We start from the raw sequence: 72,089 nt of genomic DNA on the forward strand, positions 1-72,089 counted from the left end.
CTGGTAATATAAATTGTATAAATTGGCGTATTGTAGATACACGTACAATATCATATTTGATAAGAAGTAAGAATATATCTTAAAAAACAACAAACAAACAAAGTCTATCTATAATAGTGGTAGTTAGTTGTCACAAGCTTATACCATCCAGGCTTGGATAAAATCCAGATTTGGACAAGTTCATTTGATAAACACATCAAAAGGTATTATTAATGTATATTTAGAATATGTCGTTGCATCTACTAATTCGATTTGGATCGATTCATCCCGATATACCATCGGAACTCCTCTGACTTTCTTCTTGTGGGCGAGTAGTTCCGATTGCTGTGACCACCAAAAATGGCTTCGGAAGTAGAACCAAATGCGAAAAGACAAAAGACCCGCGACACGTATGAAATTTTTGAAAAATTCCTCGCAGACACGCCAAAAATGAAGCAGCTAGCAGCTAGCAGCCATATGTGAAAAGATATGCAAAGGAACTTCAATGATGAACATGCGTTTGTTGAAGATAGTAGAATGTAATGCGCGAATTTCGGAGTCCTTCAGCCGTGCTTCTTGCACAATATCTGCATACGAAGAAGCTGGCACCTTTGCAGTGGGTGACATTTTCTCTTATGGCTTAGATATTTTAGAGAAGTTCACAGATAAGGCTACACCTAAAATTGCTGTAGAGGAAGACCAGCGGATGGCTTGAACGAAATTGCTTGAATTCTTTTACCAGGGTATGTTCTGCCCATTGGCAAGACTAAATTGATTTCTTTGCAGTGTGTAGTGGGTGCCCCTGAGAAGAAATGATATTCATCCTCTATGTTCCCACTATCATATTATTTACAAATACATTTTTTTCTCTCTAATTATGTTTTTATACTGTCCCCTTTCTATTTCTAGTGCATGTGCACTCAAACGAAATTTACTGATGATAGATCTTTCTATTTTAGATTTACATAAATCAATATATGGGGGTCTTTTAGACGGAATAAATATTTTACGGAAAAATGAGTTTTTCACTCATAGCTAGTGAGCTTACTAAATTTTGCATAAACTGATCGTGTAGTCTTTGTTCGATTCTTCTGATATAAAATTGAAGGTTATTAAGTTGTAAGTTGAGATGACAGAACCCAAATTTATTTAGTATATTTTTTACATGGGACATCCACAATTTGTTGTTTTTAACTTCTCTGAATATTTTGTACACTAGTGTATCTGGGGAATTAAGGATATGGTTAAAAAATTTAATCGTATTCAATTGAACTTTTAGATGTAGAGATGTTCTGTTCAGTTCTGCTAAGCATGCAGTGTTTATAGTTTTACTATATACTCCAATGATTTCTTTTATGAATTTCAAATGTAAATGTTCATATGGGTCAGAGTCACTGAAAGTTTTTCCAGCTCCCCAGACCTCACTCCCATAATGAATAACATTTACATATATTACCAAAGTGTCAAATAACTTTTCAAGTAAATTACAAGGAACATCTATAGATACGACTTTTTTTATTTTAAACCAGGCCTTTCTTCCCTTCTCCATTAGCTTATTTTTTGATAGATTCAAATTACCATTGTAGTTAAATGTAATGCCCAGGTAGCAGTAAGATTTTACTGTTTCTAGCATATTTTTATCAATACTGAAGTGGTTGAGAAAACGTTTACCATTTGAATTGAATATTATTATTTTTGATTTTTTTTGTGTTTACTTCGAGTTTACATGAAATGCAAAAATCATTAAAAATGTTTACATTTTTCAGGCCTTTTTCTGTTTCTAACAGCAGAATAATATCATCTGCATACATCAGTGGTGTTATTTTTAAATTATGAATTAATATTGGTTCAGTGTTCCCATTTTTAAGCTGGTCAAAAATATCATTTATAAACAGATTAAAAAGGGTCGGACTGAGGACATTACCTTGATTTATTCCACAACTGGAGGGAAAATATTGACTTAAACTGTTTGGGAATTTAATTCGGCATTTTGTGTTTTGATACATTGTACATAGAATAAATATTAAAAATTTTATGCGGGACTTCATGTTTTGATAATATATAGAAGAGGCCATATCGCCAAACCATATCAAACGCCTTTTTAAAGTCTATAAAGGCGACACAGACTTCCTTTTTCTTTCTTTTGTAGTTATCTATTATTGATTTTTAAGGTAAAAATATGATCAGTAGTTCTTTATTTTGGTTTGAATCCAATTTGATTTTATCGATCAGTTTATTGGATTCAATAAATTGATGCAATCTTTCATGAATAATTTTATTAAAATGTTTACCTAGATTAGAGATAATTGATATCCCTCTATAGTTTGATGGGTCTAATTTAACTCTTTTTTTAAATATTAAAGAATTGTAACTCTTGTTCCATATTTTAGGGAATGATCCTGTATTGAATATTAGGTTAAAGAGTTTACCGTACATAGTTTCAGTGAGACTTGTGTACCACACTTGATAATCTCATTTGAAATTAAATCAGCTCCTGCTGATTTGTCATTTTTTAGTGTCATAATTGCTTTTAATATTTCATTTGAGTCTATTCTGTTGTTGAGAGTGTTTTCATTATTGAGATTATTTTCTGCAATATTATTCTTAAGGTTTGAAATTATCATTTTATGAAATTTGTTGATTTTTGAATGACCAGATTTCATGTCCTTAAAAAAATTTATAAATTCTTCTTCTTCATTAAACTTTTCATCTTTATTGCTTTTTGATAACCTGTTTTGTTTATTTATAAGATTCCAAAGGATTTAGGATCCTTATTGAAGTTGTTTGATCTTATCATAGATCTGTGCTTTGCATTTTTTCTCTTCTTCTTTACACTGCCTTCTATATTTAGAACAGAAAGAGTAAAAGGTTTTTCTGTACTCACCATTATTGGATTTTTATTTACAAGTGACAGTTACAGGGAAGTCATGGCAAGATTCTGTGAACTGTGGTTTGGGGGAATTTTTTATTTTTATTTTTTAGGAAGCTTTTAATAAGTTTAGTAGAGTTTAAGGCTGTATCATATAAAATTGTATTTATGTAATCATTTAACTTTTGTTTTACATGAGGGCTTTGAATATTATTTGAGTATTTAAGCAGTGTTTCTTCATTCCATATGAACTTGCCCATAAGGGGTTCAAGGTTAGCTTTTTGTGAAATTTTCAAATTATTAAGGCAAGTGAACAGTGAGCAGCTAGTTGCACTATGATCTGAAATAGTTGTAAAATCATGAACATTAAAAGTTCCAATATCATTGAAGAGGTCATGAGATGCTATTGAATAATCAACAACACTACATCCCTTATATGTTATACAAGTGTAATTACCAAGTAAATCACCTGGTTTTCTTCCATTTAATATTCTTATACCTTCTTCTCTACATAAATCTAACAAGAGTTTACTGCTTTTATTTGTTTTTTTTTTATCGAGATTGTTTCTATAAAGCTGAGATTCACAAACATATTTTGGATCATTCATTTTTGGGAATTGTGTATCATCAGTTAAAACAAAATATGAATATCATTGGTGTATGCATTTAAGTCCCCTTGGATAAGAATATCTTCTAGGCTATAATATTCAATATTTCTAAGTAAATGAGAATATCTTTCATTCAAGTCATCTATGTTATTAAGAGAGTTTTCTGGAGAAAAATAAGCTATTTCAAGATATATGCTTTTCTTCAGATTAAAGAACATTTTGTCTAACTTGGCTTATACAATATCTTTATGATCATTCTGCAATGCTGTTACACCTTTACACAATTTATGATCAACATATATGGATATATTATATATACTTTATATTAAATTCTTGAATTTTGATTGGATAAAAGGTATTCCAGTATACCACTCTTCCTTTGAGTATATCACCCTTCCTTCGAATATACCACCCGCTGCGACCGGAAATGTATCTTGTCCTTACCGTTGTGCAGTTCGGTATTACTGTACATTTTCTAATTTCTGCCCAAACCAAAATCACCAGATGGCAATTACAATGGCTTTTGCCGAGGTTAATGAAGATGCAATTAATGAACTTAGAGCTAACAAGGACGCTAAAGGATGGTTTTGCAGAGGGAAAAAAACACTTCACAATAAGAAATATTAAGTCAATGGATCTTTTGATATTTGTTTATCAATAGAAAGGTGGTATACTGGTTAAAAAGATATTCAGTATAATATAACAAATACTGCCTGAAGTTGAGGGTGATATACTGGATCACCACACTCAGGAAAGAATATCGCCCTTGACTACATCTCGGGTGATATTTTTCCTTCATGTGGTAATCCAGTATACCGCCCTCAATTGCAGGCAGTATGTGTATAATACCACCACAGTTTCGTCTGGCCTTTTTATGTTTACATCTACGTCTATTGCTATTACAAATACACACACATGCAGTGATATCTTTTTTGGCCGCCAGAGAATGTTTTGAATTATCCTCAATTCCTTCTACAAATGAAACATTTTTGTGTGGATCAGTGCAGCCACTCAAAATTGCAATTAAAACCCATGGAAACAAACTTTTTGACCTGTATATTTGCCCTCTTGTTGTAGGCCTTACTATTGTTACACGAAAAATTTTTTGTTTTACAGATCATTCTGCCATACTTGAGTATGAAGATTGTAAGGATTAGTCTGAATGGTCAGTGAGATTAGGCCAGCATTTGTTATTTCCTCTTTCAATTGGGAAAAACTACAAATTTGATCATCATCAATCATATACATGTGGAAATATATGTCCTTGTTCACAACATGATGAATTATTTGGACAAAAGGGAGATACTTCGTTTGGTAAGTAGCCTGTAATGGCAATTCTTGTGATAGTCCAGTCAGTCTAACTAATTTTTGCCCTTAGTCTTAACAAATTGCAACAGAAGATATTTAAGTTCTAAGCTATAGCATTATGACCAAAATAAGTTCAGAAAAAGTCTATAGTGCAGAAACCTCAAATTTAGCATTTCAACCATTGCAAAGGGGAAACAACTCTGTCTAAAAGGCTGAAATAATAGTACAAAATCATAATTATGGTTTATCTGATGAAAACAATGTGGTTATATTTATACATTAAGCATAGATTAGAGGATCATCTGCAATTTTAAAGGAGTTCCATATATAATCTTTACCAAAACAACTTAGATTTAGAAACAAAATAGAAAACCATGTGTCAATTTTTTTCTCTCGAGATAACAAAGTTCAAGAATTCCAATTTAGATGAATATGATGAAGTAAATATTCTACTTCTTGTGGTAAAAGATTCTTTTAACATGGACAAAACTTTTGATAAATAGCTTACAGAAATAAAGAATACAATTTTCTTTTGATTTTTCAAAATGATAGAAGTGCCTGTTGTGGGAGGACCAATGGAAGATAATTATACTATAAAGTTTTACATGTTCAAAGCTTGTAAGCACATAGTTAACTGCTCAATAGAGTATGATGAACTTTTATATAAAGTTCAGGGTATAATGTGAAGATGTGCAAAAAAGAATTACCTTAATTATAATTGATTTGATCTACATATAAGGGCTTTACACTTAATATTTAACTCTGATTTAAAGTAATGTCATTTCATACATATTAGAAGAATTGGGATGTATTTTACATATGATGGGGACATAACTTTTTGTACAGTAGGTTTAAATTGGTCTGGAGCTGGCATGTCAGTCAGCTGCTAGTAGTCCTTAGTTTGTATAGTTGTGTAGTTTATATTCAGGTTCTTTATTTCTATTGTAACAAGGAGCTCAGACCTTTTTGAACTGATTTTAGGTGTGTTTAATTTTGTAATATTTGTTTGACATGGCCAGACTTTAAAGTACTTTAACCCTGCCACAGTTTTTGTGCTTGTCCAAAATCAAGAATTTCTGGCCTCTGTATGCCTGTTTCATTTTCACCTTCAGTTTATGTTTTATGTTATTTTTTTGCTGTACCTGTGTATAATGATGCTTAGGGCCAGTTGCAGCCTGCCCTGTGGTATGCACAAAACTTAGCACATATACCTGTACATGTACATATTAAAGACGCGTACTTTCTATTTTAGACTTTGAACTGAATGTTTTAGGTGTTTCCAAAGCAACACATTAACTTTACTTTTTATGAATATAGTGTGCCAATATCTTATCTGTATCTCCTCTTACAACACGGAAAAGAATTTAATGAAACTTTTGCAGAAACTTTACTCTATATTCCTATTGTGCACCTTCAATTGGATTTGGATCTTAATCAATTTGGAGGACAAAAGGTGCATATTATCAAATATGGGCGTGGTTGATGTCAAGATAATGAGCATTGATTACAGTTTTGTTCCCGGCTGCAATGCAAAAGGGGGGGGGTTAGAAATACTAGTGTGTGTGTGTTTGCATGTATGTATGTGCTTGTATGTTCATCCAGTCAAATTTGTGGATGCAGCATCTTGGAAACCACTGGACGGATTTGTTCAAAGTTCGTAGGATTGTTACATGTAGTAACCATTTTGTGCCACCATTTTGTTTAACAAGTTTTGCAGGAGTTATGGGACTTTTGCACTTCTTTTTTTGGCGACAATGGGGAACATATGGCTAGGAATTGCTTGACTAGTTTTAATATGGAGACAGAGGGGGTATCTTTATCTTTTCCATTACTCCTTCTACATCTGTGAATGGAGTTATTGAAACTCCCAAGATTTTTGAAAAGGAACGAATATGAAGAAAGAAACCCAGTGCTTAGCTGGACAGTGTGTGGATAATCTTATTATATAGGTACATGTAAATCCAACTTTGAATATACTTTTTTAATATATGATAATAGACTTATAGTAATTTATTTGTTTAAGGTTGCATAAAAGGATGGCATGGTAGAAGTGATATTTTGATCAATGATGTTGTACCAGTTGGTTGTACTGCTATCTCAAAACAAGGACAAGGAGACAACGAAAGTGTGTCATCATTTTCGTCCACTGAAGTAAAATTCAAAGATGGTAAAGAAGGTTTTGACCAGAAGGATCTCGCAAAGATGATAAGTGAAACAGTGGTATTTTCATTTCTTCAATGCAAGTTGAATAGGGAGCGAATGCACAGTTGTTTAGTCCCTGGAATAGGAATCTCAAATGGTAAAGTGAAGTGTTTTTTCTATGACTCTGAGGAAGATGTTCTTCTTGAAACAGCAGAAATGGATTTGAAAATAGACCTTACAGTACCTAAAATATCCCAAACTGCTGTAGTTTTGCTTTGGCTTACAATAAATTATCAAATCTTTTGTTCAGGAATAAGTGATAAAATGAAGAAGTATAATGCCCAATTTTTTGAAAGGGTTGGTGACCATATAGATTTTTATCGAAATGAAACTGCATTTGAAGTGCACAAACCATATTGTCCTAAAAAGAAGGACAACTGGTTCATTGATGAACCTGTTGATCAATATCGTCGAGAGAACCTTAAAATCAAATATGAAGAATTAAAGGTATGCCATGGTTAAGTTTAAAGTATAGTTCACTTTGCAAAGTCTCTCATATTTTGTATTGAAACAATTAGAAAACAGTACTTACATGTACTTAACAACTACAATTATTGATCAGTGATATATCCTACACATATCATTGATCCATCAACCTGATGATTGCTTTAGATTGCTATTATTGTTATCATTTTGCCTGTGAGGTTGCCATCCAATGCCGTTAACTTTTTACATAACTACAAAATATATTAGTTTTATAATAGTGTCATGCACATGGACTTTGGATCATAAGTTGGATCCATTAAATGGACAAACAATGTACTAAAATGCTGTTTTACCGGTAATTATTTTTCACATTTTATTATCCATGGCTGTACAATGTATAAAATAGTTAAACAGCATGTTAATACATTTTTGTCCATTTAATGGATCTTAACTCATGACCCCAAGTCCCTGTGCATCACTTAGGGAAAGGAAATTATGTCTTCAGACAGGGTCAGCTAAAGTGTAAATGGCTCAAAGTACTGACTAGGTCTCTACTTATATTTAACATTTGATATTTAGTGGAATACAGTCATTAATCTTCAATGTATTTTTCAACATCATTTCAAGGTGGGATCAGTTTTTTTATGAAAAAGTGGGTTGATATAATCTGAAGAACTAGAATTGAAATTAAAATACAAATGCATTGACCAGTGCTCTTCATATTCCTTAATGACTTTAATTCATGCAGAACATATGATGAATCATTAAATGAGCTGGAATTTAGACAGGAAAATCATGTAAGTACATGAAACTTAATAATAAATCAAAATTATTAAATGTATGAAAAAAGTTTAAATTTATGTTTCTGCAAAACATGTAGAAGTTGCCTCCCCTTTCCAGATCTATTTTTAGCTCACTTGGCCATGGGCCATGTGAGCTATTGCCATCACTTGGCGTCTGTTGTCATTAACAATTCTTCAAACATCTCTTGAAACTACTGATGGGACTTGAATGAAATTGTTCCTTAAAGTATCCTGCACAAATGACTGTTTTGACTTTTGATCTGGTAAAAAACCATGGCCACTGCTAAAAATACTACACTGGGGTCAGAAGCAGTTTTTGCATATATCTCTAAAACCGTTAGGTTTAGCCAAATTCTGACATGGGATGAAAGTGTTTATCATGATGAGATCTGTCAGTGGTCAAATTTTGATGAAAATCTGTTGACCCATATTGGAGTAACTGTCCTTTTTAGCTCTTCTGGGCAAAAGCCATTTGAGGTACTGCCATCACATGCATCCGTCGTCTTCATCTGTTGTTATCCTGAACAGTTTTTCTAAACTCTTCTCCTGTGAACTACTGGACCAATAAGAATCAAACTTGGTATCAACGTTTATTGCTATTTTTAATGTTATTTCTTTCAAAAATCTTCTCCTCTGACACCACTTGACCAATTGGAACTAAATTTACTTTGAATGTTCCTTGGGGTATCCTACATGGAACTGGTATGGGGATTTTTGATCCGTTAAAAAACATGGCCGCCATTACTAAAAATAGAACTTACATGTACGTAGTCAAACAGTAGTTTTTTTTTGCATATATCTCCTAAACCCTTAGGTTTAGCCAAATTGTGAAGTGAGGTGAAAGTGTTCAGCATGATGAGATCTATTTGTGGTCAAATATTTATTGTAATCTGTTAAGCCATGTTGGAGTTATTGCCCTTTTTCGCCGCTTTTTCTTTTTTGCTATTTGGAATGTTATTTGTCAAAAATCTCCTCCTCTGACACCACTTGACTAATTGGAATCAAACTTAGTAAGAATTTTTGTTGAGGTATCCTACATAGAACTGATATGGGGATTTTTAATCCATTAAAGAACATTGCCACCATCACTAAAAATAGAACATAGGGGTCAGACTGTGTGTTTTTAGCATATATGTACAAAACCATTAGGTTTAGCATAATTATTTCAATTGTTATTATAAGGCCTTCAAAGCTCTTCAGGGATCAAAGTTGTCAGGCAACTCCTTGTAAGAGTTATTGCCCTTGAAATATGTAAAATGCCTTTTTTTTTTTACAGTTTTCTGCCAATAAACTATAATACATGTAGATAGAAAGAAACTTTCACTTGCTGCAATGATCCTTAAGATGGTCCACTAAAGTCTTGTTGAGTCAAAATTGTTGGATAACTCCTTGTTAAATTTATTGCTCTTGAAAGACAACCTTTAACCAGGTGAGTGATTCAGGCTCCTGGGAGCCTCTAGTTATTGAAATCATACAAGTTTATAAATAAATAAATTAGTTTTATTTAGAGTTGGCATATACATGTACATGTAACACATAATAAGACAACATCAACTCTGGTGAGCTTTTGATCGATATAAAATTAGAAATTTTTTATTGTATTGGCAACCATTTAAAAATTGGTTGTTGGCACAATCTCTATATTGTCCATCTAGCTAATATCATTATTCTGGATAGCCTAATTTTCCTAGATATCAATTTTCATAGAAATCTTATGCCTTTCAATTTAAATGGTGTTTGCAGTCATTTTTAAAATATTGGCAGCTGATATACAATTTAATCTATTTAATAAGCTGCATATTATTAATTTGGATGGCAAAAATATCCTTAATATCAATTTTCATTGAAATTGGGCAACTGTTAATTTTTTATGTATTGGTGGCCACTTTAAAAACGGTCGCCTAAATGCATGCAATTTTGTTTTGATTTTGTTTTGACCCTTGAGCTGAAAATGTATACCAAGTTACAAAATAATAATATAAATAATAATAAGAAGAAGAGACAGGGTAAAAAGAATAAGTCTCCAGCCAACTTAATGGTTGGCAACTTAAAGTATCAGAACTGTTGTAACTTAAGCATTGATTTTTTTGTACAGGTTACAAATTGTTAAAAATATAGTTATTTTTTTAAATGATGCTGAATGAATTATAAAATTAGCTATATCATGACTTTATTTTATTTAAATCTTTATTTATATTATGAATCAAATGTATATACATGTACTATCTTTACAGTACAACACAATCTTTTCCTTTCGTTAAGTTATTCACTTAGATATGTTTAATGTTTGTATATGTATGGTTTTAACCTCTTTATATTAACTTCCATGTATTTACATTTTAAAAAAAATCTACTGTACAAATAATGTAATTTCTTGCTAGTGACACTGTACTTATGTATCTTTTATCCATAGATTGTATAAAGAAAGTGGTAAATAAATCTTCTTATATTTATGCATGTATCTCATTACATCAAACATCTTTGTTGTCATCACTGTTGACCCTGCCCATTCCAAATTTTAGAGGCCATTGGCGAGTGAGCCCCTGCTAATTTCAAGCCCTATGCATATATCATTGTGAAATACAGAGATAAAAAAAAGAAAACATTAGGTAGCCAATGTAGTTTCAGATACAGACACTATACTTAACACTGGATACAGACACCATACCAAACCAAACACTGGATACAGACACTATACTTAGCACTGGATACAGACACCATACCAATCCAAACACTGGATACAGACACTATACAAAACAAAACACTGGTTACAGACACTATACGAAACCAAACACTGGATACAAACACTATACCTAAAACTGGATACAGACACCATACCAAACCAAATACTGGATACAGACACCATACCAAACCAAATACTGGATACAGACGCTATACAAAACACTGGATAAAGATACTATACCAAACACTGGATACAGACATTATACAAAACACTGGATAAAGATACTATACCAAACACTGGATACAGACATTATACAAAACGAAACACCGGAAACAGACACCATACCCAACCAAACACTGGATACAGACGCTATACAAAACATTGGATACAGATACTATACCAAACACTGGATACAGACATTATACCAAACTAAACACTGAATACACTGACTATACCAAACCAAACACTGGATACAGACACTATTCCAAACACTGGATACAGACACTATACAAAACACTAGACGAAGACACTATACCAAATACTGGATACAGACACCATACCAATCCAAACACTGGACAAACACACTATACAAGACACTGGATAAAGACACTATACCAAACACTGGATACAGACACTATACAAAACACTGGATAAAGAAACTATACCAAACACTGGATACAGACATTATACAAAACGAAACACTGGAAACAGACACCATACCCAACCAAACACTGGATACAGACGCTATACAAAACACTGGATACAGATACTTTACCAAACACTGGATACAGACATTATACCAAACCAAACACTAGATACAGACGCTTTACAAAACACAGGATACAGACACTATACCAAATACTGGATATAGACACCATACCAAACCAAACACTGGATACAGGCACAATACAAAACACTCAATACAGACATTATACCAAACATTGGATACAGCCACTTTACCAAACACTGGATACAGATACTATCCAAACACTGGATACAGACACTATACCAAACATTGGAAACAGACAGCGTACTTAACACTGGAGACAGACATTATACAAAACACTGGATACAGATACTATACCAAACACTGGATTCAGACATTATACCAAACCGAACACTGGATACCGACACTATACCTAACACTGGATACAGACACCATACCCAACCAAACACTGGATGCAGACACTATACAAAACACTGGATACAGATACTATACCAAACACTGGATACAGACACTACACCAAACCAAACACTGGATACAGACACTATACCAATCCAAACACTGGACAAACACACTATACAAGACACTGGATAAAGATACTATACCAAACACTGGATAATGACACTACACCAAACCAAACACTGGATACAGACACTATACAAAACACTGGATAAAGATACTTTACCAAACACTGGATACAGACATTATACAAAACGAAACACTGGAAACAGACACCATACCCAACCAAACACTGGATACGGACGCTATACAAAACACTGGATACAGATACTATACCAAACACTGGATACAGACATTATACCAAACCAAACACTGAATATCCTGACTATACCAAACCAAACAGAGGAAACAGACACTATATCAAACACTGGATACAGACACTATACAAAACACTGGATACAGACATTATACCAAACCAAACATTGGATACAGACAATATACGAAACCAAACAATGGATACAAACACTATACCTAACACTAGATACAGACACCATACCAAACCAAATACTGGATACAGACACAATACAAAACAAAACACTGGAAACAGACACTATACCAAACCAAACATTGGATACAGACACAATACAAAACACTCAATACAGACATTATACCAAACATTGGATACAGCCACTTTACCAAACACTGGATACAGATACTATCCAAACACTGGATACAGACACTATACCAAACATTGGAAACAGACAGCGTACTTAACACTGGACAGACATTATACAAAACACTGGATACAGATACTATACCAAACACTGGATACAGACATTATACCAAACCAAACACTGGATACCGACACTATACCTAACACTGGATACAGACACCATACCCAACCAAACACTGGATGCAGACACTATACAAAACACTGGATACAGATATTATACCAAACACTGGATACAGACACTACACCAAACCAAGCACTGGATACAGACATTACACCTAACACTGGATACAGACACCATACCCAACCAAACACTGGATACAGACGCTATACAAAACACTGGATACAGATACTATACCAAACACTGGATACAGACATTATACCAAACCAAACACTGGATACAGACGCTATGCAAAACACTGGATACAGACACTATACCAAACACTGGATACAGACGCTATGCAAAACACTGGATACAGACACTATACCAAACACTGGATACAGACATTATACCAAACCAAACATTGAATACCCTGACTATACCAAACCAAACACTGGATACAGACACTATACAAAACACTAGACAAAGACACTATACCAATTAATGGGTATAGAAAATACACAAAGCACTGGACACCGACACTATACCAAACCAAACACTGGATAAAGACACTATACCAAACACTGGATACAAACACTACACCAAACACTGGATACAAACACTATACCAAACACTGGATACAGACACTATACCAAACACTGGATATAAGCACTATACCAAACACTATACCAAAAACTGGATACAAACACTATACCAAACACTGGATACAGACACTATACCAAACACTGGATACAAACACTATACCAAACACTGGAAACAAACACTATACCAAACACTGGATACAAACACTATACCAAACACAGTATACAGACACTATACCAAACACTGGATACAAACACTATACCAAACACTGGATACAGACACTATACCAAACACTGGATACAGACACTATACCAAACACTGGATACAGACACTATACCAAACACTGGATACAAACACTATACCAAACACTGGAAACAAACACTATACCAAACACTGGATACAAACACTATACCAAACACAGTATACAGACACTATACCAAACACTGGATACAAACACTATACCAAACACTGGATACAGACACTATACCAAACACTGGATACAGACACTATACCAAACACTGGATACAGACACTATACCAAACACTGGATACAGACACTATACCAAACAAACACAGTATACAGACACTATACCAAACACTGGATACAAACACTATACCAAACACTGGATACAGACACTATACCAAACACTGGATACAAACACTATACCAAACACTGGATACAGACTCTATACCAAACAAACACAGTATACAGACACTATACCAAACACTGGATACAAACACTATACCAAACACTGGATACAGACACTATACCAAACACTGGATACAGACACTATACAAAACCAAACACTGGATACAGCCAATATACCGAACCAAACACTGGATATATACAATATACGAAACCAAACACGGGATGCAGACACTATACCAAACCAAACACTGGATACAGTCACTTTACTTATCACTGGTGGATGCACACACTATACTTAACACTGGATGCAGACACCATACCAAACCATACACTGGATAGAGACACTTTACCCAACAATACAGATATTATACCAAACCAAACACTGAATATAATAACTTTATCAAGCCAAAGTATTGAAATAGGGACTACACCAGAACCAAACACTGGATTCATAAAGTATATCAAACAAAACACTGAATATAGATACTACACCACGCACTTGATACAGACATTATACAAACCAAAACACTAGATACAGACACTATGCAAAACGAAACACTTGATACAGGCTATATACGACACCAAACACTGGATACAAACACTATACCTAACACTGGATAAAGAAACCATACCAAAGCAACACTGGATACAGGCACAATACCAAAGACTGGATACAGGCACAATACCAAAGACTGGATACAGACACTATACCAAACCAAACACTGGATACAGACACTAGGCAAAACGAAACACTGGATACAGGAAGTATACGAAACCAAACACTGCATACAGACACTAAACCACACACTGGATATTGACACTGCACCAAGCCAAACACTGGATATTGACACTGCACCAAGCCAAACACTGGATACAGACACTTTACTGAACACTCGATACACACACCATACCCAATCAAACATTTGATACAGAGGTTATACCATCCACCGGATACAGACACTATACCAAACCAAACATTGAATACAAACACTATACAAAACACTGTACAGACATTATAGAAAACAGAACACAGGATACAGACAATATGCCAAACCAAACATTGGATATATGCACTATACCAAACACTGGATACAGACACTATACAAAACACTGGATACCGACACTTTACCGAACACTGGATACAGACATTGTATCAAACAAAACAACTGATATAGGCACTATACCAAACCAAACACCTGATATAGACACTCTATCAAACAAAACTGTTGGTATAGGCACTATACCAAACCAAACATTGGATACAGACACTATACAAAAAAAAAACACTGGATACAGAAAATGTACCTAACACTGGATACAGAAACCATACAAAATGAAACGCTGGATACAGACATTCCACCAAACACGGGACACAGGCACTGTACAAAACACTGGATACAGACATTATACCAAACACAGGACACGGACATTATACAAAACTAAACATTGGATACGTACACTATAAAAAAACACTGGATACAGACAATATAGCTAACACTGGATACAGACACTATACCAAATTAAACAATGGATACAGGAACTATAAAAAAAAACATTAGATACATAAAGCAATACCAAGCGCTGGGTAGAGACACTATACCAAGAACTGCATAGGGATACTATACCAAACAAAGACTCCAGTAACTTTGCCAAACACTTGATGCAGATACTATATCAAACCAAACATTGGATACAGACACTACCAAATACTGGATACAGATGCTCTACCATACAAAACATTGGATACAGATGCTTTACAAAACATTGGAGACAAACACTATACCAAACACTGGATTGCACTGGATCAAACACTGAATACAGACATTATACCAAACTAAACACTTGATACAGACACGAAAAGAAACACTGGATACAGACACTATACCACACCACACACTGGATACAGACACTATGCATAACACTGGATACAGACACCATACTAAACGAAACACTGGACACAGGTATTGTATCAAGCACTGGATATAGACACTATACGAAACATTGCAACAGACACTATACCAAAGGACACACTGGATACAGACACTATACCAAACACTGGATACAGACAATATACAGAATCACACACTGGATACAGAGAATATACCAAACCAAACACGGGATACAGGGACTATACCAAACACTGGGTACAGTCACTATACCATACAAAGCACTGGACACAGACACTATACCAAACACTAGTTATAGACACTATACCAAACGAAACACTGAATATAGACGCTATATGAAACCCAACAATTGAAATAGGTACTATACCAAACCAAACACTGGATACATACTACACAAAACACTAGATAAAGACACCATACCAAACGGAAGACTGGACATAGGCACTGTACTAAACGCTGGATATAGACATTATACGAAATATTGCAAACAGACACTTTACCAAACTACCAAACACTGGATACAGACACTATACAAAACAACACACTGGATACAGACAATATACCAAACCAAACACTGGATACAGGCACTATACGAAAAAAAGCACTCGATATAGACACCATTCCAAACACTGGATAGAGACACTATACAAAACACTGGATGCAGACATTATACCAATCCGAAAACTAGATACAGACACCATACCAAACCAAACACTGGGTACCAGAACTGTGCCAAACACTGAATACAGACACTATACCAAACACTGGATACAGGAACTGTGGCAAACACTGGTAACAGACACTATACCAAACTAAACACTAGATACAGACACTATACCAAACAATGGATACAGACACTATACAAAACCAAACATTCTAAACAGACAATATACCAAACCAAACACGAGATATAGGCACTGTACCAAACACTGGACACTATACTAATCTATACACTATACAAACCAAATACTGTATGTAGACAACATTCCAAACCAAACGCTGGATATAGACACTATACCAAACACTGGAGATAGACAATGTTCCAAACCAAAGAGTGTAGAAAGACAATATGGAAAACACTAGATAAAACAGTATACCAAAAACTATTTACAGACACTATACCAAACCAAATACTGGATACAGATACTATAGAAAACACTGGATACAGACACATTACCTAATACTGGATACAGACACTTTGCCAAACCAGATACTGGATAAAGACCATATAAAAAACAAAACACTGGATATAGACACTATACAAACATTGGATACAGACTCTTTATCAAAGACTGGAGACAGATACTATATCAAACACAGATTACAGACACTATACCAAAACACAATTAGATACAGACAATACACAAAACACTGGAGACAGAGACTATACCGAACAGTGGACATATCCACTATACCAAACACTGGTTACAAACACTATACAAATCCAGACACTGGATACAGACAATAAACCAAAACAAACACTGGATACAGACATAATACCAAACACAGGATACAGACAGTACACCTAGCAGTGAATACAGACACCATACCAAACGAAACACTGGATTCAGGCACTATACCTAATAACAGAAACAGACACTATGCGAAACGCTGGAAACAGACACTATACAAAACCATACACTAGATACAGACACTATACCACAACACACACTGCATGTTGACACTATACCACAACATACACTGCATGTAGACACTATACCAAACACTGGATACAGACACTATACCAAATTAAACAAGGGATACAGACACTATAAAAAAAACACTGGATACATAAAACAATACCAAGCACTGGATAGAGACACTATACCAAAAATTGGATACAGACACTATACTAAACAAAACACTGGATACAGACAATGTATATAACACTGGATATAGAAACCATACCATACAGACATTGCACCAAACACTGGATACAGGTACTGTACAAAACACTGGATACAGACATTATACCAAACACCGGACACGGACACTATACAAAACTGAACATTAAAAACAGACACAATACCAAACTAAACACTGGATACAGACAATATACAAAAATCCTGGAGACAAACATTATACCGATCACTGGATTCAAGCACTATACCAAACACTGGATACAGACAATATACCAAACACTTGATACAGACGCTGTACCTAGCACTGGATACAGACACTATACCAAACCAAACATTGGATACATATACTATATAAAACACTGGATACAGACACAATACCAAACACTGCATACCGACACCATAGCAAAACAAACACTGATACAGACAACGTACCTAACACTGGATGTAGACACTATACCAAACCAAACACTGGAAACAGACAACGAACCTAACACTGGATACAGGCACTATACCAAACCAAACATTGGGTACAGACACTATACCAAGCACTGCATAGAGATACTATACCAAACAAAGAATACAGTAACTTAGCCAAAAAATTGATACCGATACTATACCAAACCAAACATTGGATACAGACACTACCAAACACTGGATACAGATACTCTATCAAACAAAACATTGGATGCAGACGCTATACAAAACACTGGATACAGACAATGTACCTTACACTGGATACAGAAACCATACCAAATGAAACGCTGGATACAGACATTGCACCAAACACTGGATACAGGCACTAAACAAAACACTGGATACAGACATTATACCAAACACCGGACACGGGCACTATACAAAACTAAACATTGGATACAGACACAATACCACACTAAACACTGGATACAGACAATATACCAAAGAATGGATGCAGGCACTGTACCACACAGTTGATACAGACATTATACCAAACACCGCATTTAGACACTGCACCAAACCAAATACTGGATACAGACACTATAAGGAACACTGGACACAGACACTATACCACAACCATACAATGGATACAGACAAAATACAAAACACTGGATAGAGACGCTAGGCGGAACTCTGGATACAGTCACTATACCAAACACTGGATAATGTCACTATACAAAACCAAAAACTGGGTACAGTCACTATACCAAACAACGGATAACGACACTACACCAAACGAAACACTGGATACAGACACTGTACAAAACCCTGGATACAGACACTGTACCAAACCAAAAAAATGGATAGAGGCACTATACAAAACACTAGATAAAGAAAGCAAACCAAATACTGTACACAGACACTACACCAAACCAAAGAGTGGATAGAGACACTGTAGAAAACACTGGATACAGACACTATATCATACACAGGTACAGACACTATACCAAAACAAAAACTGGATGCAGACATTTTACTTAACACTGGATACAGACACTTTGCCAAACAAAACACTGGATACAGACGCTATACAAAGCAAACCACTTGTTACAGACGCTATACAAAACACTTGAGACAAACACTATACCGAACAGTGGATACAGGCACTATACCAAACACTGGATACAGACATTTTACTTAACACTGGATACAGACACTTTGCCAAACAAAACACTGAATACAGACAATATACAAAACACTGGAGACAGACAGTATACCGATCACTGGATGGAGGCACTATACTAAACTCAGGATACAGATATTATACCAAACACTGCATACCGACACTATAGAAAACACACACTGGAAACAGACAATATGTCAAACCAAATATTGGATAGAGACACTATACGAAACACTGGATACAGACACTATTCCAAACCACACACTTGATAGATACACTATACCAGACCAAACATTGGATACAGACACTATAAAAAAACACTGGATACAGACACAATATCAAACACTGCATACACACACTATACCAAACACTGGATACAGACACTATACCAAACACTGGATACAGACACTATACCAAACCAAATACTGGATACAGAAAACGTACCTAGCACTTGATACAGACATTATACCAGACCAAACATCGGATACAGACACTGTCAAACACTGGATACAGATACTATACCAAACAGTTGATACAGACATTCTACTAAACACTACACACAGACAATATACAGAATTAAGCACCGGATACAGGCACTGTAGAAAACCAAACACTGGATATAGACACTGTACAAAACCAAACACTGGATAAAGACACTATAACAAACAATAGATAATGACCCTACACCAAAACAATACTCGATACAGACACTATAGAAAACAGTGGATAGAGATACTATACCAAAGAAAATACTGTATACAGACACTATACCTAACACCGGATACAGCAATGTACCAAACATTGGATACAGACACTATTTCAAACACTGGATACAGTGACTATACAAAACACTAGATACAGACACAATACCAAACACTGGATGCAGACAGTACACCTAACAGTGGATACAGACACCATACCGAACCAAACACAGGAAAAAAACAATATGCCAAACCAAACCCTGGATACAGGAACTGTACCAAACACGGGATACAGGTACTGTACAAAACACTGGGGACAAAAACCATACCAAACACAGGACACACACACTATACAGAACTAAACATTGGATACAACCGCTATATCAAACACTGGTTACAGACACTATCCCAAACAACACACGGGATACAGACAATATACAAAACACTGTAGACAGACAGTTTACCGATCACTAGATACAGGCACTATACCAAATACTGGATAGAGACACTATACCAAACACTGAACATAGACACAATGCCAAACACTGCATACAGACACTATACCAAACATTGGATACAGCACTATACCAAACAACACACTGGATACAGACAATATACAAAACACTATAGACAGACAGTATACCGATCACTAGGTACAGGCACTATACCAAATACTGGATATAGAAACTGTACCTAACACCTGATACAGGGACTATAGCAAACACTGGACACACCCAATATACCAAGCGAAAAACGAGATACAGACACTCTACCAAACATTGGATACAAACACTATAAAAAACACTTGATAGAGACAATATACAAAACCAAAAAACTAGATGTAGTCACTATACCAAACAATTTATAATGACACTACAACAAACCATATACTGGATACAGATACTATACAAAACATTGGATACAGACATTTTACCAAACATTGGATACAGACACTATACCAAACACTGGATACAGGCAATATACGAAACCAAACACAGGATATAGGCACTATACCAAACACTGGATACAGACGCTATACAAAACCAAACACTAGATACAGACACCATACCAAACCAAACACTGGATACAGGCACTATAACAAACACTGGATACAGACACTATACAAATCAAAACACTGTATGCTGACAATATTCCAAAAAAAAAACCCAAAAAAACACTGGATATAGGCACTGTACCAGACACTGGATGTAGAAACTATACCACACTAAACACTGGGAACAGACACTATACAAACCACTAGATAAAAACAGTCTACCAAATACTATATACAGACACTACACTAAACCAAATACTGGATACAGGCACTACACCAAACAAATACTGAATACAGACACTAGATATAGACACTTTACTTAATACTGGTAACAGACACTTTGCTAAACCAAAAACTGGATACAGACATTACACAAAACACTGGAGACAGAGACTTTACAGAACAGTGGATACATGCACCATACCAAACACTTGATACAGACACTATACCAAACATTGGATATAGACACTATTCAAATCCAGACACTGGATACAGACACCATACCAAACCAAACACTAGATAGAGACACTATATCATACACTGGATACAGACACCATACCAAACCAAACACTAGATAGAGACACTATATCATACACTGGATACAGACACCATACCAAACCAAACACTGGATACCAACATTGTACCAAAATCGGGATACAGTCACTGTACAAAACACTGGATACAGACACTATACCAAAAACAAGACACAGACACTATACAGAACTAAACATTGGACACAACCGCTATATCAAACACTGGTTACAGACACTATACCAAACACACTGGATACAGACAATATACAAAACACTGAAAACAGACATTATACCGATCACTAGATACAGGCACTATACCAAACACTGGATAGAGACATTATACCAAACACTGAACATAGACACTATGCCAAACACGGCATACAGACACTATACTAAACACTGGATAAAGCACTATAACAAACCAAACACTGGATACAGAAAACGTACCTAGCACTTGACACAGACATTATACCAGACCAAACATTGGATACAGACACTGTCAAACACTGGATACAGATACTATACCAAACCAAAACTTGGATACAGACGCTGGAGACAAACACTATGCCCAACAGTGGATACAGGCACTATACCAAACACTGGATACAGACATAATACCAAACACTGCATAAAGACACTATAACAAACACTGGATACAGACATTATACCAAACAAAACACTGGATATAGGCACTGTACCAGAGAATGAATGCAGCCACTGTAGCAAACACTGGACACAGGCACTGTACCAAACAGTTGATGCAGACATTCTACTAAACACTGCACACAGACAATATAAAGAATTAAGCACCGGATACAGGCACTGTAGAAAACCAAACACTGGATATAGACACTATACAAAACCAAACACTGGATAAAGATACTATAATAAACAATGGATAATGACACTACACCAAAACAATACTCGATACAGGCACTATAGAAAACAGTGGATAGAGATACTATACCAAAGACAATAGTGTATACTGACACTATACCTAACACCAGATACAGACAATGTACCAAACATTGGATACAGATACTATACCAAACACTGGATACAGTGACTATACAAAACACTGGATACAGACACAATACCAAACACTGGATACAGTGACTATACAAAACACTGGATATAGACACAATACCAAACACTGGATGCAGACAGTACACCTAACAGCGGATACAGACACCATACCAAACCAAACACTGGAAACAGACAATATGCCAAACCAAACCATGGATACAGGAACTGTACCAAACACGGGATACAGGTACTGTACAAAACACTGGTGACAAATACAATGCCAAACACGGGACACAGACACTATACAGAACTAAACATTGGATACAGACACTATACCAAACAAAACACTGGATACAGATAATGTACCTAACACTGGATACTGATAACATACCAAACAAAACACTGAAAACAGCCACTGTACCAAACATGCGATACAGCAACTGTACAAGACACTGGATACAGACTCTACACCAAACACAGGACACAGACACTATACAGAACTAAACATTGGATACAGACACTATACCAAACAAAACACTGGATACAGATTTTGTACCTAACACTGGATACAGATACCATACCAAACAAAACACTGAAGACAGCCACTGTACCAAACATGCGATACAGTCACTGTACAAGACACTGGATACAGACTCTACATCAAACACAGGACACAGACACTATAAAGAACTAAACATTGGAAACAGGCACTATATCAAACACTGGTTACAGACACTATTCCAAACAACACACTGGATACAGACAATAAACAAAACACTGTAGACAGACATTATACCGATCACTAGATACAGGCACTATACCAAATACTGGATATAGACACTGTACCTAACACTGGATACGGACACTATACAAAACACTGGATAAAGACACAATACCAAACACTGAATACACACACTATACCAAACTCTGGATACAGACACTATACCAAACACTGGATATAGACACTATACCACACCACACACTGCATTTAGACACTATATCAAACACTGGATAGAGACACTATATTAAACACTGGATAGAGACACTATATCAAACACTGGATAGAGACACTATATCAAACACTGGATAGAGACACTATATCAAACACTGGATACAGTGCCTATACAAAACATTGGATATAGACACAATACCAAACACTGGATTCAGACAGTTCACCTAACAGTGGATACAGATACCATACCAAACCAAACACTAGATACAGGCACTATACCTGACACTGGATACAGACAATATGCGAAACACTGGAAACAGACACTATACCAAACCACACACTAGACAGAGACACTTTACCCAACCACACACTGGATGCACACACTATATCAAACACTGGATAAGGACACAATATCAAACACTGCATACAGACACTATACCAAACACTGGATACAGACACTATACCAAACCACACACTGGATACAGACATTGTACCAAACAAAACACTGGATATAGGCACTATATTAAACACTTGATAAAGACACTATGCAAAACACTGGATAAAGACACTTCACCTAAAATTGATTGGATACTATAGAAAACCAAACACTGGATACATACACTATGCCGAACAATTGATGATGACAATACACCACACCAAACACTGGATAAAGACACTATACCTCACAAAACAAGGCATACAGGCACTGCACAAAACACTGGATACAGGCAATATACCAAACATTGGATACAGACACCATACCAAACAAACACAGTATACAGACACTATACCAAACACTGGATACAAACACTATACCAAACAAACACAGTATACAGACACCATACCAAACACTGGATACAAACAATATACCAAACAAACACAGTATACAGACACTATACCAAACACTGGATACAAACACTATACCAAACAAACACAGTATACAGACACTATACCAAACACTGGATACAAACACTATACCAAACACTGGATACAAACACTATACCATACCAAACACTGGATACAGACACTATACCAAACACTGGATACAGACACTATACCAAACAAACACAGTATACAGACACTATACCAAACACTGGATACAGACACTATACCAAACACTGGATACAAACACTATACCAAACACTGGATACAAACACTATACCAAACACTGGATACAGCCACTATACCAAACAAACACAGTATACAAACACTATACCAAACACTGGATACAAACACTATACCAAACACAGTATACAGACACTATACCAAACAAACACAGTATACAGACACTATACCAAACACATTATACAAACACTATACCAAACACTGGATACAAACACTATACCAAATACTGGATACAAACACTATACCAAACACTGGATACAAACACTATACAAAACACTGGATACAAACACTATACCAAATACTGGATAGAAACACTATACCAAACAAACACAATATACAGACACTATAACAAACCACACACTGGATACAGATAATATGCAAAACACTGGATACAGACACTACACTGAACACTGGATACAGGCACTATACCAAACACTGGATACAGACACTATACCTAAGACTGGATACAGACATTATACCAATCCAAACACTGGACAAAGGCACTATACAAAACACTGGATAAAGACACTATACCAAACGAAACACTGGATTCAGACACTGGATACAGACACTATATAAAACCAAACACTGGATTATACCAAACACAGGATACAGACACTATACCGAACCAAAGCCTGGATACACACACTATTTCAAACACTGGATACCGGCACTATACCAATCCAAACACTGGATACAGACAATATACGAAACCAAACACTGAATACAGGCAATATACCAAACACTGGATACAAACATTATACCAAACCAAACACTGGACACAGACACTATACCAAACACTGGATACAGATTTTTAGGTTATAAACTTAATTTTTCGCCCATTTTACCAACAAATGAATCGACATTTCACCCACTCCAGAAGAATATTTCAAAAATTTAACCAAAAAAGTGGTGAAATTTTAACTATTCGCCCCCTTAATGTGAAATCCTCACCATTCTTAAAATGATTGATCGGTTATGGTTTAACGTCCTATGGTGTATATTTTACATGCATGGTACAATCATTTACTAATCGAACAGACCTAGCTTTGTACTAGTTCGACAGGCTGTGCTGGATCTTAAGCATTATCTTGTCAGCTCACATAAACAACAGTCATCAGGTAGGTATTGCCACTCTGACATGTTACTCTGACTCTGAGCCAATCAGTCGTCACTTAATTTCCTTAAACACTGAATGCTTGTTGCAAGAGTGAGTACCGTTTTTAAGTCTTTGGTATGACTCGGTCGGGAACCATTCTTAGAATATAGTTTTGCAAAGGTTATGTTTTGCCAGGGGCGGATTTAGGCGGGGCGTGGCGGGCGTGCGCCCCCTTAAAATTTGCAAAGCATGGGTTGTCATTGGTAGATTTAATCGGCTTTAAGTTGGAACTTTAATTTCTCTCTAATTTTACCACAAAAGATATCTACATTACACTCATTCTAGAAGAATACTTCAAAAATTTAACCAAAAAACATTTAACACTGCGCCCCCTAATATAAAATCCTGGAACCGCCCCTGTTTGCATTTTATTGGTTTTGTATATGCAGGGGCGTAGCTAGACTTTCTTTGAAGTTGATGCTCATATTCGTCAAGAGGTATACGGGACTGCTAAAGGCCCCAAGTGGGGAGGGGGCAGGGAGCGAAGCACCGCAAAGCTTCCGGTGTTTGAGCGATTTACACCTATAAAGGTTAGTCAAAATTTATGCTGTGAGATAATTTTGTGGAAAATGTTTTGTTTTAATTTTTTTAATAGCAGCAGTGACAGTGATGATCGAGGATAAAACTAAAATAAAGAAATTGTCCTCCCCACTGATATGTTGTATTTTGTATTGTTTTAAACTGTTGATCCCTTCAGCACCTGTTTTCATACCACAGCGCATACGTTATGCTAGAGCTTGCTGTAACTACACAAAATTTTTGTACCACGATAGACTTCTTACAATAAGGCTTCTGGAACAGTGTAATGTTGCTACAAGAATGAGGTCATCACTATAGAAGTTTTATGGTTGTCATCATGAACTCGTGGATCAAAACGGTGTATTAGTTTGCAACATGAGCGTCGACCAATTTGTTCAGCGTGTAATAGTTTTTCTTTCCTCTTTCGTCTACCCTGGACTTGACTATTTATGAGCAATTCTACGAATGTTTCTAGAAAAGCAGTTACCCTACCGGTGCAACTGGTCCATGTTCCCAGTTTGTTTTTTTTTTTTTTTTTTGTCCAGATTGCTCATTTTACTTTTGTTGCTTTGTAAGTATTATTCTGGTATTTTTTGTGTGTGTCGTCTTTTTTATTGGATAACATTCTTTTGATTCGCACTAGAGTCTTGGTTCCCTTGATTACTCCTTGTACCTTACAGTGGTCTCGGAAATAGTTGTATCTCGACTCGGGTTCCATGGGTTACCTGATTTTTAAGCTTTTGAAAAAAAAACCTATTTATGCAAACAATTCCTTCAACTATTTTCGAAAAGTCTGATTTACAAAATAAAAAAAGATTAGTCTTTTACGTTTTTAAATCATCACTGCAACCTTCATCAATTTGGCAAATCATTATGAACAACCCATTCATGTTTGAGATTAATGAACTTTTGAATAGGTAAGTGCTGCTCGTTCTACAATAGTACACCCGAGTCTATACGTGTTCCTTCCGTGAGACCTGGTTGTTTTTATCTGTTATTGTTTTTTTTTTTTTTTTCAAGATCATATAACGACCTTGAATCTGTGTTTCATGTATGATATAAAGTATTAGCAAATGAGTAATGTTGGCTTTACATTAACTGTCTTATGGTCTACGCACAGTATACCTTCTATGTCCTTTTTTTCCAGACAATCTCGATTTGTCTTCAACTTTTGAGAATGTGATTCAGAGTTTAACATGATAAACTCGTGCATATCTTTGTTCAATGAGGACATAGTAAATCAAGAAAAAACAGAGAAACTCTCTTACATGATCGCTTCCACTACTAAATTACATCCTCGTCTTCTTTTCTTCTCTGTCGCTCTTTAATTTAATTTTATTTTATTTTATTCCTTTTTAAATAATATAGAAGCTCATGCTTCGGAGCTTTCGCCTAGCTACGCGCCTGATATGGAATGCAACCACTGTATTGAATGTTTTGTTTTCTCCTGGAGCTTGAGTCGTGTAATTTCTAAGATTAAAAAGCTTAGGAAATTAAGGTTGTTCGAAGCAATAACATTGTTCATGTAACGCAGTATTAATGTTATACATGTATTTGACTTTTTCAAAACTACCCCATCCTCTAAATGGGTAACCTACTCCCGAAATGAACTTTGTATTTAATGATAAAAATATGAAAGTTACAGATATGCATAAACATTTAGTAACGATGCAAAGTGGAATAATCATGTTGAATGTATAATCAAAAATGTATCGAAACATTTGAATGTATTACGGAAACTTAAGTATAGTTTAGGACGAAAGAATCTTGAATCACTACATCTGACTTTTATTTGACCGTTATTTGAATATGCATGTGAAGTTTGGGACAATATGGCGTGGGTTATTGCAATAAACTTGAATAATTGCAGCTAGAGGCTGATCGAATAGTAACTGGACTTCCAATCTTTACTAGTGCACGAATCATTTATAGTGAAATCGGTTGGAAAACTCTAGCAGAAAGACGTGAAAGAAGAAAACTACAGTTGTTCTGTAGTATTCAACATAATAATGCTCCAGAATATTTATAATATTTGATCCCACCAACAATTCAGAGTACAACGGTTTACCCCTTACGTAATGGAAATGACTTGATACATCCTTTTTATCGATCAACTATACGGTTATGGAATAAACTCAATTTGTCTACTCGTAACATTGAATCTATAGGTAAATTTAAAAATGAATTAAAGAGGAGTAAATCAAATCCAGCAAACAGGGTTCCTAAATATTTCGAGTTTGGAAATCGTAAATTAAACATTATTTTAACACAAATACGATGTTCGGCCTCCTTTTTAAATTATGATCTCTCGAGAGTTAATATTATAACTGATCCATCCTGCCGATGTGGTGCTAGCATTGAAGATTCAAATCATTTTTTCTTTGAATGTCCTCACTATTCTGATATTAGAAACAGACTCCTTATTAATCTAAATTGGTTACCGGAAAATTGTCGAGTAAATTTAAGTACCTTAACGTGTGGTCACCCGGCTCTTACCGATGAGCAAAATACAATAATTTTTATTCATGTATATAATTATATAAAAGGATCTAAGAGGTTCCATATTGTATAATCAGTATCATTGATACTGTAAGTATATTTATAACAACCACATACATCATCACATCATCACAATATTTGCTAGTTATATCATGTCAATATTATGTTTATATATTTATTGTATTGTTTTTGTATGCTTTCAATATGTATTGTTACACACTGTATATGGGAGAAGACTTAATAAGTTTGTCTAACTTGTGTCTAATCCCTTTTGCATAATTACGCAAATAAAATATGTTTAAACTAATGGGTAACCTTAGGGCACTAAGATATAGTAAATAACACACTGGAAGGTTTTTGGAAGTAAAAACTTTTATGTATATTGTATTTGTAAGAATCAGATAAAACTCGAAGAATCCCAAACATGGATGCCAAAAAAAACCAAAAACTTAACAATTTACACATGTACTTTCAGTCAACAGTGGCGGATCCAGAGTTTTAGGTAAGGGGGGGGGGGGGCAAGATTTGTTCATTCAACTGAATTTATCAAAATAACATGGACAGCCTTGTCTTTATTCCTTGGTACAAAAACAAGCAGTAAAATCACACTGACAAAGAAGTGGCTTATTTCATATCATTGATTTTTAATCTACTGATTCTTACAGAAAAAAAAAAATGATAGTCTAGTGAGGTATAACTGGCTATTCATTTTTTGACTAGGTGGGAAACTTTCCTGTGAAACAGCTTTTTGGAGGTAAACAGTGTTACTTTGTGTAAGATTGAACTTCATTTTTTGCCCTATCTATAGAAACAAAATGTTTTTCATTGGATTTCTTTGGTTTAATTTAGCATTGTTTTTCCTCTTGTTCCTTTTAAATGACATATTTCCCACAATCTCTCTTTAAATTTTGAAATAACTACCATAAACAGCACATATACAATTTAGAATAGCACCATAGTTTGTATCAACAAAATGTAACAACATAAATGTACAACTCAACATGTACAATCATGTGTGGATTTTTCTTTATTACTCCATATAAGACATCAAAATATGTAGTATAAACAATAGATTTTGTGTACAAAATTCTTTGTCACAATAAAACAGTCATGCATGAAACACACTTCAGCTAATTTGAAACTATCAAATCAGTTCAGTCTCATATTCTTTTCTGTCTATATTTGCACAAAATAAACCACAATTAATCCAAGAAGTCTTTGTAGGAAATATGATGGAATCTGAAAAAGAAAAAAAAAGATTCTGTTATACAGAAATAGGATAATAGATATTATTTCAAACATGCAAGTGCTACAGTGTAGTATATGTAAATGTATACATGCACATATATTTGTCATTGAATTATCATGATGAGAATAATTTAACCAAACAACAGATTTGTATTTTCTTCAAAATGATATAATGAATTGTTAATTATAATTGTTTCAATACTTCTGGAAATGTTTTTTGCACTTTACTGAGCGCATTTAAAGTGCTAGAGGAATAAATATAAGGCACATTTCATTTTAAAACATAAGTAGTTAAAGGAATGTCATGTACTTATGCCACAACAAGATATTTGAAGGAATTTCTAATTAATATTTTAATTTTTCTGACTTTCAAAATTGCAAAATGATTGACGACAGAATATAACTAGACATTGCCCTTAATGGGACTGATACCCAACACCTATTGAATCCTGTATGATGACCCAGGATTCATATTGGACACAATTATGGAGGATAAATGAAGTATTTTTTAACACACTGTTTTGATGCCATTTCTAAAACACCCCACTCAATAATATTGTTTTTGTTGACAACACAATAACAGAACATAACTGTAAATTTACTTTAAACATAAATTCATATGACAACATGGATATCCAAATTTGGTAATCCAACATCCTGTTAAGTTTCATAACAATCCTGCAAGTTGTTGAAAAGGAGTTGCAGACAATGGATGGGACTAAGCTTTGCTGAAAAATGCCCGAGTTCAACAGCCATCATTTCCCCTTGACTCTGTTTACGAAAGGGGGGGGGGGGTAAAAAATGCCTAAGTACAACAGCCATCATTTCACCTTGACTCTGTTTACGAAAAGGGATGATGTTTATGTCTGTTTTACTATTCTCAGAGTCTTGTTTATAAACATGTGCAGGTACATTTAACTTCTAATTATGAATTAACTAACTAGAATTTGTTTTGTATCTAAATATAACTTCTCACAGTTACACACTGCAAATTAGTGAACTATTTTTAGAATATTTAGATCAACACAACATACACCTAGTAAAAAGGTGGAATGAGACTATGCACAAAACAAGAAAAATGTCTCAGAATGTGACGATTCTATTCGCTACACTGCTCCATCGGATCATATTGATACAGGGAACATATGTAAACGTATAGAAAGGTCTGAAAAATTCCCAACGATGTTAGAACTGTCAAATTTGTGATGCAAATATTTGGTCGTTCCCTCCGTGGGACTCGAACTCGTACCGCTGTGACATCTATGGCAACACCGCCTGCACAAAGTCCAGCGCCCTAGACCACTCGATTTGTTGTGACATGCATCATTAATTTGATCCTCTATCCTACATAATAACATCTAACTGAACTGTCCCATACTACCATACATCATGTACTGAGTTACAGCCCTAGATTAATCCTACGAGGAGGAATGACCCGGCCAGCAAAAGCTATATTTTTATATAGCCTAGCTGGCCGAGCGGTCTAGGGCGCTGGACTTTGTGCAGGTGGTGTTGCCATAGACGTCACAGCGGTATGAGTTTGAGTCCTGCGGAGGGAACGTCCAAAAATTTGCATCGCAAATTTGACAGCAAATTTTTTATCCTTCCCTCCGCGGGACTCAAACTCGTACTGCCGTGACATCTATGGCAACACCGCCTGCACAAAGTCCAGCGCCCTATATATATCTATATATTTTAATTTTTACCCAATTTAAAGACTACTTTCTCTTTGACTTCATTTCCTTGACCCATTTCTTTGGGCCTATCTGATACCTATTTGAGTTTGACTGAAGGTCTATTGTTAGCCTTGCATGCAATGCTCAGTATAAAATCCCTCAAGTTGGATTACCTCCCTTTGAAGTCCCCAACAGTAACTATATTCCTTCATGTTCATCTACATATGATGCAAACTTTCCTTTAAAGTTTTATCAAAATCCCTTCAGCGGTTTACGAATTGTGCTTACAAGAATTGTGGCCAGTTGGATGGACAGACAGACAGAATGACAGACAGACAGACAGACAGGGAGATTCCAATATATTCCCAAACTTCGTTTGCAGGGAGTATAACAACATGTTTTTAAATACCTGGATCCTTAGTACATTAAGGACATAATCTAATATTTAATCTTTACAAGCTGCAGTAGAGTTCCATTCAATCCAACTTTGATGTCTGTAAATAAAATTAACATATAAATGTGCCATGTACATATGTGAATTTTAGATATCATCATGAAATATGAAGCTGTATCTAGTGTTGTGCTAGGTATACCCCTACTCGTACAGGAAGCTGACCTCGGAGAGCAACCAAACGTGCTTCTTACTTACATTTTACATTTACATATATAAATCCTCATACAAATTTTGAAATCCATCCCCTGGGAGTGAAATAATTTTAAGTTACAATATTCTCACAGAAATACAGACAAGGTAATACAAATATGTACAATGTATGCAGCAATACATACGTGTACTTTCAGTAAAAATTATGAAATGATAACCGGTACACTTCCATTTGTCTTCTTATAATTAGTTTTTTTTTTTTTCGAGGAGATGTGCATGTATATTACAATGTAGGTGCACCAACAACACTGTATAGTTGGGCAATATAAGTAGGTATAGAATTACAGCACAAAAAAATAAGGTACACATATTACATTTTAAACCAAATGTTTGCCTCACATTTCCCCAACTAACAAACAAATATATCATATTTTTTTGTGGAATTAAAAAAACACAGCGTCTTTACCTACACTCATCTGAATGAACAAACAGAAAAGGTGCTTTCCTCGTTCGCTACCCCGGACTTGACTTTTTATGAGCAACTCTGGTGGTGTTTCTAGAAAAGCAGAGAACGCTTACTTTACCGGTGCACCTGGTCCATGCTCCCAGTTTATAGTGGAGTCCGACTTGCTCATTTGCTTTTGTTACTTTGTATGTATGATTTTAGTTATTTTATGTTGTGTATGTCTGTTTTCCATGTCAAATCTTTGTCCCTGGATTACATTCTTTTGATTACTGCTATAACCTTGGTTCCCTTGCTTACTCTTTCACTAAGTACATCCATTTTATGACACAAATAAGAAGTTACAGAGCTCTCATACTTTGGTTTGATCCTTACCAGGGCATATTAGAATCACTGTGCACATCATGCAAGACAGCTTTTTCCCTCCTGCAAAAAAATAAATTCAATGCTGTTCATTCCATAAATAATGAAAGCTGAACAAAAGACACCCTTGTTTCATCATTAATTTGATAAAGTAGCGTATTTCCTATAGAAACATAGCCCCAATACATAAAAAACTGTAAAATTTGCTTATATTATTCACTTCCTGCTATAGGCCAAAGGAAATTAGGTAATGAAAAACACATATTTCTAACTAAAATGCAGTTGTTTTTTTTTTCTGGTGAAGCATAAAATCAGCATTCTAACTAAATAATGTACACAATATGATAGTGCGGTGTATGTTACAAAATAAAAATGCTTACATGAATCTTTTAAGAAGGTTATTTTCAAATCAAGTATCCAAATACATAAGGCTGTGGTGCTACGGCAGGGCACAGTTGTTCAGCCAAACCTCTAAAACCTGGCAATTGACATCTATTCTTGATTGCTTATACCTATATAAGACAGAACATTGTATTTATTACATGAAAAATCACAATTTGCACCATATTACCAAAATACATGAAATTCACATGCTTTATGCTATGACAATTAGGCCTCAGACTGAGTCACTGACAATTCAAGGTTTACAGGAAGAAATATGACTAAAGTATGATAAAAATTGTTATTCCAGACTTGTTATAAATTACAATATTTATCGTAACAGTAATTAGCACCAAAACTTTTCAAAAACATAGTCAACATGAATGAATCTGATATTAAGTGACCAAATGTTACATATGGTAAGGGGAAATAACTGTTCAAAATAGTCTTCAAGTACTGCATAAAGACATTATTTCTAGAAAAATATCAATTGAATGGAGCAAAAATACAAGTAAGTGATCCCTTCAAATATACATAATAAGCGTGCACCTGCATTGAAAACTTCTATATCAAGTCATGCAGGTGTAAGTGTGTGTGTATGCCATGGAGCGGTGTCCACAGAAAGTTATCCGGTTATTTTTTTCAACAGTAACACACTTATTTCTGTCATTTTTGTGTCTCAAGTTTTAACTTAGTGATACTATGCAAAAACATGTTACAAGTATCAAGATGTTGCATTGCATGTGTTGAAAAATTGAAAAAAGACCATTCAGGTATAAGAGAAATGGTAGTATTTATTTTTCCATGGCCATCAATACTTACCTTTTTGAAGTTTTTCAGTAATTTCTAATGTACAATGTGCATTCCATACATGCATGTAATTCAATTGATAACTTAAAATTACATACCAGTACATGTACTGATACACTGTATACATGTACAATTCCATGTCTTAAATTAAAGCCTGCAGCCAGCAAACATAGCCACATACATGTGTTTCTTACTAGTATGAAATTTCTGCATAAAAAACTGAATATTATTTTTCCCCCCTATTTAAATTATCAATGAAAATACTACAATTTCTTTGTACCTTGTATATTGCCCTTACTAGTCTAAGAATGATCAACACTATATTTTTTTTTCCTGTGAATTTTTTTTTCCAGTGCTAAGAATGAAAACTGACCCGTGGAGGTCTGGGTGTCAAAATTACCCAACTCTACCTACCTGTCCCTATTTCCAGTGGCAATCAAAATTTGTCGACCCTATTGTCCTTGTGTCCCATCCCATTTTTCATTTCATCATCATTTCATGTTCATTTTATCATCCACTTCATGTTCATTGCCTGAATATAGCTGAAATATTGCTGCTCGGGCTTTAAACCCCAACAAACAAACAAACAAACAAAGAATGAAAACCAGACATATGTGTACACAAAGGAGTATTAAAGTATTAGGCATGTACATTCATGCATGTACATGTATGTACAATAATTCTGTATGGGTTCAGGCAAAATGTTTACCTATACAAAAAAATTTGTTTGTGTTTAATTGTATTTGTACATGCACTTGTCTACTGCTTGTAAGACTTAAGTTATCCCCCATCATTATGCTACAACATATGTGTGTATGTTCAAATGTTGCTTTCATACTCTGTTGTCAAAGAATTTAAAACTTGTGCATGTCGTTTGAGTATTTCCTTCAATAGGCTTTATTGCTGATATTATATTCTAAGACTGGCATTTCAAAGGTCGATGCACAGTTGTATTCTGTGCTGGCATAATGTACTATATCAGGATAGGCAATGCCATTTGTGTTATTCTAAAGAAGTTGGAAATGTCAGAATCCCATTATCTTTTTACTTGTAGGAACAATGAGTTAGTGTGTCTGATCAGTAAATACATGTACAATCCAAGTTATTATAAGGTTATGTATATTTTTTGCGAAATTCGAAAAAATGTTTTAATGATTTTGACATATGTGTGTGTGTTGATTTTCATTTAATCTGTTTTCATTCTTACTTTTGCCACATTGTTATATACTTGTTCATACATGCATATTGCTCTTGTAGCACTTAATTGTGTCTGAGTTCGCAAAATAAACTTGTCTTGTCTGGTAGGTGTCTCTGTAAGTATATAATGTAGGTCACCAGAAATATGGACTTCCACAGGACTATGCCATAATCTACAGCTTATTAAAGAAACAGCGTTCTCCCCAGGCCATTATAGCACTGTACTTTGCAGCACTATGGTTTCTTAGCATTGTGCTATCAGTAATTAATTTTGGTTAGAATGCACTATGGGCACTGTGCTATAATTTTGGAGGAAAGGGGAAAGAGCTATGCCAGTAAGCACTACGCTATTTAAAAATTATGGGGAGAACACTGAGAATTGATTGTGGTTAGTTGTTTTGTGCAGAATTGATTTCAATGACTGTGGCTCATACATGTACACTGTACACGTACATGTACAAATTTGACTGACAGATTTGACTGGAGGGTCGATACATGTACATGTACATGTGTAAGTTGAATTTTGAATTGATTTTGTTTGTTTGTTTGTTTGTTGGTGTTTAACGTCCGAGCAGCAATATTTCAGCTATATTCAGATGATGAATATGAAATGGATGATAAAATGATTGCCACTGGAAATAGGGAGAGGTGCGAGGAACGTGGCATCTTTCCCAACACGGTGAACCACTATGGTTTGCGGTCAGGTTTTCCGTATTATAGCCTGACAACCCCAGCATGCAACACGCCAGAGGTACCCCATTCTACCACCTGGGGCACACATCCCAGTTGCTCTGTGGGCAGAGTGCCCCAGCCCCGGGCTAAGGTTCTGAGCACTATTTAGTGCATTTTGAATTGAAAATGTAGAAACTAAAATAGTCAAGTTTTTATACCTTTAAATTTAATTATTCAGGATGTTGAACAGTTTGAGTCCATTAATCTAAGTGTTTCATGTAATTTACAGTAAATTGAAAACATACCTGAATGTTACACAAACTGGCACACTTCTAAAATGTGACATGATCTTTTAAAGATCATGTCATATATAATCATGAATATTTAACACGGAACTTATATACATGTAATTGTATGTTTGAACTCCCTTTTATTTTAACCATTTTGTTGCAATATAATCTAAGAATAATGACATGTTTATAAGACCAAGAAAAATACACACATAAAAAGAAAGAACATGAAATGTACATGTATAGAAATGAAAAAAAAAAATGAGTAACCCAGAATCCATACACTATTATGTTAGAAACAACTGTTGAGTTGCTAAAATATTTCAAGTCCAGGTATGGAAGTGGTTGAAAAACCAAAACACTAAAAACTTCTACTATTATGGTGTAACACATACATATAAAATAAGCACAATTTGCGCAACATTCAACAAAGTAAAGGAAAATTAGCGGTGCGGTGACAGTTGTGACAGGGAAATGTTCTTTTGGAATTCACAATGTTAATTGTCATATATGATGATACTGAATTTAACTGTTTTTTGTACATGTAGCTTCAGCAATACATGTACATTGCAGCTGTAAATAAAAAAGAAACAAGATTAAAACCCTATGTTTACATCTTTTGATTATAGATGCTTATCTATAAAAATTCTTCTTGAATTCACATCTTTAGTTAATAATAACCAGTACACTTAAATAATATGGGCTATACCAATGCTCTGACAGTTCTTATGTCCAACAGGTTGATGGTCTGACAGCTCTAAGAAATGTTATTAAAAAGTAAAAGAAATGATTCATCCATGTACATGTATATCTCAAGTCTACAGGGACATATAACCACAATAAGGAGAGTTGGTGTGTTAAGGGCATAAAAAGATGAGACATGTTGTTTTTTTTTTCTGTCACATATCTTTAAAGTGCATATCCAATGAAAACTATGGAACTGAATACATGTATAATGAAACAAGTCAATAGGTGTGGATATTTACCTACTTCCCTCCCCCTTGTAGGCAGTACTATCAGTCAAAATTAATTGTTACCTTTTAAAGAGAAAAGACTTAAGAAGTAGTCTTTGTAAGAATCATGCAAATTCTGTAATACATGATACATCCTAAAAAAGGCTACACATTTTTTTGTTATTATATTACTTAATAGGTCTATATGATAAAATCTGTAAGCATTCATTCCAAAATTGTCAGCTCTTAGAGATAATCCACATTGAAAATCCAACAGTTTTTATTGTATTTTAGTATCTCACAGAGTAAGTTCCCTTAATTTTGAATTCTACAGTACACTCTTTATGATTATTATTTCCTAAGAACAAGGTTTATATGGAGAGCCACATATTAATTTCTGTTTACTTCAAACATTTTAAAATAAATACAGTGCATGTCCATGTATCAAAAATAAAAATATGTAGGCTTTCCAACAAATGATTCACAATTTGCATGATTCTTATCTGGAGTGCTACTTAAAATGTTATTTTTAAGTCCCAGGTTCTTGGACCAATTTTAAACATGTTCTAGTGATTACAAGTCCTGTACTGCAAAGTGGGGGAGGGGGTAAATGTTTATGTACATAATAATAGGGGTGTCTGTCCTTATGTTCATACTTCCTTCCTTCCGTTACAAAAGGTGGGACCCATCTATTATCCATTAATCATCATACACCACTTAACAGAATTGTATGAATTTTCACAGAATCTTAATTACATATATATTCCAATTGTGCACCTCCTATACAAGATTTGAAATAACAAAAGGTCTCGTTTTTGAGAATGCAGTTTAATCAGATGAAGAAGAGTCAAAAGCTTACATCCGAATGAATCTGCAAGATCACCAACAAGACGACATCGAAGCTGATTCCGTATCCAGGACTGACAGCTCACAAGTGGTAAAAGAAGATGGAAGTGGTGTGATTAAATCCAGTATGATCCTGCGGCCACGGTTCCTGAAAGCAGACAAAGAAAAGGTTATATCAAACAATTCTCATATTATTGAGAGTGAAAAGATGTTTGACATGTTCAACTTGGCGTACCAACAGCACAGGGAAACACCAAAAACTTGCAAGAGGCCATGGATGGAGCCACATAGTGACAGAAAATGGGGTGCCTGTATCATGTACAGAGTTCGGTGTGCAAACTGTTGGTTTGCGACTCCAACACTAGCAAAGTTGTACTCAGAAGTTGAAAACAACAAGCCAGGGCCAAATCCAGCCGGTACTAACATTGCGCTAGTTTCAGCAGGACTAGATAGTCCAATAGGAAGCACCAAGACCCAGGAGATTTTAGCGTGTGTAAGTGTTCCACCTCCATGCAAGAGTGGTATGCAGAGAAACACCGACCGAATTTCTAAAGTTATGGTAAAGCAGAACAAGGACGACATGAAAGTGTGATAGATGTGACCTTAGATGGCAGGTACTCAACTGCAACAAGGTCCAGCAGGAAGAAACCAGGGTTAAATGCATCACAGGCACAGATGCTTGCGATTGAACAAAATACTCCATGGAAGTTTGTAGTCACAGTATCTTCACTAAACCAGCTATGTTGGAAGGGAGCTTGGCTCAGAGGAAAGGGATTTGATGCAGAGTGCCCAGGCCATGAAGGCTGTACTGCTACCCTTCATAGAACTATACCAATATCAGAATATGCCATGGGAAAAGAAATTGGAAATCAGCTTGCACTGCAAGGTATGCTTATCCGTTATGCCACAACAGATGGAGATGCGCGTTCCGCTAAAGGAGTAGAAGATGCCATACATGTACTGTATCCTATGTGGGAAGTGCAGAGACTGGCTGACCCAGTACATCTAAGCCAACATCAATTCCGAGCGGGAATGCGAGCTGAGTTTAGTGAGACCATGTTTCATGGACAAACTAAAGAAGAGAACAAGGACTTGAAGAAAATGTTTAGCCTGGACTTGAAGTGTCGCAGTTCCATGATATTGAACCAGTTAATGAATGAATATAACTAGGACACAGAAAAAGTATGTAAAAAATTACCTACCATCCTTTCAACTACAGTCCAGTGTTATGGTGGAGACTGTTCATCTTGCCTTAAGGAGTCTGTGGTATGCAAAGGTACAGTCAGTGATAACTGGTGGACCAGATCCTTTTACCTAAGCACTTACAACATCACTGTGCTGAAAATAGATGAAATTGATGAAATTATACTGCTAAAACTACTGAAAATGATACTTAGTGAGGAAGCAGTCAATAGCATGAGAATGTTCCACACAACAAATAAAAATGAAGGAGTTCATCGTGCATTGAGTGTGAGTTTACCAAAAAATGTAACTCATGGAAAAAACATGGAAGGCAGACTTCATTCTGCAATACGCAGGACCAACAACAGACCTGGTACATCAGCCAAGATGAAAAGCAAAGAGTTGAACATTAAAGTGTCCGAAGACTGTGAGACCTTCTTTGATAAAATGGACAGAGAGTATACTTACAAAAGGACTTATGAGCAGAAACCTGAAGTAAAGATAAGAAGGTTACAACAGGCAGCTGTCAGACTGGAGGAACACAAGATTCATAAAGAGCTCCACAAAAAGAGACCAGACTATGTAAAAGGGCAACTAGATCCTGTACCAGATGAGCTGATGCATGATGCATACTGCAAGAAGAAGATGCCTAAGTAAAAGACAGACAGCTTAAAAAAATCAAAGGTCCTTTTAAGGACCACCCAAATCTTTCAAAAAGATTTCTTATATTGATACGAATAAAATGAAATTTAATGAATAAATGAACACTTTCCCCTGCCCATTTTCTTTTAAATCCATTGAAATACCTAAATTATTATCTGGCATCTTAAGGTGCACTAAACAGGGCGGAAAAGGGGCAATGTGACCTATACATTCCCCTTTCGACACACATGTTTGCCTACTGTTGTTGAAACCATGTGGTTCCAACACCAGATGGGCTGCATTTATGCATTTGGTATTGTGGCACAGGTGTGATACATCAACAGCTGCTAACTGTGCAGCCCTATGCTGTATCATGTATGCAAGCCTGTGCACATATAATAATTTCCACCCAATGGCACCAAGAAATCTACAATTTATGACCCCATATTTGCCATTTGGTGTACATGACCCTGTCCAAATAAAACACTCTCCATTTAGCCCAAGGGCACATTTTTCCTCTAGCTTTTGATGGTACTTCTGAAAAAAGGCATCCATTTTGTAAAGTTACTTTTTCAAGCAAGATTGAGTAGGAATATTTCTCAAAAAGAGGATTTGGTACTCCTCAAAACCACAAAAAAAAATCCAAATTTGAGATATCCAACCCCTATCTTTTGAAAAATGGCTAAATTATGCAAAATTTCCTCAAAATATAGTAAATTTGATATATTTCAATAGTACTGTACCTCTACTACACATATGAAACATAAAAATACTCACCAATATGAAAATGTAGCCATATCAGCTGTTTTTGTATGCAAACATACCTCTCTATTAGATGCGCTAAAGTTAAAATATTGTAATAAAAAGCCATCTTCTGTTATTTCATCATATTTCCAATTATTCAGCAAAGTTTCGATCAAATCGGTCCATCATCATGTCCACAAACCAGCTTCAAAGACAGCTACCCAAAACTGTTTTCAGCTCTTCTTTCTTATCTGAAAAATTCAAAAAGTTAGATATGACCACTTTTATCAATATTGCAATAACTTTTTTACTTTTTGAGATATTTTCACAAACTAAAGTGTTTTTTTCTCTTGGATAATTATAGTATTTGAATTACAAATTTTCTTTTATCAAAATAGTTTTAAAGTGGTTTAATTTTTTCTTTCCAATTCCAAATATGGAAAAAAATAGAATTGAATCAAATGAAACTAAAATTAAGAATACTTCTACTTCATAAAAAAAATAGAAAAAAATATTATAAATTACTTTAATGATTCAGAAAACAGCCCCAATTTACAGATTCTTGATAAGTTGAAAAGTATTTGTGTAAATAATTATTTTCTACAGGTGCCGATATGACCAATAATCTAAAGGCTCAGGGTTGCATACTCATACATAAAGGTCTTTAGATAAGAAAATTTTTGAATAATTACACAGGTATTTTAGGAAATTTTCATCACAGCAAGTTTTTTTCTTCACATTTTAAAGAAAACAAAATTGATTTATCACATTTGGGTCTCAAAGAACGAAAATTATAATATAATGGTGCAAAAATGGTCAATTTAATTTTTTTTTTTTTTCTAAAGGCATTTTATTTTTTTTACTAGTATCTACTTAAAAAGTACAAAAACAATCCCAAATCAAATATTTGTTATCAATAATACGGAATTAAACCACCATATTGGCTTTCTTTTGATGATTCTTTGAAAACCCCCATCACTCAGGGGGCGGTCTAGTATCCTATTAGGATCAAATTATCTGATCTAATGAGTAAAAGACTGCACCCTGAGCCTTATTAGAACTAAGTAAACATTGTCAGCATCTAGAAATTCTCACCTAAACTATCAAAAGAACCAAAAAGTACAAATAGTAGCCCTTTTGAGACTAAAATCATACCAAATTTTGTTGCGGAACCATACAAGAAGAAGATTCAAATATGTTTACTGATGGTAATACTCCACACAACAAAGGCAAAACTGGTCTAGCAGGAAGCCACAAGGTCAGTAATGCTGGACGGTTCAAGAAAGGTCATACTCCATGGTCGAAAGGTCTCGTTTTTGAGAATGCAGTTTAATCAGATGAAGAAGAGTCAAAAGCTTACATCCGAATGAATCTGCAAGATCACCAACAAGACGACATCGAAGCTGATTCCGTATCCAGGACTGACAGCTCACAAGTGGTAAAAGAAGATGGAAGTGGTGTGATTAAATCCAGTATGATCCTGCGGCCACGGTTCCTGAAAGCAGACAAAGAAAAGGTGACATCAAACAATTCTCATATTATTGAGAGTGAAAAGATGTTTGACATGTTCAACTTGGCGTACCAACAGCACAGGGAAACACCAAAAACTTGCAAGAGGCCATGGATGGAGCCACATAGTGACAGAAAATGGGGTGCCTGTATCATGTACAGAGTTCGGTGTGCAAACTGTTGGTTTGCGACTCCAACACTAGCAAAGTTGTACTCAGAAGTTGAAAACAACAAGCCAGGGCCAAATCCAGCCGGTACTAACTAGCCGCTAGTTTCAGCAGGACTAGATAGTCCAATAGGAAGCACCAAGACCCAGGAGATTTTAGCGTGTGTAAGTGTTCCACCTCCATGCAAGAGTGGTATGCAGAGAAACACCGACCGAATTTCTAAAGTTATGGTAAAGCAGAACAAGGACGACATGAAAGATAAGGTTGAACAAGTGAAGGCATACAATTAAAAGAAGGGACAACCAGAAAATGTGATAGATGTGACCTTAGATGGCAGGTACCCAACTGCAACAAGGCCAGCAGGAAGAAACCAGGGTTAAATGCATCACAGGCACAGATGCTTGCGATTGAACAAAATACTCCATGGAAGTTTGTAGTCACAGTATCTTCACTAAACCAGCTATGTTGGAAGGGAGCTTGGCTCAGAGGAAAGGGATTTGATGCAGAGTGCCCAGGCCATGAAGGCTGTATTGCTACCCTTCATAGAACTATACCAATATCAGAATATGCCATGGGAAAAGAAATTGGAAATCAGCTTGCACTGCAAGGTATGCTTATCCGTTATGCCACAACAGATGGAGATGCACGTTCCGCTAAAGGAGTAGAAGATGCCATACATGTACTGTATCCTATGTGGGAAGTGCAGAGACTGGCTGACCCAGTACATCTAAGCCAACATCAATTCCGAGCGGGAATGCGAGCTGAGTTTAGTGAGACCATGTTTCATGGACAAACTAAAGAAGAGAACAAAGACTTGAAGAAAATGTTTAGCCTGGACTTGAAGTGTCGCAGTTCCATGATATTGAACCAGTTAATGAATGAATATAACTAGGACACAGAAAAAGTATGTAAAAAATTACCTACCATCCTTTCAACTACAGTCCAGTGTTATGGTGGAGACTGTTCATCTTGCCTTAAGGAGTCTGTGGTATGCAAAGGTACAGTCAGTGATAACTGGTGGACCAGATCCTTTTACCTAAGCACTTACAACATCACTGTGCTGAAAATAGATGAAATTGATGAAATTATACTGCTAAAACTACTGAAAATGATACTTAGTGAGGAAGCAGTCAATGGCATGAGAATGTTCCACACAACAAATAAAAATGAAGGAGTTCATCGTGCATTGAGTGTGAGTTTACCAAAAAATGTAACTCATGGAAAAAACATGGAAGGCAGACTTCATTCTGCAATACACAGGACCAACAACAGACCTGGTACATCAGCCAAGATGAAAAGCAAAGAGTTGAACATTAAAGTGTCCGAGGACTGTGAGACCTTCTTTGATAAAATGGACAGAGAGTATATTTACAAAAGGACTTATGAGCAGAAACCTGAAGTAAAGATAAGAAGGTTACAACAGGCAGCTGTCAGACTGGAGGAACACAAGATTCATAAAGAGCTCCACAAAAAGAGACCAGACTATGTAAAAGGGCAACTAGATCCTGTACCAGATGAGCTGATGCATGATGCATACTGCAAGAAGAAGATGCCTAAGTAAAAGACAGACAGCTTAAAAAAATCAAAGGTCCTTTTAAGGACCACCCAAATCTTTCAAAAAGATTTCTTATATTGATACGAATAAAATGAAATTTAATGAATAAATGAACACTTTCCCCTGCCCATTTTCTTTTAAATCCATTGAAATACCTAAATTATTATCTGGCATCTTAAGGTGCACTAAACAGGGCGGAAAAGGGGCAATGTGACCTATACATTCCCCTTTCGACACACATGTTTGCCTACTGTTGTTGAAACCATGTGGTTCCAACACCAGATGGGCTGCATTTATGCATTTGGTATTGTGGCACAGGTGTGATACATCAACAGCTGCTAACTGTGCAGCCCTATGCTGTATCATGTATGCAAGCCTGTGCACATATAATAATTTCCACCCAATGGCACCAAGAAATCTACAATTTATGACCCCATATTTGCCATTTGGTGTACATGACCCTGTCCAAATAAAACACTCTCCATTTAGCCCAAGGGCACATTTTTCCTCTAGCTTTTGATGGTACTTCTGAAAAAAGGCATCCATTTTGTAAAGTTACTTTTTCAAGCAAGATTGAGTAGGAATATTTCTCAAAAAGAGGATTTGGTACTCCTCAAAACCACAAAAAAAAATCCAAATTTGAGATATCCAACCCCTATCTTTTGAAAAATGGCTAAATTATGCAAAATTTCCTCAAAATATAGTAAATTTGATATATTTCAATAGTACTGTACCTCTACTACACATATGAAACATAAAAATACTCACCAATATGAAAATGTAGCCATATCAGCTGTTTTTGTATGCAAACATACCTCTCTATTAGATGCGCTAAAGTTAAAATATTGTAATAAAAAGCCATCTTCTGTTATTTCATCATATTTCCAATTATTCAGCAAAGTTTCGATCAAATCGGTCCATCATCATGTCCACAAACCAGCTTCAAAGACAGCTACCCAAAACTGTTTTCAGCTCTTCTTTCTTATCTGAAAAATTCAAAAAGTTAGATATGACCACTTTTATCAATATTGCAATAACTTTTTTACTTTTTGAGATATTTTCACAAACTAAAGTGTTTTTTTCTCTTGGATAATTATAGTATTTGAATTACAAATTTTCTTTTATCAAAATAGTTTTAAAGTGGTTTAATTTTTTTTTTCCAATTCCAAATATGGAAAAAAATAGAATTGAATCAAATGAAACTAAAATTAAAAATACTTCTACTTCATAAAAAAAATAGAAAAAAATATTATAAATTACTTTAATGATTCAGAAAACAGCCCCAATTTACAGATTCTTGATAAGTTGAAAAGTATTTGTGTAAATAATTATTTTCTACAGGTGCCGATATGACCAATAATCTAAAGGCTCAGGGTTGCATACTCATACATAAAGGTCTTTAGATAAGAAAATTTTTGAATAATTACACAGGTATTTTAGGAAATTTTCATCACAGCAAGTTTTTTTCTTCACATTTTAAAGAAAACAAAATTGATTTATCACATTTGGGTCTCAAAGAACGAAAATTATAATATAATAGTGCAAAAATGGTCAATTTAATTTTTTTTTTTTTTCTAAAGGCATTTTATTTTTTTTACTAGTATCTACTTAAAAAGTACAAAAACAATCCCAAATCAAATATTTGTTATCAATAATACGGAATTAAACCACCATATTGGCTTTCTTTTGATGATTCTTTGAAAACCCCCATCACTCAGGGGGCGGTCTAGTATCCTATTAGGATCAAATTATCTGATCTAATGAGTAAAAGACTGCACCCTGAGCCTTATTAGAACTAAGTAAACATTGTCAGCATCTAGAAATTCTCACCTAAACTATCAAAAGAATCAAAAAGTACAAATAGTAGCCCTTTTGAGACTAAAATCATACCAAATTTTGTTGCGGAACCATACAAGAAGAAGATTCAAATATGTTTACTGATGGTAATACTCCACACAACAAAGGCAAAACTGGTTTAGCAGGAAGCCACAAGGTCAGTAATGCTGGACGGTTCAAGAAAGGTCATACTCCATGGTCGAAAGGTCTCGTTTTTGAGAATGCAGTTTAATCAGATGAAGAAGAGTCAAAAGCTTACATCCGAATGAATCTGCAAGATCACCAACAAGACGACATCGAAGCTGATTCCGTATCCAGGACTGACAGCTCACAAGTGGTAAAAGAAGATGGAAGTGGTGTGATTAAATCCAGTATGATCCTGCGGCCACAGTTCCTGAAAGCAGACAAAGAAAAGGTGACATCAAACAATTCTCATATTATTGAGAGTGAAAAGATGTTTGACATGTTCAACTTGGCGTACCAACAGCACAGGGAAACACCAAAAACTTGCAAGAGGCCATGGATGGAGCCACATAGTGACAGAAAATGGGGTGCCTGTATCATGTACAGAGTTCGGTGTGCAAACTGTTGGTTTGCGACTCCAACACTAGCAAAGTTGTACTCAGAAGTTGAAAACAACAAGCCAGGGCCAAATCCAGCCGGTACTAACATTGTGCTAGTTTCAGCAGGACTAGATAGTCCAATAGGAAGCACCAAGACCCAGGAGATTTTAGCACGTGTAAGTGTTCCACCTCCATGCAAGAGTGGTATGCAGAGAAACACCGACCGAATTCCTAAAGTTATGGTAAAGCAGAACAAGGACGACATGAAAGATAAGGTCATATAACAAAAAGAATGGACAACCAGAAAATGTGATAGATGTGACCTTAGATGGCAGGTACCCAACTGCAACAAGGTCCAGCAGGAAGAAACCAGGGTTAAATGCATCACAGGCACAGATGCTTGCGATTGAACAAAATACTCCATGGAAGTTTGTAGTCACAGTATCTTCACTAAACCAGCTATGTTGGAAGGGAGCTTGGCTCAGAGGAAAGGGATTTGATGCAGAGTGCCCAGGCCATGAAGGCTGTACTGCTACCCTTCATTGAACTATACCAATATCAGAATATGCCATGGGAAAAGAAATTGGAAATCAGCTTGCACTGCAAGGTATGCTTATCTGTTATGCCACAACAGATGGAGATGCACGTTCCGCTAAAGGAGTAGAAGATGCCATACATGTACTGTATCCTATGTGGGAAGTGCAGAGACTGGCTGACCCAGTACATCTAAGCCAACATCAATTCCGAGCGGGAATGCGAGCTGAGTTTAGTGAGACCATGTTTCATGGACAAACTAAAGAAGAGAACAAGGACTTGAAGAAAATGTTTAGCCTGGACTTGAAGTGTTGCAGTTCCATGATATTGAACCAGTTAATGAATGAATATAACTAGGACACAGAAAAAGTATGTAAAAAATTACCTACCATCCTTTCAACTACAGTCCAGTGTTATGGTGGAGACTGTTCATCTTGCCTTAAGGAGTCTGTGGTATGCAAAGGTACAGTCAGTGATAACTGGTGGACCAGATCCTTTTACCTAAGCACTTACAACATCACTGTGCTGAAAATAGATGAAATTGATGAAATTATACTGCTAAAACTACTGAAAATGATACTTAGTGAGGAAGCAGTCAATAGCATGAGAATGTTCCACACAACAAATAAAAATGAAGGAGTTCATCGTGCATTGAGTGTGAGTTTACCAAAAAATGTAACTCATGGAAAAAACATGGAAGGCAGACTTCATTCTGCAATACGCAGGACCAACAACAGACCTGGTACATCAGCCAAGATGAAAAGCAAAGAGTTGAACATTAAAGTGTCCGAAGACTGTGAGACCTTCTTTGATAAAATGGACAGAGAGTATACTTACAAAAGGACTTATGAGCAGAAACCTGAAGTAAAGATAAGAAGGTTACAACAGGCAGCTGTCAGACTGGAGGAACACAAGATTCATAAAGAGCTCCACAAAAAGAGACCAGACTATGTAAAAGGGCAACTAGATCCTGTACCAGATGAGCTGATGCATGATGCATACTGCAAGAAGAAGATGCCTAAGTAAAAGACAGACAGCTTAAAAAAATCAAAGGTCCTTTTAAGGACCACCCAAATCTTTCAAAAAGATTTCTTATATTGATACGAATAAAATGAAATTTAATGAATAAATGAACACTTTCCCCTGCCCATTTTCTTTTAAATCCATTGAAATACCTAAATTATTATCTGGCATCTTAAGGTGCACTAAACAGGGCGGAAAAGGGGCAATGTGACCTATACATTCCCCTTTCGACACACATGTTTGCCTACTGTTGTTGAAACCATGTGGTTCCAACACCAGATGGGCTGCATTTATGCATTTGGTATTGTGGCACAGGTGTGATACATCAACAGCTGCTAACTGTGCAGCCCTATGCTGTATCATGTATGCAAGCCTGTGCACATATAATAATTTCCACCCAATGGCACCAGGAAATCTACAATTTATGACCCCATATTTGCCATTTGGTGTACATGACCCTGTCCAAATAAAACACTCTCCATTTAGCCCAAGGGCACATTTTTCCTCTAGCTTTTGATGGTACTTCTGAAAAAAAGGCATCCATTTTGTAAAGTTACTTTTTCAAGCAAGATTGAGTAGGAATATTTCTCAAAAAGAGGATTTGGTACTCCTCAAAACCACAAAAAAAAATCCAAATTTGAGATATCCAACCCCTATCTTTTGAAAAATGGCTAAATTATGCAAAATTTCCTCAAAATATAGTAAATTTGATATATTTCAATAGTACTGTACCTCTACTACACATATGAAACATAAAAATACTCACCAATATGAAAATGTAGCCATATCAGCTGTTTTTGTATGCAAACATACCTCTCTATTAGATGCGCTAAAGTTAAAATATTGTAATAAAAAGCCATCTTCTGTTATTTCATCATATTTCCAATTATTCAGCAAAGTTTCGATCAAATCGGTCCATCATCATGTCCACAAACCAGCTTCAAAGACAGCTACCCAAAACTGTTTTCAGCTCTTCTTTCTTATCTGAAAAATTCAAAAAGTTAGATATGACCACTTTTATCAATATTGCAATAACTTTTTTACTTTTTGAGATATTTTCACAAACTAAAGTGTTTTTTTCTCTTGGATAATTATAGTATTTGAATTACAAATTTTCTTTTATCAAAATAGTTTTAAAGTGGTTTAATTTTTTTTTTCCAATTCCAAATATGGAAAAAAATAGAATTGAATCAAATGAAACTAAAATTAAAAATACTTCTACTTCATAAAAAAAATAGAAAAAAATATTATAAATTACTTTAATGATTCAGAAAACAGCCCCAATTTACAGATTCTTGATAAGTTGAAAAGTATTTGTGTAAATAATTATTTTCTACAGGTGCCGATATGACCAATAATCTAAAGGCTCAGGGTTGCATACTCATACATAAAGGTCTTTAGATAAGAAAATTTTTGAATAATTACACAGGTATTTTAGGAAATTTTCATCACAGCAAGTTTTTTTCTTCACATTTTAAAGAAAACAAAATTGATTTATCACATTTGGGTCTCAAAGAACGAAAATTATAATATAATAGTGCAAAAATGGTCAATTTAATTTTTTTTTTTTTTCTAAAGGCATTTTATTTTTTTTACTAGTATCTACTTAAAAAGTACAAAAACAATCCCAAATCAAATATTTGTTATCAATAATACGGAATTAAACCACCATATTGGCTTTCTTTTGATGATTCTTTGAAAACCCCCATCACTCAGGGGGCGGTCTAGTATCCTATTAGGATCAAATTATCTGATCTAATGAGTAAAAGACTGCACCCTGAGCCTTATTAGAACTAAGTAAACATTGTCAGCATCTAGAAATTCTCACCTAAACTATCAAAAGAATCAAAAAGTACAAATAGTAGCCCTTTTGAGACTAAAATCATACCAAATTTTGTTGCGGAACCATACAAGAAGAAGATTCAAATATGTTTACTGATGGTAATACTCCACACAACAAAGGCAAAACTGGTTTAGCAGGAAGCCACAAGGTCAGTAATGCTGGACGGTTCAAGAAAGGTCATACTCCATGGTCGAAAGGTCTCGTTTTTGAGAATGCAGTTTAATCAGATGAAGAAGAGTCAAAAGCTTACATCCGAATGAATCTGCAAGATCACCAACAAGACGACATCGAAGCTGATTCCGTATCCAGGACTGACAGCTCACAAGTGGTAAAAGAAGATGGAAGTGGTGTGATTAAATCCAGTATGATCCTGCGGCCACAGTTCCTGAAAGCAGACAAAGAAAAGGTGACATCAAACAATTCTCATATTATTGAGAGTGAAAAGATGTTTGACATGTTCAACTTGGCGTACCAACAGCACAGGGAAACACCAAAAACTTGCAAGAGGCCATGGATGGAGCCACATAGTGACAGAAAATGGGGTGCCTGTATCATGTACAGAGTTCGGTGTGCAAACTGTTGGTTTGCGACTCCAACACTAGCAAAGTTGTACTCAGAAGTTGAAAACAACAAGCCAGGGCCAAATCCAGCCGGTACTAACATTGTGCTAGTTTCAGCAGGACTAGATAGTCCAATAGGAAGCACCAAGACCCAGGAGATTTTAGCACGTGTAAGTGTTCCACCTCCATGCAAGAGTGGTATGCAGAGAAACACCGACCGAATTCCTAAAGTTATGGTAAAGCAGAACAAGGACGACATGAAAGATAAGGTCATATAACAAAAAGAATGGACAACCAGAAAATGTGATAGATGTGACCTTAGATGGCAGGTACCCAACTGCAACAAGGTCCAGCAGGAAGAAACCAGGGTTAAATGCATCACAGGCACAGATGCTTGCGATTGAACAAAATACTCCATGGAAGTTTGTAGTCACAGTATCTTCACTAAACCAGCTATGTTGGAAGGGAGCTTGGCTCAGAGGAAAGGGATTTGATGCAGAGTGCCCAGGCCATGAAGGCTGTACTGCTACCCTTCATTGAACTATACCAATATCAGAATATGCCATGGGAAAAGAAATTGGAAATCAGCTTGCACTGCAAGGTATGCTTATCTGTTATGCCACAACAGATGGAGATGCACGTTCCGCTAAAGGAGTAGAAGATGCCATACATGTACTGTATCCTATGTGGGAAGTGCAGAGACTGGCTGACCCAGTACATCTAAGCCAACATCAATTCCGAGCGGGAATGCGAGCTGAGTTTAGTGAGACCATGTTTCATGGACAAACTAAAGAAGAGAACAAGGACTTGAAGAAAATGTTTAGCCTGGACTTGAAGTGTTGCAGTTCCATGATATTGAACCAGTTAATGAATGAATATAACTAGGACACAGAAAAAGTATGTAAAAAATTACCTACCATCCTTTCAACTACAGTCCAGTGTTATGGTGGAGACTGTTCATCTTGCCTTAAGGAGTCTGTGGTATGCAAAGGTACAGTCAGTGATAACTGGTGGACCAGATCCTTTTACCTAAGCACTTACAACATCACTGTGCTGAAAATAGATGAAATTGATGAAATTATACTGCTAAAACTACTGAAAATGATACTTAGTGAGGAAGCAGTCAATAGCATGAGAATGTTCCACACAACAAATAAAAATGAAGGAGTTCATCGTGCATTGAGTGTGAGTTTACCAAAAAATGTAACTCATGGAAAAAACATGGAAGGCAGACTTCATTCTGCAATACGCAGGACCAACAACAGACCTGGTACATCAGCCAAGATGAAAAGCAAAGAGTTGAACATTAAAGTGTCCGAAGACTGTGAGACCTTCTTTGATAAAATGGACAGAGAGTATACTTACAAAAGGACTTATGAGCAGAAACCTGAAGTAAAGATAAGAAGGTTACAACAGGCAGCTGTCAGACTGGAGGAACACAAGATTCATAAAGAGCTCCACAAAAAGAGACCAGACTATGTAAAAGGGCAACTAGATCCTGTACCAGATGAGCTGATGCATGATGCATACTGCAAGAAGAAGATGCCTAAGTAAAAGACAGACAGCTTAAAAAAATCAAAGGTCCTTTTAAGGACCACCCAAATCTTTCAAAAAGATTTCTTATATTGATACGAATAAAATGAAATTTAATGAATAAATGAACACTTTCCCCTGCCCATTTTCTTTTAAATCCATTGAAATACCTAAATTATTATCTGGCATCTTAAGGTGCACTAAACAGGGCGGAAAAGGGGCAATGTGACCTATACATTCCCCTTTCGACACACATGTTTGCCTACTGTTGTTGAAACCATGTGGTTCCAACACCAGATGGGCTGCATTTATGCATTTGGTATTGTGGCACAGGTGTGATACATCAACAGCTGCTAACTGTGCAGCCCTATGCTGTATCATGTATGCAAGCCTGTGCACATATAATAATTTCCACCCAATGGCACCAGGAAATCTACAATTTATGACCCCATATTTGCCATTTGGTGTACATGACCCTGTCCAAATAAAACACTCTCCATTTAGCCCAAGGGCACATTTTTCCTCTAGCTTTTGATGGTACTTCTGAAAAAAAGGCATCCATTTTGTAAAGTTACTTTTTCAAGCAAGATTGAGTAGGAATATTTCTCAAAAAGAGGATTTGGTACTCCTCAAAACCACAAAAAAAAATCCAAATTTGAGATATCCAACCCCTATCTTTTGAAAAATGGCTAAATTATGCAAAATTTCCTCAAAATATAGTAAATTTGATATATTTCAATAGTACTGTACCTCTACTACACATATGAAACATAAAAATACTCACCAATATGAAAATGTAGCCATATCAGCTGTTTTTGTATGCAAACATACCTCTCTATTAGATGCGCTAAAGTTAAAATATTGTAATAAAAAGCCATCTTCTGTTATTTCATCATATTTCCAATTATTCAGCAAAGTTTCGATCAAATCGGTCCATCATCATGTCCACAAACCAGCTTCAAAGACAGCTACCCAAAACTGTTTTCAGCTCTTCTTTCTTATCTGAAAAATTCAAAAAGTTAGATATGACCACTTTTATCAATATTGCAATAACTTTTTTACTTTTTGAGATATTTTCACAAACTAAAGTGTTTTTTTCTCTTGGATAATTATAGTATTTGAATTACAAATTTTCTTTTATCAAAATAGTTTTAAAGTGGTTTAATTTTTTTTTTCCAATTCCAAATATGGAAAAAAATAGAATTGAATCAAATGAAACTAAAATTAAAAATACTTCTACTTCATAAAAAAAAATAGAAAAAAATATTATAAATTACTTTAATGATTCAGAAAACAGCCCCAATTTACAGATTCTTGATAAGTTGAAAAGTATTTGTGTAAATAATTATTTTCTACAGGTGCCGATATGACCAATAATCTAAAGGCTCAGGGTTGCATACTCATACATAAAGGTCTTTAGATAAGAAAATTTTTGAATAATTACACAGGTATTTTAGGAAATTTTCATCACAGCAAGTTTTTTTCTTCACATTTTAAAGAAAACAAAATTGATTTATCACATTTGGGTCTCAAAGAACGAAAATTATAATATAATGGTGCAAAAATGGTCAATTTAATTTTTTTTTTTTTTCTAAAGGCATTTTATTTTTTTTACTAGTATCTACTTAAAAAGTACAAAAACAATCCCAAATCAAATATTTGTTATCAATAATACGGAATTGAACCACCATATTGGCTTTCTTTTGATGATTCTTTGAAAACCCCCATCACTCAGGGGGCGGTCTAGTATCCTATTAGGATCAAATTATCTGATCTAATGAGTAAAAGACTGCACCCTGAGCCTTATTAGAACTAAGTAAACATTGTCAGCATCTAGAAATTCTCACCTAAACTATCAAAAGAACCAAAAAGTACAAATAGTAGCCCTTTTGAGACTAAAATCATACCAAATTTTGTTGCGGAACCATACAAGAAGAAGATTCAAATATGTTTACTGATGGTAATACTCCACACAACAAAGGCAAAACTGGTCTAGCAGGAAGCCACAAGGTCAGTAATGCTGGGCGGTTCAAGAAAGGTCATACTCCATGGTCGAAAGGTCTCGTTTTTGAGAATGCAGTTTAATCAGATGAAGAAGAGTCAAAAGCTTACATCCGAATGAATCTGCAAGATCACCAACAAGACGACATCGAAGCTGATTCCGTATCCAGGACTGACAGCTCACAAGTGGTAAAAGAAGATGGAAGTGGTGTGATTAAATCCAGTATGATCCTGCGGCCACGGTTCCTGAAAGCAGATAAAGAAAAGGTGACATCAAACAATTCTCATATTATTGAGAGTGAAAAGATGTTTGACATGTTCAACTTGGCGTACCAACAGCACAGGGAAACACCAAAAACTTGCAAGAGGCCATGGATGGAGCCACATAGTGACAGAAAATGGGGTGCCTGTATCATGTACAGAGTTCGGTGTGCAAACTGTTGGTTTGCGACTCCTACACTAGCAAAGTTGTACTCAGAAGTTGAAAACAAGAAGCCAGGGCCAAATCCAGCCGGTACCAACATTGTGCTAGTTTCAGCAGGACTAGATAGTCCAATAGGAAGCACCAAGACCCAGGAGATTTTAGCGCGTGTAAGTGTTCCACCTCCATGCAAGAGTGGTATGCAGAGAAACACCGACCGAATTCCTAAAGTTATGGTAAAGCAGAACAAGGACGACATGAAAGATAAGGTCATACAACAAAAAGAATGGACAACCAGAAAATGTGATAGATGTGACCTTAGATGGCAGGTACCCAACTGCAACAAGGTCAGCAGGAAGAAACCAGGGTTAAATGCATCACAGGCACAGATGCTTGCGATTGAACAAAATACTCCATGGAAGTTTGTAGTCACAGCATCTTCACTAAACCAGCTATGTTGGAAGGGAGCTTGGCTCAGAGGAAAGGGATTTGATGCAGAGTGCCCAGGCCATGAAGGCTGTACTGCTACCCTTCATAGAACTATACCAATATCAGAATATGCCATGGGAAAAGAAATTGGAAATCAGCTTGCACTGCAAGGTATGCTTATCCGTTATGCCACAACAGATGGAGATGCACGTTCCGCTAAAGGAGTAGAAGATGCCATACATGTACTGTATCCTATGTGGGAAGTGCAGAGACTGGCTGACCCAGTACATCTAAGCCAACATCAATTCCGAGCGAGAATGCGAGCTAAGTTTAGTGAGACCATGTTTCATGGACAAACTAAAGAAGAGAACAAAGACTTGAAGAAAATGTTTAGCCTGGACTTGAAGTGTCGCAGTTCCATGATATTGAACCAGTTAATGAATGAATATAACAAGGACACAGAAAAAGTATGTAAAAAATTACCTACCATCCTTTCAACTACAGTCCAGTGTTATGGTGGAGACTGTTCATCTTGCCTTAAGGAGTCTGTGGTATGCAAAGGTACAGTCAGTGATAACTGGTGGACCAGATCCTTTTACCTAAGCACTTACAACATCACTGTGCTGAAAATAGATGAAATTGATGAAATTATACTGCTAAAACTACTGAAAATGATACTTAGTGAGGAAGCAGTCAATGGCATGAGAATGTTCCACACAACAAATAAAAATGAAGGAGTTCATCGTGCATTGAGTGTGAGTTTACCAAAAAATGTAACTCATGGAAAAAACATGGAAGGCAGACTTCATTCTGCAATACACAGGACCAACAACAGACCTGGTACATCAGCCAAGATGAAAAGCAAAGAGTTGAACATTAAAGTGTCCGAGGACTGTGAGACCTTCTTTGATAAAATGGACAGAGAGTATATTTACAAAAGGACTTATGAGCAGAAACCTGAAGTAAAGATAAGAAGGTTACAACAGGCAGCTGTCAGACTGGAGGAACACAAGATTCATAAAGAGCTCCACAAAAAGAGACCAGACTATGTAAAAGGGCAACTAGATCCTGTACCAGATGAGCTGATGCATGATGCATACTGCAAGAAGAAGATGCCTAAGTAAAAGACAGACAGCTTAAAAAAATCAAAGGTCCTTTTAAGGACCACCCAAATCTTTCAAAAAGATTTCTTATATTGATACGAATAAAATGAAATTTAATGAATAAATGAACACTTTCCCCTGCCCATTTTCTTTTAAATCCATTGAAATACCTAAATTATTATCTGGCATCTTAAGGTGCACTAAACAGGGCGGAAAAGGGGCAATGTGACCTATACATTCCCCTTTCGACACAAGTTTGCCTACTGTTGTTGAAACCATGTGGTTCCAACACCAGATGGGCTGCATTTATGCATTTGGTATTGTGGCACAGGTGTGATACACCAACAGCTGCTAACTGTGCAGCCCTATGCTGTATCATGTATGCAAGCCTGTGCACATATAATAATTTCCACCCAATGGCACCAGGAAATCTACAATTTATGACCCCATATTTGCCATTTGGTGTACATGACCCTGTCCAAATAAAACACTCTCCATTTAGCCCAAGGGCACATTTTTCCTCTAGCTTTTGATGGTACTTCTGAAAAAAGGCATCCATCTTGTAAAGTTACTTTTTCAAGCAAGATTGAGTAGGAATATTTCTCAAAAAGAGGATTTGGTACTCCTCAAAACCACAAAAAAAAAATCCAAATTTGAGATATCCAACCCCTATCTTTTGAAAAATGGCTAAATTATGCAAAATTTCCTCAAAATATAGTAAATTTGATATATTTCAATAGTACTGTACCTCTACTACACATATAACCACAATTAATTTTCCCACTGTCTTCTTTATAGTCTTTCTGTAATTTAAAAAAATTCCACCAGCGCAATTCAATTAAGATTTTCAGGGATGTTAATTTGAACCTTCCAACAACTTATATAAAAAAATATAAAACAAATTACCATTATTTTTTCAAAATTTATGCATAAACACAGAGATACCCTAAAAAATGACCCAAAATGGCTTCTGGATGTCACAAACTTGACCTTTTTTTACCTCACCAAATCACAACCTAAATGTCAAATTTCTCATTTCAACACATCTACTAAAATAATTTCATTATTCCTCTTCCAATTGAGCACAAAAAGTATGAGAAATTCTGAAAGGAAGTGTTTCTAAAAAATTTTTGAAAAATCCCCTATTACTATAGGAACTATATTCGCATACAACGAAAAAGCTAAGGGCAGATAATTGTGGTCTCATACCTGATACTTTTATTTCTATAATTTCTATATTGTCAATTTCTTCTTAGATCAATTACAATGTATGTTACTAGTTAAAGTGATAGCCCTGTGTACAATGCACCCCTTCTGTTTGCAAATCCCACTATCCCAGAAGATGAGAACAACATTGTTTAAGTATTGTAAACAGTATCTGATTTTGTTCAATCTCATTTTAACTGACTTTTTGTGTATACAATGTATGTCCTAGATCTTGACCTTGCACATATATCAGTTTTGCTTACCTTGAGGCATGATTTTCAATAAACTTTCATTCTGCTATTCACATTTTGTTTCACCATATTGGTGAAATGATATATCTTCCTCAATAAAACTGAATTCAAGATCCCGTCGCTGGGTTCATACGGATACATGTATGTCAATTGTCATATCACAACTACACAAGTCCACATCGGCACCAACGTGATCGGCACACTTTATGATAGTAAACAGACTGCAGGATATTTCCTTCGAAAAAGACTTATCACAATTATAATAACATCTTAAACTGCAAACACATGGTTTGGGATTTACCCCTTTCTCTTCTGTACATACCACGTGCGCATGGAGATAAGATCCAACAACACGATTAATTTAAAATAAACAACTTAAATTAAGTCTAGCTAATCCGTACATTCCTTATATATGACGTCAATGAATGTTATATCTCAGTCCAGTTTATCCCACTAACTTTCTGAGGTCATGGGGTACATAGTCCAGCTTACGGGCTTGTTGTGCATGAACAAAAAATAGGTGCCGTAAGCTGGCATCGTCTATAGGTTTTAGCAGTAAGCTGGCCTCGAGGAAGCCAGTTTACTGGCCAAAAATAGTTATGTCTTTCAAAAATTGCAAATTTAATACAGTCAAATACTTAACCGTTAAGTAACACAAAATAATGTTAAACTAGTTAATTTAGGCAATATATAGCGTAAAATAACAATAAAATACCGATTTTCGTAAAAGGCCAGTTAATGGACATTTGTAAGCAAGGCCAGTTTACGGGCTTATTGTGCTTATATATATATATATATATATATACATGTATTTTTTTACATTTTATGTTTGTACAAAATTAAAAGACAAATTACACAAAAAAATATCAGATTTTCTTGATTTCAACAATTGTAAGTAACTTTCTGGACACTGGAAAACTCAGGAGCAATAACTCTTCTCTTAAAATCAGTCTAATTTTTGAAAATGTGCAATGGCTTGATTTAAAATGTTTCACAGTAATTTTTGAACTGGAAGAAAACTTAATTGATACATCAAAATAGACATATAATTAAGTTATTGTCATATGGACTTTAAAACTTAAATTTCTTTTGCACTAAAATTACTTACAAAAAAACAAGTGGTAAATGTTGTTATAATATTGTAATGAAGTCTACAAAAACAAAACAAAACTTAAAAAAAATGAAACAACAACATACATGTAAGTCCCCAAAGTGATAAAATCTTGATTAAAAGTTTTGTTAGTTCCTATCGACAGACTCCTACTAATGATGACTGATGGACAGCATTGACATGGTTTGGAAGCAAAATGGATTGTCTCCCTTAGAACTACAATGTACATTACAATGTAATTAAAATTACTTACATGTAGAATTTAAATTAATGGTTTGTATCTGTTTTTTGAACTTAATATATAAGTGTAAGTTTTTGTAAGAATCAGGCAAAATGGATGTCAAAACCCCACCAATCTGACAATATAATTTCACCCTTGGATACAATCACTATATGAAAATACCATAATTTGATCTCTGCATCACTGGATTTGTTCAAAAAATTTTTCAAGAGAATGTTATAGAAATGAAATTTTTGACAGAATTCGCTGCCCTTGTAATCTTCTTTTTATGTGCATTTCAATGTGATTATAAGTAAAGTTACCAAAATGATACGAAAAAATCTTAACTTTTAACTTTAAATCTGAGAGCAAATCCATGTAGTCAAATTACACTTGCAAAACGGTTGGGTTTTGTCATACCATGGTTCAACAACTGCCTAACTCTTACAGAGACTGACACTTAATACATACATTTACATTACATAATTCTGAGAGAGATATAACTAGAAATACTTTAAGCAATCTCAATAAGAAAATGCCACTTCTTTACATGTACTTGAAAAAAACTGTAAGCAATCCACACTTGGTAATATCCCCCTGCACTTTCCTCTTTACCACTCATCCACACAAATTTCGCAAATTTCTGACAGTTTAGTGTAATTTTTATGAACCCAGTCAATGAAATATGGCAAAATCAGGGGTTTTCACAGCCTTGTCTTAGGATCTATAAAATCACAGATATGTGTTTTATTAGTCTGAATCTTTTGTATTTGCTGGTAAATAATATAAATAATGTGAAAAAAACAAATATATTCATTCCATTGATATTCATGCATCTAATGTAAGTCACTACATGTATATACCTTGTGATGTCTGAAAAACACCTAATTTTAGAGTTCCGCATACAATATAAGGTTTCAAAAACGAATTTTTTTTGTAGAAAAACTGGAAAAATACAGCTGACTGTCTGCTTACGTACCTGATAAGCTTAGAACCTTACATCATTTTGCATTTGTTTCAGATCTTTCATCATTCAAAACCCAAATAAAGGCTAACTTTTAATATCGGACACAATCGCACTTGAACAAGCTCTGTACAGGTCTGGTTTAAATTGATCTGAAGTGACAGTTTTAGCTTTGAAACCACTTCTTATTGTTTTCAATGTACATTTGATATGTGTAGACCACTTTACGTTTGAAGTTCATCAATTTAAGTCATTGTCAGCATCATAAAATGAGTTTTCATATGTGTATCCCTATACATGGTTAAAAAGTGCATTGACCATGGCCACATGTATAAAAACCCTATTTTTGGCCTTAAAGCAGCTGGAACTTGAGTAAACTGAACTTCATTGCATCAAATACACATAATATGATGCAACCAATGTAAAAAATCACAAAAATATTGCATTAAAAAAAAATGTACATTTTAGAGGGGCCTTATTCCCTTCGATTATTGGACATGCAATGTACCACTGATAATAAATTTGCTATAACTTATATATTTTTTCAACTAATCATGATGAGCACATTTATTGATCTAATAGGTACGAGAACACAACGAATATAGTTCCAACTTTGGTAGTAAGTACCTTCCACATTTTTTCATATTTTTACTGGAAACTTATTTGCTAAAGTTTTGCCTCTAATTGGTAGAAAATTGGTTAAAATTACATGGGATTTTTTTTCATTAATCAATTCTGACTAAAAGTTGTGATTTGGTTCAGTGGAAGAAGGTTAAAATTTAGGACTTTTAACTCAGTTCATTTGTCATGTTTACCCCATCTCCGAATTATATGTACTAATTTCAGAAAATGATGGTAAACTTTTCTAATCTGCTCAAATGTGTATATTGAAATGCACTTGAAAATTAATTCCAGTCTCGTGCCTGCACCCTAATCCTGAGGAGAGAACCTAATACGGCAGGGGACTGAAACGTTCCGGATACCATTCTTCCTTTAAATTACACCTGTTTACCATAACATATATTACATCTGTCTATGTATAAATGCTTAACTACATTTAAACAATATATCCACCAAATTTCAACTTTTAATTTTTAAGTTTTACAAAATTTGACCGGGGTAACTTGGTGTGCGAAACAGTGCGCCTTAATGTAATTGTATAGTGCACCCTTTACTCTAAACCTTAAAACATATTTACAAGCAGTGTCAAAGCATTCAATACAATCTTCATATTCTATATTATATCCCAACAATATACCACCAGATTTAACTTTCGCCACTTTTTGTCTATTTTTCATGTTAACAATACATCCTAACGGGAGGTGTCAATCAAATATATATATAAAAATATAGCCAATCAAAACCCTCATCATGTGGTCAAAAGTAAACACAATTATGGCCATGTGCACGTGGCTACACATTTTCTTTAGTTTCATCATTTCAGATGCGACGTCATAGAAGATATTCTTGTATCTTCTTGTGATATGTGCTATTCTAACCACTTTTAAGCAAAAAAATGTTACTTCTTTAGCTTATAACAAATAAAATGGACAACCGAACAAACTTTTTCTGTGCAAATAAGTATTGCAATGTAGAAAAGAAAGTGAAAACAAGCCTATTAGTACCCAGTATTAAGTTCTGGGAAAACTCCATGATTTTCTATACTTTCATCCTCATATGGTCTTTGTGGGGTTTGAAAACCAATGATTAGATAAAAAACATCAAATAAATACTTTTGTCAGTGCCCAGATTGTGAAAAAATATCTGCGTCTTTATGTGTTTTCTCCTTTTTGCCATATATATAGCATTTTTCATTATATGAATGCATGTAGTAGAACACAAGGCAGAATTATCTCCAATCTGGGGAAACAAACCAAGTATTAAATTTGCTCTAAAATCAATATCCCATGTTCAATTTTAATAAATCTTGTATTGTTTGATGCCATACAAATAAAGCTTTCAAAAGATCACAAGACATACACCATTTAAAAGTCCCCTTTTCCTTAATGATTATGGCAAGTTTTTGGAAAACCCTACATTTGAAAAAATAGGATTTTCACCATATTAACCAAAAATTTCTTATTCTTGTGTAGGTTAAGGTTCACTGAGTAAGACAATGTAGTTTGTGTCAAGAAATTTAATTGTATAGTGCAAATAAGTCCTTAACAAACAAATTTTCTTAAGTTTCATCATTTCAAATGCAACGTCTTAGAAGATATTCTTGTATCTTCGTGTGATATGTGCTATTCTAACCTCTTTTAAGTAAAAATGTCGCTTCTTTAGCTTAAAATAAATAAATTGGATAACCAAACAAATTTTTACAGTGAAAATAAGTATTGCAATGCAGATAAAAAAGTCAAAGTTTTCATTTCCTCTTTTGTCTACTCCGGACTTTTTATTATTTTTTTTTTTTTACGTTTCGAGAAAAGCAGAGGATGCTTACTCTACCGGTGCACCAAGTCCATGCTCCAAGTTTTTAGTGGAGTCCGAGTTGCTCATTTGCTTTTGTTACTTTGTTAATCCGTAGCAGGAGATTTCGACTTTACTCAGAATTCCGAGCTTTAATTTTGGAATTCCGAATGTATTATTCGAAAATCTGTACTTAATTTCAGAAATAGTTTGGAAAGTGAGGATTTAGGCATTTTTTCACTCAGAAAGTGTTTGGAAAATATGGACTTGGAATTTTTTTCACTCGGAAAATGTTTGGAAAATAGGGACTTGGAATTTTTTTCACAAGGAAAACAATCGGAAAGTTGGACTTAAGAATCTTTTTTTCCAATTAAAGTATAATAGAAAAGCTGGATTTAGAATGTTTCCTCTAAAATGGTTTAAACAAGACTCCATATATCAAATTGTACAGTATAATTTGTAAAGTTTATTGCAATAGAAACATAGCATGTATAATGGTTTGAAAAAAATTCTACATTTATGCTCAAGGGTCTCAACTAATACAATTTCAAAGGTTCTCAATCAATACTACAGTACATGTATCTACATTTGTGTTTTAGATCACAGTATTAAGCTTAAAACACATGGAGTAGCATCCACATTATACAAGGACATTAATCTGGTTTCAATTCTTCTGACAAAACTGTAAACAACTCATCTGAAATCAAAAATTAGACCAGATATACAATGTACCCTTGTTTAAGTCCTGATTGCCCAGTGATACATGAATGATAATGTACATGTACATAGGTAGTATTATAAAAATCATTTGAAGTTTAATATATTGACTGATTACATAAAGAAAGTTATTTTTCATCTTTTTTTTCTACATGTGTATGACAGTGACATCACAAACTTATTAAATGCTAACTTATTGTATTTTGAAGTTATAAGGATGTAATACTCTTTTAGTTTACACAACCTCAAAACCAGTTGTGTGCATCACATAATTGAGGATATTACTGCACAGACAGGCATTCCTGAATTACTACCATTTTATTTAAATTTACACACTTTACCTTAAGGGTAATTAAAGAAATATTCAGTATTGTATACCCATCACGCTCCAGAATTTACATGGGAAAATGCCAACATCTTTCTTTAGAATGCATGAAATATATACCACACATGTGTACCTTACCACTTCCATAATTAGTTAACCTGTTTTGATAATGACCAGTATTATTTAAGTAATCAAATTAATTTAGCACACTGGACAATAACAGTCTGCAACTCACCATTGATTATCTTTTTTAGTACAATTACACTTTTTTTTATTTGATTTTTAAATATAAGGTAACCAAGTTGCGCGAGCAAAAAAGTGACAATATTCTACCATACTTAAGTGCATCAAATATTTGCAAAGAACTTTTTATGACTTTTCAAATAAAAAAAATCAATCACAACTTGTTTTTTAACAATATTAATAAAGAGATAGCCTTTAAAAGTAGTCATTTTCTAAAAAATTGGTCTATTTTTAAAAATTCATGTCTGACATGCCTCCCCCTTTTTCTTGATCACATGTCAAAAACCCTAAATCTTTAAATTTTCACAAAAGGTGATATATTTGGCTTTAAATTTGTAAATACAGTGTTTTCACAATAAAACATGACAAGTAAAGGGCACCTAAAGCAAAAAAAGTACTCAAAAATGGATTTTCCATGTTGACATAGGGAAATGCTTATATGTCCTTAACCGCAGTAATGAAAGTGAGTTTTTCCTCATTTCTAATCGAATTTTTGCTCAAATTTACACAAAACTTGATTTCAAGTGCTGATTACCACCATATTTAGGTAAATATAGCCCTCAAAGTTAAATATTTGATATTTTTACTAAATTTTCTACACTTTTCACAAGATAGGACATAAAATGCAGCCAAAAAGACCAATTTTCCATAATTTGGACCTATAACTTAAGAAAATGCATATTTTGAAGGATTTTTGTAGTGTATTCCTCTCATAGCAAAGTTTACAAGATCTTCAAGTAGTTTAAAGCTATTCCAAGAAACTTTTCATTTTGCCATGGCCTAAGCTTAAGGCTAGAAACCACTAATTCCACTTCCCATAGGCTTCTATGCTAATTTCACAATATTCAAAGGCTTCTCTGGACTTTACCTTAACTTTAACCTGCAGAGGACTATATATCAGCATGATTCTACATATGTCAGCTCACAATCCTCAGAATGGCATGTGGGGTTAGCAGACTTGCAGTGCAGTACTGGTCACTGGAAGTGAAGTGTCTATAAATAGCATGGGAAATCCCAGTGTTTTCACAAGATAGGTGTATATTTAGAAATCATTATGGAGATTATGCTTCACATTACAAGAAGCAAAGTGCACCTATAAAATGTACAGAAATGTTTTTCCTTTCAGAAACTGTTTAAATTTTTTAAATGAGATGAGAACTTTTTTCACAGCACTTTGAGGAACAGGGGTAATTTCTGCGTAGGACTATTTTTGCGTACGTTCCAAATGCTCATTGGTTGAATTGGTGGTCTGTAACCTAAAGGTTCCCCAATACACTAACAAAAAAAGTCATGTCCCAGAAGTAATAAAAGGTGACTGTCCTTACGCCGAAAATATGTCATATCCTTCAATCAAACAAATGGGTTAAGATTATGTTTCAGTAGAAATAAATTCATCTTTTCTGATAGTTTTCAAGTTTTTTTTTAATTTGTTTTAATTATTTAAAGAAGTGAATGGTATGTTTATAAAAACTTCTGGAAACACATGGATGTACGTATGTGTATTTCCACTGTTGTTGTTGTCAAGAACCTAACCGCCTCGGAAAAACTATAATTCCGATTATATTATCAAAATCGCAGCATAGCTTTTCCAAGATAGGAAAGGCAATAATTTTCTGTTTGGAATTTGCAGCTGTCATCTGAACTTTGTTTATGTCAAATGTAAAATATTCCCACTATCGGTGGAGAACTGTAATATTTCCGGCATCTGTACAGATTGAAACTAAAATTGATGTTGCTAGAGATGCCCTTAAGGGATAAAAAATGTAAAGTATTGCAAAGTGCTGTACAGTTATTGACCATTTTGAGAGTGAGAGGAAAGGGGGTTATGGGGTTTGATTTTTTTTTTTTGGGGGGGGGAATGTTCAAGTTATTCATTTATTGAAAAAAATTCCCCATATATTCACAAGGCAGTTTTTTTTAAATAGAAATATTGATTTTGCTCGCTGCTTAAATGTTAAGAAAAATACTGAACTTGCAGAAAAAAAATTCATCCGGGTCGACCCCCCCCCCCCATCATTGTAATGTCCTTTAATATTTTTTACGAATCTCGCACAGACGGTACATATATGGTAAAGCTCATGATGCTCGCTGGTTTAGGCAATGCCTACCGAATATTAGAATTTGAATTTGATTTTGTGAAAAACTTCATGAACTTGACGAAGTTCGGGCGTGCTATAAATTAACCTGTGACTCTGTACACAGACAATCACAGTACAGTAACCGTGTGTGGTTTTAATTTGTTGACACCTCCGTCAAAACTCCGCTTCAAGCATCATGGTAATATTGTATATTTCTCTTCTTAGTATATAACTTCGCTTCTTCTTCGACGGATACCTACCAAGATATCATTGTTTTCTCGTTGCACTTCGATTTCAAGCATTCCGCTGTTGATCGTATTTACATACGGGCAGTTTCAAGATACGACGAAAATCGTAAATTTAAAATGAAACTGAATTTAAATAGTTTGAAAAGAGTATTTGAATGATTTAATTAAAAAACGTGATTTTAAGAAATTATTTCTCAAGTGAAGTATAAAATTAAAAAAAAAAGAGGTCATTTTATTGTCGACGAAGTCCTTTATGTAGCTCGATTTTGATTGGCAGATATTCCCGGTTCTACTTAAATACGACTGCATACGCCTGTCAGGTTAAAATACGCCTGTGGGAGAACAGCATACGTCTGTAGCATTAACATTGTGTTTTCTGTGGAAATAATATTATATTGGCTTGGTAAGATGTATTTTGTTCAAATAAATTATCTTTCGGCAAATTATTTGTTGATGGGATGTAGAACTAGCCGATGTAAATAACAATCTGACAGGCGTTCGACATTCGTGATTGCGCATGTGTAATTGTGTATTGAAATAAAATATGTGGACATGTGGTTTACAAAGTTGACAAAAACAAGCCGCCATGATACATGTATAATGCACACACTTCGATCATTCGAACTAGGGGAAAAAAGTCGAGAAATATATGATGATAAAAGTCGACATGTTTGTTTATAAAACAACATTCTGACCTTTGAAATGTCGACAAGACAAGTTTTAACCAATTATTCTGACTTATTTTGAAAAAAAAACAACTCGGGTGTACCCTATGAGCTTCCATAACTAATCGTGTGTAATCTGTGGTTATACCAGGAAGTAAAAAGATAACATTCCGTACTAAACCAACAGGGCGTTTTCCTCTCTGACGTTCAAATAAGTTAACTTCGTGCTAATTGGGAATACTGACCAGTAAAGAGTAAGATTTACTTTTCCATTCAGCTTTTACTTCAGTTCATTGTACCATCTTCTTGTATTTTCCGTGCTTTATTATTTCATAATGGTTGATAAATATGTCAAGGGTCAAACTTTAAGACTAAGACTAGTCTGTTTTTTTTTTGTTTGTTTTTTTGTTTGTTTTGTTTGTTTTGTTTGTTTGGTTTTTTTTTTTTTTTGAAATATCGAAACAGAATGAGGTCTGCCTCAATACAATGTACACAAATCCATATATAACAAGTATTAATACATGTATATTCAAGTACCAATCCACGTAGAATTCAGACACTGCCAATGGTAGAGGTGATTCATGCTGTAGAATCAAAGTACTCATGTACTGAATCAATTTATATCAATCGTTTTAGCGCCTCAAATATTCGTCGTATTCCAAAAATATGGAATAAAAGGAAAGTACGGGAATCGAATTCAAACGTATCTTAACATAAGCTTATTATAAGCTTATTATTATAAATGGTTAATATTAAACTCATCGTTTTATTTTTCTTAAATTCACCATTCTGATTATGAGGGACATTTAAAAACACACACACCAAAATACATTATAATGCATCATAGTAGCGTGCCAGTTTGCGTAATGTTCGGGTTCGATATATGTTTACATGGAACACTCCGATATAGCCCATAATTGAACTACAAACTACTAGTTGACCATTCCCAATTTTAAATTTTCAGGTCGAAATTCAGTTTATCGACCTCCAGGTCAAAACTGTCTGTTAAATAATTCAAATTTAAGGAGGTAGACATAGGGTAAAGGACATAACTCTTACAAATCATTATAACGTTTGTATTCAGCATTTGACATCAATATCATGTAAGCATCAAGTAACTTGGACTGATTTCATTATGTTTCAAATGAAAGCGTTATATGCTTTGGTGAAATCGAATATGATGTAACCATATCACTGATTTCAAGAGGCGTCCCCTACCCCAGCTCTACCTCCTTAAGCCACAAATCATTGAAATAAATCATATCCTTAGAAACGTGTTACACTCAACTATCTTCATTTCTCAGTTGATAAGGTTCATAGCTCAAGTGCTACAAGTTGTTTCATAGACACCTATGTGTCATGTGAAAGCGCTTAGTTTCTGGGCACCTAGTACAGAGACACGTACATTAACATAAACGATAAAGTATTATAATACTATCACAGGGGATTGGTCCTACTCCCAAATATGCAGTCCGAATAGTATATAACAAGAAAACGGGAATCCCAGATTTTGGGGTAACTCGCTTCAACTCAACCACCCCCCACCCTGAATAAAATCAAATATATTTATAACTTATTACTGCCCTGCAAACAACCTAATAAATCACCACCAAATACTTCTTAATATATAGAGTCGGGCTGCATATTTCATAGTGTGAGCAAGCCCCTGTGATATAATTTCACCAATCATGGCCAAAATAGCAAAACAGAATGATTAATATTGCAAAAAGCAATAATATTAGACCAAAATATGGCACAATTTCCAAGAAGTGCATTATCGAAATTCATATGCCATCGTCTATGCAAAGTTTCATTTTTATTTGCCATCTCGTAGCTTCCGTTGTCATGAGGCGGTAACCGTAATAAAAATATATTTATGATACAGTGAATGATACGTCAGGATGGTTTTGGGGGTTATGGTACCTTTTTGTAACAAAAATGGTCAAACGATGAGCGACAAATAAAAGCATAGCATTCCTTTCTTTATAATGTTTTTTGACTGGAACCACTGCCTCAAGGCCTGCATAAGACAGTTTTCCCAATTAGTACTCGGCATTCTTTTTATTATTCTTTTTTCTATGATTGAAGACTATTTACAATCTCGCTGGGTTTTCATTTCTAGTTAAACATCAAATGGTTTATTATGCGTTTAAAAATGAATAGGTAACTTGAATATATTCGTATGTAGTTCCCTTTTTACCTTTAAATGTGGCTATTGTTAACTTATTCATTATTCTTATGTACGTTTAACTGAGCCACTTCACAACGTATATTATTTTCAAATAGTTTTTCCTTCCAACCCAAAACACAATTAATTGTTTTAACGAAGAGTCAGCGACCTATATACATGTATGTAGAATGTAAGACCAGAACTATGACTGGCTAAAATATTCTGACGGAAGTAGACGATTACACAAGTGCTCCGTCCATCATTGGCATAGCCTAAAATCCTATCAATTATAATGATTATTGGGACATGTTTCAATTTCTATATTAAATTAATGGATCTGCTTTGATTAGTTCTGTTATATTTCATTTCTTTCGATTTCGTTCTTCGTTTCGTTTGATGTTATATTGAGTTTGTTTCGGACTTTACAAGTACTTCTGATACTCTGTATTATGATTGAACCAGGAAGCTTGAACACAAACTGCAACAAGTAGCTATCTTACCGTGACTCAATGTCACATTGTTTAGCAAACTATAACAAAATGTTTCCTATAGAAATTTATAGTTAATTAGTGACAAGAGGTGTCAAGTGGGGACAAGAAAGGTCAAGAATTCGAGAAATTAAAGCGACGTTTTTTTTTCATTTAAAGGCCAAATAAAGTAACATAGGACAAAAATGAGATAATTATTGAAAAAAATGAGTTAATTATTTTTAGGAAAATTTAGAAAAAAACGGAAGTCAACTGATACAAATTTAAAATAAAAAAAATCTTTTCTCAATTTGACCAATGAACAGTTTGAATAAATTAGATACTACAATTCATAAAGAAACTATATCTTTATATGTTAGATTTGATTTGATGTATTTTCAAATTGATAAAAGTATGGAAACATGTTTTATGTGAAATAACAAACAGGAAATTATTTGGAAACAATATTCAATGGTATGATTAAAAGAAAAGGTTATTTTTTTCTTTAACCGAAGAAAAACATAGCAAAATGCATTGTTATAAAAGAAACTAGTTCAAAATATATGATAAAATGGGTTATTCTCTAGAGAGATATGAAAACTGCAAAAATAATACCAAGTTGAGCAATATGTTTTATTCTAAAAAATGAGACAATTGAATCTTTATAACATATTTTGAAGTCAGTTTTCCTGTTACTTTATTGATTTATCTCTTTCTTTTTTATTATTTTTCTTTAATGAAAAAAATCCTCCTTATACTACTATCATTTTGGAAATATTTCTAACAACCTTTTTTATCTTCACATTTTTACCTGAAAAATATTCTTTTCCTGGTTTTTAAAGACAATATTTTCCTATTTTTTTTATTCTTTTATTTATTTATTTATTTATTTATTTATTTATTTTTTTTGCTTTAAATCAAACACATAAATAAACAATTGTATGTCTCTGTTTAAATAAAAACAAAAATTTCTTTGCGCTATTCCACTTGTTGTTTCTTGTCGCTTTTTGTCACCTCTTGTCGCCAATTAGTGAGACCCGCAGACTTACGTCATCATTGAAACAGAAACTCCGCGTCTGTCTGAAAGGTGTAGGACCACCGGTAATTTAAATCCCTGACGGTGTTGCATGTCTGTAAGTCATACAAACATATTGTCCCTCAATAACTGTGTTGATTTTCAAACGATATATACGGTTGTGCCAAGTTAAGACATGACAGTAATTCCTGTTGTGATTCGGTGCAGGAGATATATTTTTGTTTTGACCACCACCGATCCCGAAAGGGATGACACATGCAAGTACTTAAATTCGAGATTCCAGAGAGGTTTAACCTTACTCCTACAACGTTAGAAGTTGGAATTCCGTTCCCCCATACCCCAACTCTTAGGATGGCACCAAGTCAGAAAATAGCTTGCCAACTCCAGCATTGCTGGAGTAGGTTTAACCTTTGAAATTACAACTTTGGATTTTTTTAACGGAAAACAAGGGCTTAATATACATGTACGCACAGTCGTTTGAATATAAGTGACAAATAGCAAAAAAGAGTCAAATATTGCTATTTGTCGCTACAATTCAAACGACTGATGAGCGTATCTGCTAAGTTAGGTCAAGAGGCTTAGTATTTTGACCACTGCGCTCCATGAGGGTTAACCCACTGTATGAATAGTAATCAAGGAAACCAAGGTTCTAGCAGAAATCAAAAGAAAGTAATCCAGTGAGAAAGATAAAACATAGAAAACAGACATAAAAAAGAACATGAAGTACATGTCACTAAAATAATACATACAAAGTAGGTTAAGTGTCCTCTGCTTTTCTAGAAACACAGACCGAGTTGCTCATAAAAAGTCCAGGGTAGTTGAAAGTTGAAAGGTTTATATAAACTTATTCTAAAGTCAATAAAAAAAAAATGGTAATAAGCTGAATCCACCAATGTCAAAAGAAAAAAATATCCTCAGTGCCAAATCACAAAATAATAGTTCAAGCTACGTTTCGCAGCACAGCTGTATGTAACTGATTTTAACCTGTATGAAATGTGTAAACTCATTCAAAAGTCAATAAAAATACATTTTGTAACAAGCCTTATCCATTTTTGGATTCGACCCTGGAGAAATTTTTTTGCTTTGACCACCACCGTCAAAACAAAAAAATAGAACCAATGCCAAATCCCAAAAAGTGATTATACTAAGCTATATATAATTGATTTTAAGAGAATTGTCTCCTGGACTAAAATTAAAATTCATAGTTTTGTCTTTATATTGCAGAAAAATGGCATCATTCATCGACAAAAAAATTCAACTTGACTGTGAAGAACACAAGCAAAGATATCAATATTACTGTAGGTCTCATGACTCTGTTATTTGTCAAAAATGTCGACTGGAGTCCCATAAAAAGTGTAAAGACACTTTAGATATAGAAGATGTCATCCGTGAAGTAAAATCATCTGCAGTTTTCGAGGATTTATGGACCAATATAAAAACAAATCATGAAGCTGTCTTGAATGCAATCATTGACAGGGAAGAAAATGTGAAAAAACTACAGAAAAAGAAGGAAAAACTATCAACTGAGGTAAAAGAAAAAACACAAAATCTTATTGATCAAATTAAGAAACTAGAAAACAAAACACTATCAGAGTTAGAGTCAGTTGTAAATGAAAATATAAATGAAATCAAAGCCACCACAAAAATCCTGGAATCAAATAAAAGAAAACTTGGTGAATTATTGGAACAGGAAGAACTCATTAAGAACCATGTATCAAATTTCGAAACATTCATTGCAACAAAACAAATGGAGAG

The 72,089-nt window shown here is 34.8% G+C and overlaps 2 protein-coding genes and 2 long non-coding RNA genes across 28 annotated transcripts in view; 2 read left to right on the plus strand and 2 right to left on the minus strand.

Annotated features, from left to right (window-relative positions):
* Positions 1-493: 493 nt before the first annotated feature.
* Positions 494-10,603, plus strand: LOC148600612 (uncharacterized). Its single transcript, XM_088558245.1, has 3 exons — positions 494-667; positions 4,614-4,770; positions 6,788-10,603. Exons 1-3 carry the CDS (start codon positions 494-496, stop codon positions 7,426-7,428), a joined length of 972 nt encoding a protein of 323 aa, XP_088414371.1. The 3' UTR covers positions 7,429-10,603.
* A 19,482-nt stretch (positions 10,604-30,085) lies between these two features.
* On the minus strand, positions 30,086-58,446 carry LOC148600613 (uncharacterized). 24 transcript variants are annotated; one of them, XR_015917650.1, is made up of 17 exons: positions 57,694-58,446; positions 55,609-55,744; positions 54,178-54,517; positions 51,655-53,272; positions 50,223-50,562; positions 47,701-49,318; positions 46,269-46,608; positions 45,194-45,364; positions 43,748-43,883; positions 42,303-42,642; positions 39,782-41,398; positions 38,593-38,727; positions 35,036-35,183; positions 33,811-33,942; positions 33,443-33,493; positions 32,410-32,494; positions 30,086-30,315 (listed from the first exon to the last, which is right to left on the minus strand). It is a non-coding gene; the product is annotated as an uncharacterized LOC148600613 (long non-coding RNA). The 24 variants fall into 24 exon arrangements; XR_015917648.1 differs by having other exon boundaries at positions 34,720-35,183; XR_015917651.1 differs by lacking the exon at positions 35,036-35,183 and adding an exon at positions 37,176-37,353.
* Positions 58,447-62,823: 4,377 nt separating this feature from the next.
* On the minus strand, positions 62,824-66,695 carry LOC148600614 (uncharacterized). The gene is made up of 2 exons (XR_015917627.1): positions 66,009-66,695; positions 62,824-63,082 (listed from the first exon to the last, which is right to left on the minus strand). It is a non-coding gene; the product is annotated as an uncharacterized LOC148600614 (long non-coding RNA).
* Positions 66,696-66,771: 76 nt separating this feature from the next.
* The window catches only part of LOC148600615 (uncharacterized), a 12,122-nt gene continuing 6,804 nt past the window's right edge, over positions 66,772-72,089 (plus strand). The window contains exons 1-2 of one of the 2 annotated variants that reach the window (XM_088557153.1): positions 66,772-66,915; positions 71,559-72,089. The exon at positions 71,559-72,089 is cut by the window's right edge and continues 6,804 nt beyond it. In XM_088557153.1, coding sequence (XP_088413279.1) covers positions 71,563-72,089 — 527 coding nt within the window. In that variant the 5' untranslated portion in view covers positions 66,772-66,915; positions 71,559-71,562. Of the gene's footprint in view, positions 66,916-70,324; positions 70,432-71,558 lie in introns of those variants that run through there. The other variant, XM_088557154.1, reaches the window with a different exon arrangement.

Source organism: Perna viridis, chromosome 13 (genome assembly GCF_037379345.1).
Source record: "Perna viridis isolate PV_CMFRI_1.1 ecotype Kerala chromosome 13, ASM3737934v1, whole genome shotgun sequence".
NCBI classification, from domain to species: domain Eukaryota; kingdom Metazoa; phylum Mollusca; class Bivalvia; order Mytilida; family Mytilidae; genus Perna; species Perna viridis.

Bases quoted from the DNA above. Each gene is read 5' to 3' on its own strand.
- LOC148600612 (XM_088558245.1), top strand. From the start codon at position 494: ATGCGTTTGTTGAAGATAGTAGAATGTAATGCGCGAATTTCGGAGTCC. The intron at 668-4,613 runs GTAGAGGAAGAC...TGTAAGGATTAG, and splicing joins AGGCTACACCTAAAATTGCT to TCTGAATGGTCAGTGAGATT. The intron at 4,771-6,787 runs GTAAGTAGCCTG...TATTTGTTTAAG, and splicing joins AAAGGGAGATACTTCGTTTG to GTTGCATAAAAGGATGGCAT.